The 60,564-nt window shown below is 46.4% G+C and overlaps 2 protein-coding genes and 1 long non-coding RNA gene across 3 annotated transcripts; 2 read left to right on the forward strand and 1 right to left on the reverse strand.

Moving 5' to 3' along the window:
* The first annotated feature begins 10,456 nt into the window (after positions 1-10,456).
* Positions 10,457-11,286, forward strand: LOC125540572. The gene is made up of 2 exons (XR_007297343.1): positions 10,457-10,889; positions 10,992-11,286. It is a non-coding gene; the product is annotated as an uncharacterized LOC125540572 (long non-coding RNA).
* A 20,731-nt stretch (positions 11,287-32,017) lies between these two features.
* On the forward strand, positions 32,018-32,687 carry LOC125534695. Its single transcript, XM_048697846.1, has one exon. It carries the CDS (start codon positions 32,064-32,066, stop codon positions 32,685-32,687), a length of 624 nt encoding a protein of 207 aa, XP_048553803.1. The 5' UTR covers positions 32,018-32,063.
* Positions 32,688-33,427: 740 nt separating this feature from the next.
* On the reverse strand, positions 33,428-37,666 carry LOC125540573 (DUF724 domain-containing protein 3-like). The gene is made up of 5 exons (XM_048704183.1): positions 37,058-37,666; positions 35,742-36,197; positions 34,756-35,292; positions 34,581-34,647; positions 33,428-34,467 (listed from the first exon to the last, which is right to left on the reverse strand). The coding sequence occupies exons 1-5, from the start codon at positions 37,619-37,621 to the stop codon at positions 33,824-33,826; spliced, it is 2,268 nt and encodes a 755-aa protein (XP_048560140.1). The 5' UTR covers positions 37,622-37,666; the 3' UTR covers positions 33,428-33,823.
* Positions 37,667-60,564: the final 22,898 nt, after the last annotated feature.

Consider the following 60,564-nt stretch of genomic DNA (forward strand, 5'->3'; position numbering starts at 1 on the left):
GAACTTGCGAGTTCCAGTGATAGACTCGTGGTGCCATCGTTTATGTATCGAACTTCTTTTGAAAAGTTCCGAAAAATACACATTGACCATTTTGTAAAAGTACGTTCAACATTTTCCTAATATACGATGAACTTTTTTGAGGAAATATCAATATATGCATTGAACAATTTTCGAATACGCTGTGAACATTTTGTAATATACGTTGAACAGTTTTCTAATACACGTTGTACATTTGTGTAATATACACTGAACAAATTTCTTTAATATATGCTGAATTTTTTTAATATGCAGTGAATTTTTTTGTAATACATAGAAAAAAATAAATGGAAAAACGAACCAAAACCCAAAAAGGAAAAAGGAACCAAATCAGAAAAGGACTGCGATATATACCAAACATTATATTTTTAAGCAATAGGCACGAACAATTCCTGGGATCACTAATCCCACCCCCTCCACCTCCGCACGAGCTGTCTTTCTCTCATCGTGCATTGTGTAGTTGCTTTGAGTATGCATGCATGTGAGACAAAAAGGCTGATGTCATCAAAGATTCTATTGAAATTCAAATTTTAAAATGTTTTGTAGCTTATACCGTTGCTCCGATTAAAAATTCGTTTCCACGTAAAAAATTCGTCGCGACGAGATCTTCGAAACTAGATCCCAAGTTGGTATGTTTCAACGACTTTTTTTTTCAGGTAAAAGTTACCACGTGCGTGCTACGCAAGTTACCATGTGAGTTGCCCATAAGTTATTATGTTATTTACACATAAGTTACCGGGCATCATTTTTTTTTCTAATCTTCTCTTGACATGCACATGGGTTCATGCATCAGAGGAAAAAAGTTCTAATGACCTTGTAAACAAAATTCCATTGAACTAAAAAATACAAAAAATCTATTGAACTCAAAAATTCAAAATATTTTGTAGCTCAAATCGTTGCTCGATTGAAAAATCGTCTTCACATAAAAAATCCGTCTCGACGAGATCTTCGAAACTAGATCCCATGTTGATATGTTCTATGATTTTTTTGTGTCAAAAAGTTATCATGTCTCGGCTATGTAAGTTATCACGTCTACCATTCGTAAGTTACCATGCCATTTACATAGAAGTTATCGGGGTTTGTTTTATCAAACAACTTTTATCTCCGGTTCAAAAGTTTGTGGTGTTTGTAGTGAATTATCATTTGTTATGTGTATATTACCATGTTGCATAAAAATTATCGGGGTATGTTTTTCAACAATTTTCATCCTCCTCGGTTAAAAATTTAACACAATGTTTGTATATGAGTTATCAGCTCTCACGTGCGTTTATTATCATGTTGTTTATACATGAGTTATTGGAAGGTATTTTGAACAACTTTTTCCCCGGTTAGAAAGTTACCACGCATGGATTGAGTAAGTTATCAGCTCTGTTGTATGTATATAATCATGATATTTACACACAAGTTATGAGGATATATTTTTCAACAAACTTTTATCCCGGGGCTAAAAGTTACCGTGGGATTTATAGTGAGTTGTCAACTTTGTTGTGTGTACAATACCATGTCATTTGCACGGAAAGTACCAGAGGTATATTTGCCTTAGCTATCAGGTATGCAATGCTTATATTACCATGATATTTACGCAAAAATTATTGAGGTTATGGTTTTCAAACAATATTTCCTCGGGGACCAAGTTATTGCGGTGTTTGTTCCTAAATTATCATGTCCGTGATGCGTTATCACCACATTATTTACACATAAGTTACTGGGGTACATTTTTAACAACGTTTTCCTTCGGGTCGAAGTTACCGCGGTATTTGTACCTAAGTTATTAGTATGCGGAAATTACCATGTTATTTACACATAAATTACCAAGGGATGTATGTTTTCAACAAATTCTTTTTCGTCGGTCAAAATTACCGTGGTATTTGTACATAGGTTATCAGCTCCGCTGTGCGTAAATTATCGTGCTATTTGCGCAGAAGTTATCGGGGGTATTTTTTCAATAATTATTTCCCTCGGTCAAAAGTTACCGTGTTGTTTGTATGAAAATTATCAGCGCCGTTCTGCGTAAATTATCATGCTTTTGGCACAGAAGTTATCGGGTCTAGTGTTCCTGTTAAAGTTGCAAGTTCGACTCACACCTCTAACTTTTTTGGTGAAGGGAAGGACCTCCATAGTTTTTAAGAAAGAAAAAAACTGAAAAAAAAGAACAACGGGAGCAGAACCATGTGACAAGATCTGCAAAAAATATGAAGTGTACCTGAACACCAAAGTACAAAAGTCGTTTAACATGTAATTAGACACTATCTGAGGCCTGCATACATGGTTACTAGATTGATTACTAGGAGCATTTCAGCCATCACGTCCTAGGTTAGAATCCCCTAGGCGTATTTGCATCTTTTTTCCCGAGATTAAAAAATGCAACTGCCAAAAATTCGCGCCTTCTTGTTTGGGACGTGCGGGCATAGCGGGAGAAGAAATCGGATCTGATTGCCCTACTGCCGGTTGGGACGTCCGGAGATCGCGGGAACGTGCGGGAATAGTAGGGAAAAAAAGCATTTACAAAGATATCCGGCGATCGTTCGATTCTGATCCGACGGCAGCTAAGTCGTTCGGATCTATCGCTATATCCAGAACGTTCGGAATTTACAAATTCCAATCAGAAAAACGAAAAACAGAAACAAAACCAGAAAAGAAAACAGGGGAAAACGAGAACGTGTAAGAAGAAAAAAAACCAACGGAAGAAATAACAGCGAGCGAAACAACCACGCGAAGCGGGAAATAGGAATTGCCATTTGGCGCATAGATCGCGGGATAGCGTCATTAGACGTACCATTATGGTTGATCTAAAAAACACGTATCATTATGGTTATTTTCCATCAGTTTAGGCAAGATTCTAGAACCTTCAAAAATCAGTTTTTCCCTTTTTTTTGTTTTTTCTGGGTTTTTCTTTCTTTTAACGTTTTCATTTTCTTTTTCTATTTACTTTTCTTTTTAATTTTCTATTTTCCTTTTATTTTCCTTTCTTTGTTGTCCTCTTATTCCATTATTTTTATTTTATCTCATTTGTGAAAATCTTTGAAAATCCTGAATAATTTTTATAATCATGAAAATTTACGAATTTGTGAACATTTTATGGAATCATGAACATTTATGGATCCTTCTGTGTGGATCTGTTTGGATCCGGTCTGCATTCGTCGTCTTTGTTTGGGTATTTACAGGTTTGATCCATCGGATCTAAGACTTCACGGGCGATGCTTGCTTCTCTGGTGTGTTGGTCCTACGAGGCCTTGGCATGACTTCCCAACTGTCTACTACAATAAAGTTTGCCTGGCTCCGGTGACAGATGGTCGATGACGGCGGCATGTCTTCGGCTTGCTCCGGTGTTTGAAATCATCGCTAAATGGTCCACACACACACACACACACACACACACACACACACACACACACACACACACATATATATATATATATATATATATATATATATATATATATATATATATATATATAAAGACGTATGCACAGAGAAACAGTCACTCGAGCATAAACAACAATGGAGCTCCCTATGCTCATTGTTCTAGTTCTCGGGCTTAACCGTACTGATCCGGCAGCGTAGCAACACCAGCACTAGACGTGCCCATTATATGTATCCCGCGGGTAAAAATCCCTTTTTTAGGGTTAATGCCGCCGCTTTATTTAGGTCTCCGCAAAGCTCGGAATGTCATCCGAAATTACACCCAAAATACAGTCAGGAGGAACCCCCATCCACACATTACATAAATTATCACCTACACCTACTCTAGCCAACTTATGCGCGGCGACATTCGCTGAACGACGAACCCATGACACCTTGGCACCTTGCTTCCCCTCCAACATCTGCTTAATTTCCTGAATCCAGGGACCCACCGCCGAGTAGTTTGTACCCTCTTGTTGGATCATCTGAACCACCTTCAAGCTATCCAACTCTAGATGTATATTCTGCATCCCCATATCGTCCGCTACCTGTAATGCTCTCCTGCATGCTAGAACTTCCGCAGCTTCGGGGTCCTCGATGTGTGGGAATACATGACACAGTGCAGCCAAAAAAGCTCCGTTGTGATCTCGCATCACTGCCCCCCTCCTGCCTTGTCTCCCACTCTTGAGGTTGCACCATCAGTGTTAATCTTGACCCACCCCACATCCGGTACAGACCAGCGCTGAATTATCCTCGAGCCTTGTGCCCTAACCGTTGGGGGGTGTGAGTTGGTCCACTCAAGCATGTGTGAGTACACTGATTCCATTACCGCATGTGGCGAGTCCAGCCTTTTCCCGTCCCTCGTCTCATTTCTTGCTAACCATAGGCCATAAGTAGCTTGGATCATCGCTTCTTTCTCTTCCTCGGACGCTCCAGAGAACCAGCCAAGTAGCCAATGCGCCAATGCACCCTGGGTATCTATCTGACACGGCGGGGCTGCCACCGCGATACCTTTTTCCGAGCGCAAAAACTGCCAGAACTGTGCTGAATGCTGACATGCCCAAAACCGATGGATCATGGTCTCTTCCCTTCCGCATGCAACACAAAAAACCCCCGGTTTGATCCGTCTCCGGTGAAGCCCCGATCCTACAGCTAGTCCATTTCTGATCATACGCCACATATGGATTTTTGCCTTCGGCGGAGCACTCGTACTCCACATCGCCATATACCCCTTGTGCAGTAATACCGAATTTGAAGACTCCTGCTGGCCTGTCCTCGCCTTCCTCTTCGACATCCAAAGATGATATGATGACTTCACATTAAAGGCGCCGTTCTTTGTAAAGTTCCAAGCCGGATAGTCTTCCGTTCCGGTCCTCCCACAGCTATTTGCATAATGTCATGAACATCTGATTCTGAAAACATGTCTTCAAGTTTATGTAAATCCCAAGCCGCCCCACTCTGATCCAGCAGATCGGCCACCTTCGTCACCCCATGTACGTAAACTTGACCCAGTGGTCTCAAGCAGCCTTCCCTTGGAATCCAATTGTCGTGGTGGATATTGATCCTTGAACCATCACCCACCCTCCACACGAGCCCCTCACGAAGGAGATCCCTCCCATACAAAATGCTTCTGAACGTGTACGACGGGTTAGACGGACAAGTAGCACTCAGGATCGTGTCATCTTTGAAGTATCTGGCTTTCAACACCCTAGCACACAGAGAGGAGGGATTAGTGAGGATCCTCCATGCTTGCTTGGCCAAAAGTGCTATGTTGAAGCCCTCTGGATTTCTAAAACCAAGGCCCCTTCCCTCTTGGCATTGCACATCTTTTCCCACGAGATCCAATGCACCTTTCTTTCACCATTCGTTGCCCCCCACCAGAATTTTAAAGAGATGGATGTCAGGTTTCGGTATATCTTCTTTGTGAGATGAAAGCAACTCATCGTAAAAGTTGGTGTTGATTGTAACCCCGATTTAACAAGAACTTCCCTTGCAGCCTTGGACAGACCCTATCCCTTCCACCCTGTCACCTTACCCTTAGCGCTTTCAGTGACATACGTAAAAGTACCTTCCTTAGATCGCCCAACCAGTGTTGGCAGACCAAGGTATCGCTCACTTAGCGCCTCACTTTCAATGCCAACCGCCTCCTTTAGCTCATTTTTGATCTCATCATTGCATCCCTTACCGAAGAAAATGGAGGACTTTTGCATATTCACACGCTGCCCCGAGGCCTCCTCATATGTCAACAAAATTTCCTTTAGCGCAGCCATGCTCTCCGCTGAACCTTCGAGAAAAACAATGCTGTCATCGGCAAACAACAAATGCGTGACGTGTGGGCCAGTGCCCCCAAACGAAACACCCTTAATCCTCTGTTCCTCCTGTGCTCTTTTCAACAAGGCCGAGAACCCCTCCACACAAAAAAGGAATAAATACGGTGAGAGCGGGTCGCCTTGTCTTAATCCACGCGAGGGTGTGAACCTCCTGGAGCAGCCCCCATTAAGCTTGACGGAGAATCGAGCTGATGCGACACATCTCATAATCATGCCAATCCACACTTGATCGAATCTAAACTGAGCCATCAGCCTTTCCAAAAAAATCCACTCCACCCTTCATCATATCCAGCTTCACCGCACATAAACATTTCCTCCTCTTTCTAGTCCGAATAGCATGAACACATTTATAAGCTACTAAAACATTGTCCGTAATGAGACGGCCCGGAACGAATGCACTCTGCTCTTCGGAGATGAGCACTGGTAGGATAACTTTCAATTTGTTCGCGAGTAAAAATCCTATTATGATAAGGTCACGGGACCAAAAAATTACCTATAAGTATGTGAAATGGAGAGTGTCAAATCCATCGAGTCTAGAGCAGGTACGGGTATGAAATCATATAACCCATACCTGCGTACGCACGCAAACATTTGGTTGAACTTGTTACAATGTTGAAATATTATTTTTATTTGAGAAAAGTATACTTTTCATCCCTCAATTCTTGATGAAGTCTACATTTAGTTCCTCAACTATGAAACCGGCTAGCTTGCACCCTCAACTCTTAAAACCGGACAACTTTGGTCCCCGACTCGACTAAAGCAGCATCTATACTGACTCAGCATGGTATTGGCCCGGGTCATGTCCACATGGCAATATTTCTATTTCTTTTCATCCATCTCCGGTGTAGACGTTTCATCAAACAGTTGATGTGCATCGCTGCACCATGCCACAACCGAGCGTGGTTGTTAGTCTACGAGCCAGCGCCGCCACCATTGGTGGCCCTGCTAACTACCAGCCACTGTCGGCTGCCTTGCTGGCCGCTAAACACGCCGTCCAAGCCGTCAAGTAACTCCGCGCTTCTGGCCGCGTACACAACGACCTGCTGGCCACCACGCCTGGACACCTTCATGCCTCCTCGTGCACGTCACCGGCCGGCCCTCGGCCGAGCCGCCTGCGCCTCCTTACCTTCTCCTTCACTCCTCTGCTCCTTCTGCACGAGCTCCACTCAAGTCACCCGACTGACCGTGCTGCGCAACCTGCTGTCACCCGCCACATCTTCTACCGACGCCTGCAGCCACCACCGGCTGTCATGGTCACCACCGCCGGCTCATCCCCAGCAAGCCCTGCGCTCCTCCTTGACCGTCCGTGGTGGCCACTCCTCCGGATGCCTGAAGAACACACGGCCACGACCTGCACCACTCCACGGCCGCAAGCATCCACCACGATTTCTACTCGTGCCTGAGTTTTACCATGAAGACGCGCATGGGAGTGATGCGGCGCTGCCGGTACGTGGGGTCCCCGCCACGCTGCTGGATCCAAGCGGTGGCCCGCGCGTGAAGGCCGGCGACGAGCCAGCGGGTACCATCACGGCCACGAGGTGCCCTAGTCCGGCCACGACGGCTACATGCTCCACCCCAGCGACGAGCAGGTCGAGCCACGGCGATCCCCTCTCCTGGTGCCGCACTCACATCGTGGAGACCACCACCAGCAGCAGCTTGCTCCTCGCTGTGCTCCCTGCCCGCAGACGCCGCGTAGAGAGAGGAATCGGGGGGTCAATTGGGGTTTCTTGCCACGTCAGCATAGACCAGTCAAAACCGGGATGAGTCAGCACCGAAACCAGTCAAAATCAAGAGGAAGGATGAAACATGTCCGGTTTTATATGAGTTAAAGGTGAAAATTGTCCGGTTTCATATTTAAGGGACAAAATCTGAACTTCACCGAAAGTTGAGAGACAAAAATTATATTTTTCTCTTTTTATTTTTATCATCCGCAGGGCACGGCCAGACGGATACTCGCAAAGAAAGAGGGCCAAACCATGGCAGCCGGACAACCGAAATTGTAGAAAAGGCAAGCATACCCTCACGACAAATGACCCCAAGCATTAAAACGCACATATCGACTCGATCAACTGGCTTAGCTCCGACTGCATACAACACCGATTGGATTCAGACGGGTCCCGCCCATATCATGCGCCAATCAGGAGGAAATGTACATAACAAACATCTGCTGACTCCTCAAGTCGACCGAGTACCATTCGGCGGTCCAGCCATTCGCCCGCTTTGCAAATCCAAACAAAACTAACCATGGATCACCCCCTTATTAGCACTCAGATTGTTGCACACCCCGCTGCTGAAACTACCGCGCTATCCGGTGAACCATCTCGAACATTCTACGTGATTCCTTCTCTCTCTCTCTCTCTATATATATATATATATATATGGTCGCGCTATTCGTCATCCTGAGTGAGGAATAGTTATTCTTCATCCCCTCTCTAATTTGACATCAATGCAACGTATTTTTACGTTTTGTAAATTTTGCCTTATTGCATACATAAAAAAACGTAACAAAATATGTACTTGCCGTAAAAAGTATTTTATGTTACATAAAAATACGAATGTAAGAACATAGTGTAACCTGTACATAAAATATGATTTTTCTGGTCTTATGACCTTTTTTTATACTAAATTTTACATATTTAATCAATATGCATGTAACTATTTATATTGTAAACGTAATTTATTTAGAAAACGATCGTAATATTACCTCGGGTGAAGAATAATTTATTCTGCACCCTGGGTGATGAATAGTAATGTAAATTCTTCACCCTCTCTATTTAGGAAGCGATATATATAGGGTCGCGCTATTCGTCCCCCTGGTTAAGGAATAGTTATTCTTCACCCTCTCTATTTTATCATTAATGCACCGTAATTTTACGTTCCCATAAGTTTTGTCTTATTTCCGACGTAAAAAGAGACCGTAAGAAAATATATAATCGCCGTAAAATATATTTTATGTTATGTAAAATTACAAACGTAAAAACATAGTCTAAAATACACATAAACTACAATTTTTTTTGTCTTATTACCTATATTTTTATTTTCTTATGTCAAATTACTATTCATCATCCAGGGTGCAGAATAAGTATTTCTTCACCCAGGTAATCTTACGATCATTTCATAATTAAATTATGTTTAGAATTCAAATAGTTACATTCCTATTGATTCACTATGTAAAATTTGACATAAGAAAATAAAAATATAGGTTATAAGACAAGAAAATTTGTAGTTTATGTGTATTTTAGACTATGTTTTTACGTTTGTAATTTTACATAACATAAAATATTTTTTTACGGCGATTATATATTTTTTTACGGTCTCTTTTATGTTGGAAATAAGACAAAACTTACGGAATGTAAAATTACGGTGCATTGATGGTAAAATAGAGGGAGGGTGAAGAATAACTATTTCTCAACCAGGATGACGAATAGCACGTGTGTCTCCTTTATTACGTGGGAAAAATTCAGCCGAAACGACCAAACTCATTGCTCCGATTTTCTAGGTGTTTTTATATGCATCGTTGGACCATCCTATCAATTTGAGTCCTTATCCGTGTTGTTATCTCTGCACCGTTAGATTGCATTTAGATCCGTGTTGTTATATGGATATTGAAATTAATGGGTATACTTATTTGGAAACAATGACAACGCTAATCATAAATGGGTATTATTAGCCCATGCCATGCATGGTAACATATTTCCGGCATGCAAAATAAATGACATACATTTCATCCTTCCTTGTATATAATTAGGAGAGAGGAAAACTTGAAAATAATGCCTCATGATTATATACTACTAAACAATGTAAATGTTCATATACTTATACATGGACATTTTATTTTCGTACATATATGATTTGAGGTATGTCCATATACTTGGATACCTACAATATTTTCATACGGTTTACATAGCCGGGTATATACAAGTACAGAAAACATTCGGGTGTACTACTAATCTATGTCAAACTATCAATTTCCGGTCTGTCGTACATTTCAAATTTTTAGCCGGGTATATACATAGATAGGTATATACATAATTTACTTTGGGTATACAGTTCGACTAGTTACCTACAACATCTTCGTACCATTTACATACGGGGTATATACATGTACAGAAACATTGTGACACCTATATATATATATATATATATATATATATATATATATATAGTGTTACTATTCATCATACAGGGTGCATAATAAGTTATTCTTCACCCGAGGTAATCTTACGATCATTTCATAATTAAATTATGTTTAGAATTCAAATAGTTACATTCCTATTGATTCACTACGTAAAATTTGACATAAGAAAATAAAAATATAGGTCATAAGACAAGAAAATTTATAGTTTGTGTGTATTTTAGACTATGTTTTTACATTTGTAATTTTACATAACATAAAATATTTTTTACGGCGATTATATATTTTCTTACGGTCTCTTTTTATGTCAGAAATAAGACAAAACTTACGGAATGTAAAATTACGGTGCATTGATGGTAAAATAGAGGGGGGGTGAAGAATAACTATTTCTCAACCAGGGTGACGAATAGCGCGTGTGTCTCCTTTATTACGTGGGAAAAATTCAGCCGAAACGACCAAACTCATTGCTCTGATTTTCTAGGTGTTTTTATATGCATCGTTGGACCATCCTATCAATTTGAGTCCTTATCCATCTATCCCGTCATCTCATTTGTGGCATGCGGCGGCAGCGGCGACGGCTGGCACGGCTGCGGCGACAGCGGCAACGGCTGGCATGACAGCGACTGCGGCGGACTACATCACCCTCCAAGAGAAGGAGCTCGCTCGGCAGCAGCCTCCATTGGCAGTTGTTCATCCTCTCATTGATTGGATCCAGTCTTCTGAGAATTAGTATTCAATCTGCTGTAGATCTTTTGAGAAACACAAAAGAGGATCCGATGTAATACAAAAGGAGCATGATCCATTTTATTCCAGAGGTACGTTCATGTGTTATCAGTTGGGGTCCAGCTTTCATTCTGACGACAACTTCTCCATCTCCCCAACAACAAACAGTATTTCTTGTGGATAAGTGGCGGAGGGCGGAGGGCGGAGGCCACGGTACACATGATGTTCTTGGTCACCGACCATCCTCTAGGTGTTGACCTGAAGTAATTGTTTTTTGTATCTATCCTACATGATTTTTGCAAGCGGTTTCCTTTTGCCATTTTTTGTGAGCTGTGGAAGTGATGAATGTTATATCTACCGAGCAGTAGCATCGATGGCCAAGGGTGCAGCGCAAAGATGACAGCGGCCGATGGCGGTCTGACCTCCTGTAATCAAGCACATGTCGTGACGCAAACTTGAACGTGTTCACATAGCCACCGCTGATGCATATACATGAATGCTTTATCATGTACTGTATGAATGGAACGACTATAGCAGGTTTCTTTGCACTTTTGCAAACAAGCCATTTTTGTTACCAGTGATCAAACATGTGCATACTTCTTCTTACGTGTATACATATACTCTTTTTTGGTGAATAAATTCTTATGCGAGCTTACCATACTAATTTTTTTTCTTAATAACACAGTATATACTCTTTGATAAAAAAAGTATATAATTGATAAATAATGTGGTATATACTCTCGGATACAAAAATAACATATATACTCAATCACAGTTTTGCAATATATACTCTCTTGTATAACGAAGACATATTTTTCCTCAGAGATGATGTAGTATATACTTTTTTTTTATACTCCCTCAGAAAAGATGTGTTGCATACTCTCCCATAAGATATTAAGTATATACTTCCTCACAAATGAAGCTGCACGCACTTACTCACAACATGTAGTATATACTTCCTAAAAAAAGATCAGGTATATGCACTTTCATAAAACAGAAGCATATACTTCTTAAAAAAATGTAGTATAAACTATCTTGTAGAAAAATAGAGTATATACTATCTCACGACAGAAGCATATACTCCCATATCTACAGAAATAAAAAAGTATAATACTCAATACAATAGGATCAGAGTAGTATAGACCCGTCAAACAACTAACAACCAGATTAGATAAATAGATTAGCATGCACCGTTCCTTCTTTTTAGGGAGTAGCTACGCATACAAACTAAATTTGTTAGTCTTTTTTACTAATTAGCACGTCCACATCTTTAAACCTTATCCATTGTGAGTGGGAGTACAAAAGAGGAATAGTTACCCTAGGTCGCGCTATTCGTCACCCTGGGTGAGGAATAGTTATTCTTCACCCCCCTCTATTTTACCATCAATGCACCGTAATTTTACGTTCCGTAAGTTTTGTCTTATTTCCGACGCAAAAAGAGACCGTAAGAAAATATATATTCGCCGTAAAAAATATTTTATGTTATGTAAAATTACAAACATAAAAACATAGTCTAAAATACACATAAACTGCAAATTTTCTTGTCTTATGACCTATATTTTTATTTTCTTATGTCAAATTTTACGTAGTGAATCAATAGAAATGTAACTATTTGAATTCCAAACGTAATTTAATTATGAAATGATTGTAAGATTAACTCGGGTGAAGAGTAACTTATTCTCCACCCTGGATGATGAATATCAACACTATATACCTTGGTCGAACGATCGAGCCATAGCCTTCCCTTGCGTCCAACCAGGCCATCGTTCTACCCACCAGTTTCACACTGTAAAACTACATCGGTATGAAAGTAATATTACGTTGGCGACTATTAGGCGCCGCGCGCCGGCCGAAATTTTGGCCGGTCGGCCCCCAGCCGTAGGATTAGCTACCCTCCAACCGTTAATTCCCGCATCATCTTTTCCGCTTCGCATCAGGCTCTGCGTTGACCGGCAACTCCCATCCATGGCGGACTTCGTGCTGGCCACTGCCGCCTGCCGGTGCTCGTCCTTAGCTGCCCATGTTTGCTGGCCAACGGTGCATCCACGCTCGTCGCCCCGGCTGCCCGTGCTCGCCGGCCATCCACTCCCGTCCTTCAACAGGTTGTCCTCGTCGCAAGCAGGCCTGCTGCGTCCGATGCAGTACAGAGACGTCGCCATCCCAACTCCCAAGCATCATGTGGTTGTTTGTAGCGTCGGCGACGTGGTCATGGCAACCTCGGCCGCCGGTTCCAGCATCCCGAGCTGCTCGTGATAGTAACTCCGATGCCATCTGATGCCGGTGTTGCTTCCAACAAAAATAGATGCTAGATGTACCAAATTACGTTGCTGGATGCAGCTCCGTCGCGCCGACGCTCAACTACCAGTTCCAGCAAATAAAAATGTCGCCCGTAGCAAATCTATGCACCGGTTGTAACATTTTTCCAACCTGGTTGCAGCTCTCTCGCACCGACGGTCGACTGGTTTCAGAAAAAGACATGCTGGATGTAGCAAAAAAATCGTTGACTCCAGAAAAAGAGATGCTGAATGTAGCAAAAAAATTCTTGGCTCCAGCAAAAATCGAAGCCAGTGAAAGCAAAATTGGTGTCGATTCCCAGCAAAACAAAAAGATAATGGTAAGAAAAAAAAGATTGTTGGTTCCAGCAAAAATCAAAGCGATTTTTTGTCGAAAGAGACCCTCTGCCCACTGGAATTGCTAAAAGAGACCCCCTGCGTACGAAATTGACAAAAGAGACCCCCTCACAAGTGGCGGCAGGCGACACGTGTCACCTGCCGCCACGCCATGAGGCGGCGGGCCCCGCCGCCACCGCAGGAGGCGGCCGCTCGGGGCACAACGGCTTCTGCACAGTGCAGCGTGCCGCGACGGAACGGGTCGCGCCAGGTGGGCCCGGCTGCCACCGGGTGAGGCGGCCGCCGCTGCCGCTGTCGCTTCCGGGCCGACACGGCCTGCTGCGCGCGGGCCTAGCAGGTGGGCCACGCCGCCACCAGCCGAGGCGGCATGTCTTGTGCTGTTGCACGCGCGACAGTGCGCAAACGGCGCTGATTCCGAGGCGCGACAGCGACACTGACGGCGGTGACTCCGACGCGTGCGAATATGGACGCTTTTGGTTCTTTCGCCCGGGAATCAGTCCTGGCTTTGCTTCTTTTGCCTCAGCGGATGCGATGGCATTGGGAATCCAATGCTGCGGGAAGCTGTTGTGCCAACACTACAGGGATCCTAAATTTCCCCGCTTAATTTTCTCGCCATCATTTATCGTCTGAGCTTATAAAAGGAGACACCGAGGCTCTCGTCCAGCCATCCTCGAAATCGACACTGCGCAAAGTGTGTAACACATTTTTTCAGTTGGTATGAGTTTGTCTTGCTCGGATCAAAGCATTAGGCCGAGGAAAATGAAGAATGCAAGTTTGCCTCTGGGGGTGGCAGTCCCGCGGTGTTGGTGTGGCGATCTTTGCAAGGTGAAGAAGGTTACGGATTTTTCAGATTGGTTGGGCATGAAGTTTTTCATGTGCGCCAATTATGAGGAAGATCCACCCATAGCTATTTCAGAGTACGACAAGCCTCCGGTATGCTTTAACCATCACAAATAGATATTGTTGGTATTTTGATAGATTCTTTAATAACATTCTGGTTTCTTGTTGTAGTCTCCTCCGCCTCTGTGCATATACTATCGTTGGATTGACACGGAGATGCCGGCTTGGGCAGTGACTGAGATTCGTGAAAGAAGTCGCTGTGCGTGGAATAGTTTCTATGCGGAAGAGCGACGCGAGAAGGCGGAAGCTGAGGAGAAAGCAGAGCAAGAGAGAGAGTTAAAAGAATACTATGCGGAGCAACACCGGTTTTTTCAGGATTTAGGAAAGAAAAACAGGGAAGAGGCTCGTCGCATGGAGGAGCAGGAACGACAACGAAAGGAGGCTCGTGAGGCGGAGAGGGAGAGAAAGAAAGAAAGGGCTCGTCAGGCCAAGGCAGCAGAAGAAGCTGGCGATGGAAAAGGAAAATATCCACGTTGGACTCAGTAGATTCCTGTGGTAGTATTTTAAATTTCGCAATCATTTATATCTTTATTTCTGCAGTTTAATGTAGCTTTATTTCAGTAGTTAAATGTAGCTTTATTTAAATTCTATGATGTATCTTATTTTCAGTTGTACCTTGTTGTGTTGTATCTTATTTTCAGTTGTACCTTGTCGTGATGGAAAAAATATAGTTTTAGAATAAAGTAGTGGCATTTTCTTCCCCCCACTAATTATCGAACATCGTGCAACAACTACAAAATGAAATTAAGATAGAACATAATGCCTTACAATAAGAGAGTACAAACTAATAATGCAAGTACATCTGAATTAAACGGTACAACTGGAATACAACTTAAAAACTACATGAAGGCATCATCGTTATCCTCCGTCGATGCAGAAATCTTGCCCTTCGAGGATGCAGAACTCTTACCGTTGGACGATGAAGAACTCTTGCCCTTCGAGGATGCAGTACTCTTGCCCTTGGACGATGCAGAACTCTTGCCCTTTGACGATGCAGAACCCGGAAGCGGCGGCATGAAGATATCATCTTCGTCCTCGCTCTCCTCAGTCCATAAAAATGGATGCTTTTCTGCAATCCTTCTAAAAGTTTCACTCTTCATCTTCACTACCTTCTTCCACCTTGCATTCAACCTAAGAAGTTCTTTGCGTACCTCCTCATAGGTCCTTTCAGGCCACCCAAACCTACGTAATTGGTGAGCCAACTCATTCATTATGGTGTCACTATCGGTGAGTTCGTCCCATGGAACTATCCTATTGTCCATCCTGAAATCGGTAGCTAGCCTCAGAAGAGTGCTGCTCATCCCAGGGTGAAAACTACGATCGAAAGAATAATGGGACATCTCGCCTATACTACACTCGAATGCTTATCCACCTTCGTCTGAAGGGGGTTTTATAGGTAGAGAGGAGAAAATGGCGGGAAAGAACGACTGCGGTATGGCGGGAAAGGGTTGGCGGGAACATATGGCAGGAAGGGGTTGGCAGGAAACGGGTGGCAGGAAGATATGGCGGAAAGGGGTTGGCGGGAAACGGGTAGCGGGAACATATGGAGGGAAAGCGTTGGCGGGAAAATATTGAGGGGAAAGCGTTGCCTGAAAATATATTTTTTCAATGTCTAAGATGGGCAATGGTTGCACAGTATTCATCAGCCAAAATTAAAAAAAAAATCAGTTCGGCCTAACATAAGCAAAAGAGTGGAGCGGAATAGTATGGCGGGAGATATAGGCGGGAAAAATTGTTCCTGACTGGTGCATTTTTATTTCAGCATACATAGATGTTTAAATCGAAAAGTCTGATACAGACATATGTAGATATAATGGGTCGCGCACGTGGATAGATGAATCACCCTACTTTACGACGACCACCTGGCCTTTCCTTACGACCGGAAGGCGACAAGCGATTAGGTGGCCGAGTTACACGAAGACCACGACCGTACTCCAATTCGGCTTCATGTGTCTGCAAGTCCTGCGTAGGTGGTGGAGTCGCGAATCCTTGTTGCGAACCTGAAGCATAATTATAGGCGTATGGTTGTGACTCCGCGGGAATAACAGATGGGCCAATAACGTCCCCTCCGAAGAACTCTGTAACTAATGAGGTAACCGTGTCGCCATGATCATGTGATGCTCCCCGGAGGCCTGTGTTGACGCATGATCATGTGATGCTCCCCAGAGGCCTGTGTTGACGCCACGTTGGGTGTTCTCATCGCCCCAATTAACATCAGGTATGTCCTGCACATAGAAACATTGTAAACAAACTGTTAGAGGATAATATATGATATCATTGTAAATGCATTGAAATGTAAACATGACTACCTGATCAGATCCCTCTCCTATACTGTCTGGCCATTGTACGTGGTGTTGGTTTAAATCTGGTACACGAGTCTCCTCGGGCATGGGGATCCCTCGCGTGGAGAGATACGGCTGAGATCCCTCACCTTGGGTGTATGCATCATATCCTGTGTACGCATATGGGTTAGGGGAAAGAAACTGCCCGGGCATCGAATCCAAGCCCGTGCCATGATCCTGAGATGTCTGCCCCTGACGAAGCTGCATCGAAGAAGAGCGATGCAGTGGCAGAGATGAGTCATGTCGTGGCAATGTCGTTCTAGTACTCGGACCCTCCCCGCACTGTCCATGGCTCGTACGCGCCTCGCTCGGTCTGGACGACGGCACCGCACTCGGTCTGGCTGACCTCGCTACCGGCATGTTGTATGCTCCAGTGACAACGTCGTCGCCTCTACCGCATCTGAACTTCTTTGCCACGTATTGTTGAAAACGTTTCTGGAATGTCTTGAGAGATGGGCCCTGGGCCGGCATGCTATCCGTAGCCATCTGCCCTACTTCGTTGCAATTTTGAAGCTGAACAATATTTGGATGTTATTTAGTTCAAATGATTATGAAATGATGGACCTAAAAAAGTTACAAGTGATTACCCATAACCTGCACACAAACATACAAATATAAATTACAAGGAAGACAGAAATACAAATGCAAATCAAAATTAACTTCAAAATTCAAAGAGATACGATTTACATTAATTATCTGAAGTTAACATCAGGAGTACAATAATACAAAGAGATTCAATTTAAATTTAATATAAGTACACATAACGAGTAGAAATATAAATAGACATGGCGAGTACATATATATCAACATCATGCGTTGTTGTTGGCTCGATACGGGCAGTCTCTACGTGAATGTTCAGGACACCTGCAAACGCGGCATCGCCTTGGTTCTCCCATCTGGCTATGGTCCATGTCATTGCGATGACGCCTAGACTGACGTCGTCCCTTTCCGGTTCTCATCAAGTCGGCGTTCGGAACCCATTTCGGCCCATCTGGCCAAAACATTTTGTAGTTCATATCAATGCCCCAAGCCCAGAACTCACCGTTCCAAGTGTTGTACAGATTGTACATGTTGAAGTACGGCGATATGTATGGCTCGACGCTAATTTTTTGATCAGCAGCCGCCCGGAGCACATGACTGCAAGGGTAGCCCTCAAGCTTGGGCCTGTTACAAGCGCACTCACAGGAGGTTGAGCCAAGGGTGACAGCTTGCTTTTTTGATCCTCTGTGGTGACCCTTAACGTACTTAGCTCGCACATTGACCTCCCACTTATTCCTAAGTGCGTCCACTTTCCTGCAGCCATGACTTTGGGACTTCTTTGCTTTCTCGTCCAGATGTCTTTGCATCTTCTCGGACCATGGCTTGTTCAATTCAACTTGTGCTTTGGCGACGGTGACCCTGTCTGCAAAGTATGACAGGGTCCGGTTCCAAGTTTCTTCAATTAGGGCTGTGATAGGCAGTGCTCGCACCCCTTTAAGAACACCATTGTACACCTCTGACATGTTGCTGGTCATTATTCCATACTGAGCCCCGGTGTCGTGAGCCTGCGCCCACTTGTCCAAATGAGGGCAATTCTCGCGGATCCACTGGCTCAAATTTATGGGCGTCCTACGACCCCTCCGGTCTTCTCTCTGCGGCAAGGCCGCACGGTCGATCTCACCATTGATACCTGCCCAGATCACATTCATTTTGGCTTCAGTTTTTTGCATGCACATCCTCTTGAATAACTTGAACCAATCCTTGTTTTTGAATTTGGAGTAAAAGTTTGCTGCCAAATGCCTCATGCACCACCTTCCCTCTAGATCGGGCCAGCCCCACTCTTCTTCCAACGCCTTAATTATTTCAAGAGCGCTTAATAATCCAGTGTTGCGATCAGAGATGATGCAAACACCTTTACGCTCTTTCACGACACCAATCTTCACGCAGCTCAGGAACCACAACCAGCTATCTTTGTTCTCGCTCTCGACCAATGCATATGCAATAGGAAGAAGCTGATTATTTGCATCCGCTGCAATCGCCACCAATAGTGTGCCCTTGTACTTTCCAGTGAGAAAGGTACCATCAACAGATAATACCGGGCGACAGTGCCTGAAGGCTTGTATAGTCTGGGCGAATGCCCAGAATAAGCGGTCTAGGATTAGCTCACCCGGGTTCATTGGGTTTGGACGTTCTCTCCGCCAAACTTGAGTATCCCTATTAGCACTTGCTATTTGATGAAGCATTCTAGGGGCATAAGAATATGCCTCCTCATAGGTACCATACAAGTTCTTGAATATATTTTCCTTTGCACGCCTAGCCTTGCTGTAGCTAACAGGGAATCCAATTAGATCCCCTGCATCTTTTTGCAGAGCCCTAACACTAATGTTGAGACTTCCCTGCACAATTGTTTCCATCGTCTGTGCCACATATTTTGTTGTCACATTGCAGTGATCTGAAAGAGTCCGAGTTTGCTCATAGGTATGCTCCACTATTTTTGTGATATGCCATGACTGACATACCCCAGGCTTCAGTCTAGCGAGAACTCTTCCGCAGCAACCTTTCGCGGTGTGGATGCATATGACCTTCAACTCTTTTTTATCAGACTGCTTCACTCTATGTTGACGGTGGATGCCGATTGCATAGCTACCCATTGCCTGGTAAGCAGACTTCTTGTCTGGGAAAACTTGCCCAACCTCCAGGCTCCCCGCTCCTAGGCCAGAAGCAGAGTGAAATTCGTTGGTGATGCTCATATCCTGCAAAAACCCAGGTTGCAGTGTCGCCGCGACCGCCCTATGAGGAGGAACACCTTCTTCTTCGCTTGACTCCGAAGACGCAGAAGAATGATAATCATCATCTAGCGCCTCCGGCAATCCCTCCACGTGTTCGCTCATGTCAACGGCCGCAGACCAATATCCTGTGTCATACACAGGCTGGCCGCCCGTCGGTTCCGATGGGTCGACGCTAGGGGCTGATGTGATGGCCAACTAGACCTCACCATCCCTGCTACTGCATCCGGCAACATCAGTGACTGAAATGAACTCCACATACACCATCGGCTGACCATACATTGAGTTATTGGGATTGCTTGCAAACCTCATGTACGACCCCCACGACCGATCACCTGTGACCGGCCGCAAACCCCAACGGGCAACTGTCCCATCATTTCCTCCGTCAACGACGAAGGCCTCCATTGTCATTTTCCCCCCTGCATCCCTGGGCCAAACACCGCTCGGATGCACCTTCTAACTGCCGCGTAACCCACGTTGACCATGTCTCTCACTACAACTGTAGTCGACTCGCACAAGGACACATCCACCCCCAATGGACGGTCGCGTAAGACGTTCCCATAGTACACTACTAAATTTTCCATTGTACCTAACCAACATACATGTTTACATTGCAAACAATTAGTAACAGAACATTTAGTAGTAGTACGATGGCAACATTTACATATCATACGACTAAAATAATAATCGTATTTTCGTTACAAATATTCGGTTTGTTTCTAAAATCATTTGCTTAGACTTTCCGGGGTTGTTTGGTTAACGGGTATTTAGAGATCTAATTTTTCTCAAACTCGTCTACTAGCGTCACAAACTAAAACTCTGTTTGCTTTTCTCTAACTACCCCTAAAATATCCTAAACTGGTTCTCGTAACATGCAAAAACCGAGTTTTCGAAAAAACAACTATTAGTAAAAGCTAATTTTCTTACAACAGGTTATGACAAAACCGTGGGTAATTACTCGCTATCCAAACAACCACTAAACATAATAGTACGATAATAAAATTTTAATATCATATGAGTAAAACATTTAATTTCTTCCGGCTTCATAATTTTTTTTCATATCATACGATAACAATCATTTATTTACAAATAATAATATTTGCAGGGGCATGCACATTATTCACAACAATACATCAATATAGAAAATATTAACAACATTACGGTGTCATTTTATACCTTAGCTCCAATATGGATGTGCTTGCGAATGCAATTAAGAGTCCAAATAGTTCGAATAAATATCCGTCACCAGTACTATATGAACAGAGTCAACCTATTATCATATGAACATCAATATTACACACGGATTTTTCTTTCTGCTATCAAAAGTATGAAAATAGCACTTGCATGTATGTGGTCATCACCTCAAAAGGGACAGCGAAGATGGAAACACAATTTCTTCAATCACGTCATCTCCTCCTTGTTTGCTACTAAGATGAATTATTTTACCTAATTACATACATCATCAAGTACATTAGCACATTATCGTAACATATAAAATTTAGATTATTACGACATAACAAAGTAGACCTACAGCCTCCTAACTATAGACTTATTAATAAACATACCACATGAAATAACATACCACATGCAATGAACAATTACAGTACAAGTGTTTCTTAATTACCGTATTAAGATTTCTTGCATGTCAATACTAATGGACGCACCTAACATTGATACAACATCTTCAACCTACACTTCTAAAAAATATATTATAAATGCTACATCTGTCGTCTGAAATTATTTCTAACCTCTAATCACTAACATTGCATAGCTAATGATGAGCTAAAAGACTAACTAATTACCACCTTGCATGCACAAAAAAATCAATTTATTGCAAAGCTCATACCTTGATCTTCAACTTCTACTTCAGTTCGCTAGGCAAATCGTACTCCTGAAGCTCTAAATGACTCCAAATGACTCCTCCAAGTGCTAAAATTATGCCTAAAACAACAGAGAATACACACTTAGGAACTAATCAAACAGAAAGAAAACATCATGCATGCGAACGAAACCAACAAAAATGGATAGATCTTACCATAATCTATCTTTTCTTCAACTTCATCATCTTCGAAATCCATTCTAAATCGGCCAAAATCACGAGTGAAAGTGGCTACCAAGTTTTTCTTTGTCTGTGTATTCTTCTACACTTAGGGGTTGTTTGGATAGCTAGATTATAAGGAACTGGTTTTCGTTAGATTCGATTTCTGGTATAACTACCAAAAACCTTGTTTGGATTATCTAATCAAACCTTGGATATATAAAACTGAGTTTTCCAAAAGCCCAAAAACCTGGTTTATAGAAAAACGACTAATCGACGTTTTTGTATAAACTGATTTTCTGTATAGCCATCGAAGGAGAGAAGTTAAACGCGTAGCGCCGCCAAATAATCTCCATGCATGTGCAAGAGATCCATGACCGCGCCATCAACGAGTTCGCCGTCGCTCCGGACCGGACGTTGACGTGCCGTTCTGGTGATCTCCCGGCCAGGAGGAGTAGTAGGCTAGTAGCCGACGCGCGGCAGAGGCGTCGTCCATTCTATTATCAATCCGTCAAGACTCGACAGGGGTGCGAGCATGGCAGTGGTGGCGGACTGGCGGCCAGGTGAAAGTGGTGGTGGTGGTGCAGCTTTACGGCAGAGTGTGCGCCGTAGTACGTACATCCTTCCTGGGCTGCTGGGTCTGCGGGCTCTACACGGAGGCCGTTGGCGACGAGATTCGCGCCACGGAGAACAGCGGACCATCACCAGCCCAACGCATTGGCGCGGGAGGCGCCGTGGGCACCTAGAAGACAGCCGAGGAGCTCATGGCCGCCGTGTCCCAACTGCTCCGGCGCTGCGTCGACTCACGGCGGGGTTCTGATGCACGTACACAAGGACGCTTGATCATAGGCCGGCTCCGAGACGAATAAGGTCCTAACACCATGGATCGATCCGAGCGACGTGAGAGTTGGACGCACTGGTGTGTGCCACTGAACTACAGAATTATGTTTTGCATATCGTTTCCCATCCAAACAAGGATTAGTATACACTCACCTTAACCGAAAAACTAATTAAAACTGGTTTTCCTAAAAATTCTCCCAAAACTGGTTTTCTAAAATCTCACCTCTAATAATTGGTATCCAAACAACCACTTAGAGAGAGCAGAGGCAGAGAAGGCAACCAGAGATATGCGAGAGAGGGAGTGTATGCGCACGGAGCTGCGGATGTACGTTTATAAAGAAGAGGACCATTGTATTGTCGGCAGAACGAGCCAGAACTCACCTACCGCGGCATCGGATTCCAGCATCGCGGTGTCTCATCACACACAGCAGCAACAACAACAACGCTCTCGAGTGCGGCAGGAAAACACGCGTTCAAATCAGCACGCTTGAGTGCTGTCGCTTCGGCTGGAGCAATAGACGAAAGGGAGAATCACACATCACTTTAATCAGTGTCGTCTACGTAGCAATCAGTACTACAAAGTTTAGGCGGGAATCTGATTCAGATCATCGAAACTTGTGGCAGAAAGCAAAACAAGGAACTGTGGAATCAGCGCCCGTGAAAAATCTGCGCCTTCAGCACCGGAATCAGCGCCCATGAAAATCCGCGCCGTTGGGAATCAGCGCTGTCCGAACAGGGACGCCGCCTGCTGCAGTGGCGGCCTGGCCCACACGCTGGGCCCGCGAGCAGCATGACCTGTCGGCCTGAGAGCGACAGCGGCGACAGAGGCCGCCTCACCTTGTGGCGGCCGGGCCCACAACTCCTGGCCCGTTTCGTCCCAACTGCTCCACTGTACGAAGGCCGTTGTGCCCCGCGCGGTCGCCTCCTGCGGTGGCGGCAGGGCCCGCCGCCTCCTGGCGTGGCGGCAGGTGCCACGTGTCGCCTGCCGCGCCTGCCACCACTAGTTAGGGGGTCCTTTTTGACATTTTTATCTGCAGATAGTCCTTTTTGGCAATAGCGTTCGGCAGGGGGTCCTTTTAGACAAAAAAAAATCCAAAGCCAATGGTAGCAAAAATTGGGGCTGGTTTCAGCAAAACCTAGATAGTAGTAGCAAAAACAAGTGCTAGTTCCAGCAAAAACAAATCCATGGTAGCAAAAAGCTGAGCTAGTTTCAGCAAAATCTGAAGGCGGTGGTAGCAAATATTGGGGCTGATTGCAGCGAAAAACAAACTGGTTCTAGCATCTTCAACCCCGTGGTTGTAGCACACCTCACGGTTGGTCCCAGCATCTGGCCGTCATCGAACGTAGCGCGCCGTGGCCGCGAGCTCCCCTCGATGTGCTTGATGGTGGACTGCCGCAGACCGAGCTCGCCCTCCTTGAAATCCATGGCGGACTGCCGCAGGAGAGGAGAGAGCGAGACAGAAAAGCTCGTTCTGTGGGGGATTAATGGCGGATTCCCTGCGGGGTAGAGGGACGAGGGGAAAAGGAAGCGACGATGCCTTTGAACGATGAGATAAGGTATGGGTGGACGAGATGCTTCTGTGCAATGCGACAAGGTATGGGTGCCTGGTCCCATCAGCTTTTGGCATCACCAGTGATACGAACTGGCGGAAGCTTGGGCCGGTCGTCCGTTTATAACCCAGTTCCCAGCCGTCGCCATTGAAGGATACGGAAACCCCTTCCTCTCCTCCGCTGTGAGGCTCTCCGCGATGGTAAGTCCTGCAGCTGCAACTCCGCCCCTATCCCCTTCGGTCTGACGGTGCTTGTTTTTGCAAAGCGTGCGAGCAGGGTAGGATCGGCGCTCGCGGCGGAGCTCGGGTGCAGGGCGTCGCAGGCGCCGATGGGCGCCTCGGCCGCGCCGTTCCGAATCGGTGCACTGCTCCGCTGCCTTGGGCGTCCACGTGGTCACATAGACCGTGACTCTCAGTGTCCGTCAAGTGCGTGCAGCCTGCACGCCAACCTCAGGGACACTGATGTGAAGGTCGCATATGGCTAGTGGCTATGCTAGTTTTGAATTGCAGTAACCTACTGTGATTGCCTCTGAAATCTGAAATTCTGAATTGTTTGTAACTTTTTGGCGTTGCTACAAGTTAGCTTCCTTTCATCATGCCAGCCTCAGGTAGATTCCTTTTGTTTGGTCGTGAGATGTTGATTCCTGTTTTTCTAACACCTTTAATTTTGATGTTAAAATTACAGAATTAGTGAGGTTTGTTTTCTTGTAGCCAGACAAGCGAGCTTAAAATTACACTGAGTAGTGTGGTGGTACAAAAAATTGTTTCTTTTCTTGTTGTCTATTCTTTACTTTAACTGATTTTTTCTTCTCCGTGTCAGCTGCCGCACATGCTACCATCTGAAGCTCTACAATTAGGAGTCTGCCTTTCAAAAAAAAAAAATAGGAGACTGTAAACATTTAGAGTTTTTGTCCCCCATGCTGAATCTTTATTGACTTCTTTATTGAACTTGTGTCTTCTTGTCATGGTTGGTTTCTGATTACTACTAGCTTGTTCTAATCTAGACTGTTGGCATGCACCCCCTTCATTACCGACTGAATTCCCAGCTACAAATTACTACCTTTATATCAAACTAGCCTACAAAAACGTCTTATATTTTGGTTCGAAGGTAATAGCTTTATAAGAATATTTCCTATGTTCTTTATAGAAAAGATGTTCTGTACAAATTTTATCACGGATGTAAACTATCAGGTTAAGCTTTTAAGCACATAATCTTAGAGGTTTATGTTTATTCTAGGAATAGGAAATCAGTATTATAAGGTTCGTTTTCTTGTACAATTTTCTCATTTTGACAATTTACATACTTATTTTACTTTTTCTACGTTTTGTTTACCGCTTCATTCAGTTTGAGAAAGTACGATGCTAATTTTACAGTGCAGAATGTTACTACACAAATCTATGATTGTTCTCATAGTGGTCTGGTAGTAATGGTTGTGCAAGGGCTATTAAGGCCTACTTAACAAATCACAGAATGGAGAAGAGGAAGCTCAGCTCCGCTCTTTTTCTATCGAGGAGCGAGGTTTTTTGTTTTGTTTTTTGAAGCCTGCATCTTTTATGGGTTTGTACTGATGGAAAGGCAAATTACAGGTTAATTAGAGAATGCTACTGTAATCACACATCTCACAGGTCATTTAGATTCTAGCTTAAGACTGCGACAACATTACATGAAAACACTTTATGCATTCACACATCTCTTGGCATCTCACCTTGATTTCTTTTCGAAATTTGCTCAGGAACTATTTTTTTGTTCATTGGATGTAGAACAAGCATTTGTTCAACAATTGTATGTTGTCTAACTTGTTATGCTCACTCATTGAATTTGTAGCATTTTAATCCAACTCAGAAGAGAGGGCATTAGCCAGTGCTAAAAATGCTAGTGTGATTTGGCCTAGCTTCTATCAACTTGAATGCCCAGGAAATGTCCTCACAAGCTTCTTCCTCTCTACAAACATCAATCCTGGAGGTGCTAGGGAAGAGCATGTGTACTACAGCCCACCAAAAGGATAAAGAATCCATTGCCAATGCTACTGCAAGAAGATTTAGCTAGAATAAGAAAAAAAAATCTTGTTATGGCTGCTGCTTAATTACCACTGAATTTATTCAATTGTTCATGTCATAATTGTTATGGCTCTGCTACATCAGCGGCACTGTATTCCCCGTTTTGAAATGATATTTGAATTTTCACATCTTTATTATATATGTCTTTGCGATTGTCTCTTGCCAATACATTTCTTGAATTAGCAATGTCTGTTATGGATGGATCTTTCAATACCATTCATGTTCAATTCAAAACTTTCAGTTGGCACAAAAAATGACTCATGTAGCATGCGTATTGATTTCAAGTCCCAACTCATTACTCCCCTCTCAAAATGATTCCGCCGTCAAAATAAAGGAAAGAGACTAGTTACCGAAAAAGGCTTTCACACCGCTTTATATATAAAGCAAACCACACATTACAACCGGCCATACAACAAGAAACGGAAAGTACATTGACAAGATACACAACTCCACAGAACAGCTAACGAGCTTCGAAGGACCAGTAGGACATCGGAGCCCATGACGGCCTCAGGTCATGACATCAACGACTGCGACAAGGGAGCTATTCTCCACCGGAGGAAAGCAACACTATGTCCCTCCCAAGGTCAAACTTGTTGTCCCGTCGCTGCCTCCGAAGAGGGCACCCCTGCCCTCTCGTCCTGGATCGAAGGACGCTGTCCCGCCGGCAGGCAGAGCAGTTCACCCCCAAGCACGCATGGACAGGCCAACCAGTTGCGGAGGATAGGACAAGAGCCGTGGCGACCTCACCCCTAAAGGAAACACATACATCGCCACGGTCTCCGGCCAAGACCCAAACACCCACCGCAGTTGCCGAGCATGGACACGACTGAAGACCAACAGACCACCACCGCACCGAGCCCTGACCACGAAGAGCTCCCAAGGTGTCGCCTTCAAGAAGAAAGCGACGCCGATGCGCCGCCGCCGCCCAATCCGGAGATTTTGGGCTTTCGCCTAGGACCAAGAGGTGAAGGGCCGGGTGTAGGTCTCGATGTTGCCCACAAGAAGGAGAACGGTGCCATGGGCGTCGCCAACATCGTGACCGTCCTCGGTAGTCAAGGGTTTTCCCCGGCCTAGAGCCCACACGCAACGCCCCACCGACCTGCAGAACGGGAGAACCAAAGGGCACCCAAATCCCGGCCAGTCGTGGAGAACAAAGCACCAGGAGGCCACCACCTATACATCGAAACCATACTCGATGCCGCCTCGCCGCCCGACTCAGCCAAGGATGGCACCCCGCAGCGCCAGTGCCACCCCCCATAGAAGAGGAGGAGAGGCCCTCTCTAGCAGTGGCCGCCGCCACCCACGACACCCACAGATCGGCTAGATCGGACACGCCCGACCTAGCCCACGCCACCACCAGATCGGCCTCGCAGCCGAGCCCCCGCCGCCACCACTGCAGGGCCGCGCCGCCGCCTCCCAGCACAGCAGCTACCAGATCCGCGCGTCCCCGCCACCGAAGAGCTCGCCGGACCCGCCCCCCGGCGAGCGGCTGACCCCCGCCACCGGGATCCCGACAGGGAAGGGAGGGGAGAAGCCCCGCCGCCGCCAACGCCGCACGGGCTTTGCCCGGCGGACGCCCTCAGGCAGCGGCGAGGAGGAGGAGGGGACGGGGGGAGGGGCCTCTCGCCAGCGGCGGAGATGGGGCTCCCTTGACGTGCGTGCGCGCGCGCGGGGGGGGGGGGGGGGGGGGGGGGGGGGGGTTCGGGGGGGGGGGGTGGGGGGGGGGGGGGGGGGGGGGGGGGGGGGGGGGGGGGGGGGGGGGGGGGGGGGGGGGGGGGGGGGGGGGGGGGGGGGGGGGGGGGGGGGGGGGGGGGGGTTCTCCCTTCTTCGAAAGAGACTAGTTCAATTGCTAAACTTCAAAATGGATCACATTGTCGAAGATTCCATTTAGATAATTTTGAACAAATCACATAGTAGCAGAGTACACATCCTCACCACGCCCTACATCTTGGTTACACAGTTGCTAATAAAAATTTCAGCAAACTAAAGAAAGATCAACAAACACAACACATGCATTGTCTGCCTCCAGAGAACACTCTTGTGTCCCGTTATTTGCATTTAGCAGTACCGACTAAACAAGGGCTGCTCATTGCTGTGATGAGACGGACGGTGAGGAGTTGCACGCTGGTCTGTGGCTTGGTCATGCCCAGAGCGCCATGGACACACCGTCGTGGTCACGCTCAAGAAGGAGAATAAACATGCAAAATTTTCCATCCCCACATATAGTATATATCAATATTGCATTTTTTTTCCTATCACATATAGTATGTGATAAGAAAAAAAATGCAATATTGCAGAATTCAGTAACAAATATGCGATGGTTTAACCATATATATACTACCAAACCTCCATGACAGACTGTATCAACACCTTAGCTTACATTGAAGCATAAGATTCCTGCTCCATATACAATGTATAACATAAATTTCAGAAACAGTAACTAGCCAAACTCTGACATTTAAGTTAGAGATGTACTTTATTAACTGCAAGGTTCCAAGTTACTTGTACTCATAATGTTTCATTGCTAGCTATCCAAGTTCAAGTCACATGAGTACTGGAGACATTTACTTCTAAATAAAAAAACATAGGACCAGTAAATACATACAAAATGTATAAAATTTCTCATGTCACCGATGCACTACAGATACAGGATACCATTCTTTCTACCAAGATTACAGCCATCTTCTGGCAATACTTTATCATAGATCGTGGAGCTCAACAATAGAGTCACAATTCAGAAACAATCAAACAAACTTAGTTTTACGCAAAGTATAATTTTCTCAACCAACTAAAAGGCATGCTCACAGAAGTTCACATACCACTTCTGACATAGAAAGCAAGGGGGGCAGACATGATTAATTCAGCCAACAGAATTAGCAGCGGTGCACATGCATAGAATTCTGGCAAGGAACAACACAACACAAATGGACATAGTGAGAAGCCTCTACAACAGCATCTGGACATCCTATGTTCCCATCTTTGTCTCTCGCCTGTGTGGGCCCAACCCTGTCTCCGATGCATGCATGGCTATGCATGCTTGGCTACAGCGGCAGCAGTAGCAGTTACTTAGCCAAGATGTGGAAATGACATGCAGCTGCATGTCGGCAAGAAAAGCAGTAGCGGCTGCATGCCTTGGTAGTTAAGGAAACTACTAGTAGTACTAATTTATTATAGTACTCCTTCCGTTTTTATTTAGTCTGCATATTAGGTTTGACTGAAGTCAAACTTTATAAAGTTTGACCAACTTTATAGAAAAAATTATAAGCATTTACCGTAACAAATCTATATGATGTGTTAGTACATTCAATAATGAATCTAATAGTATTGATTTATTATTGTATATATTAATATTTTTGTTTATAAACTTAGTCAAAGTTTACAAAGCTTGACTTTGATCAAAGCTAATATGCGGACTAAATAAAAACGAAGGGAGTAAATGCTGAGTAAGTCGTCAGTGGTGATGTAATCTAGGAGCTTGACGTAAGCTCATACGTATAGTTAGTCGGTTCAGCTACCTATAAAAGGAGCTGCACCCCGGTTGTAAAATTCATTCCACTCCGATTAATTCAAGTAGTATCTTTTCTCAAGTGTAGCTCCATCGGTGCATGCTTCACTAGTGTGTGTCTGCGTACTAGCCTAGAGTGCCTGAGCGTACCATCACTTTGCTCTTTCACCAGTCATCTATCAGTATACTCGAGTGCTAGCGAGTAGTTCTGGGCTAACAGCCTGCAGCCTTTTTGGTATTCTTGCAGGACATCTTCCGCTGCATCCTGCAGGGCATTTGAAATCATAAGTCAATTCAGAATGGAGTTTTATTGTGACCAAACATGTAAAAGAGGATTCAATACCTTCTGAATTTTCCTCCTCGACAAAGTAAATGCCCCTGCTACCCAAATTCAAAATCAATATGGACATTCAGAACCATGGTTGCTTGCTCAGATGAGGCGCTTCCACCGTGGCCTTCTTACATGGGCCAGGGTGCCTCTACGACGGGTTGCTAGATCCAGCTCGCTAGGACGATCTCTCCCGCCAGCCACCTCCATGGATACTCGTGCGGGCTGGGTTCGCCAATGGCGCTCGCTCATACCGGATCGCCCTGCCAAGTCGATGGTGTCATATATATATGACATTTAGCCACAGACGCACTCGAAGCAACAATACATTGTCTATTAAAAATCTGCATGTGCAGACGCAAAAGAAACGACATAATGCTTAACTACTTTGTAAGATTCATAAGATTAGATGGCGACAACAAAGTTCGGTTTGAAAATCATGAGCTTTACATTAACTTGGGCTCAGTTCAATGCATATCAATGACTATCCAATAAGGAATGAACAACAATACCTTGTGCTTAATATGGCACCGAGATCTGAGAGGAGACAGGGTGAGCTTGGACGGATTTGATGGCGGTGTGTGTGGCGCTGTTGTCTTGGCAATAATGTATCTGGTTCTGTTCATGACAATCCAGGCCAAATTTATCAAAATGCTACTGGTGCAGCACAATGGAGCACGTACACATGACATTGCCATTAGGGTTACTGAAGAAAACACGAACTGAACTCTAGCCCGATTGTAATGTATTCAGTGGTATTAATTCAGAATCTGACCTGAAGTTGAACTAGCTAATTATTAGTGAGCTCGAACTAGTTAATTAGTCCTATTGGCCACTGGCCGATTAAAGTTACTCTCCTTAGTGGACTGAATACTGGTGATTTAATTGAACTAGTCAATTAACCCTATCACTTGCAAAATTTAACCAGTCCCCGTCCTGGAACTAGTCAACATCAGAGATCCTAGTAATGCTGGAAGGAACCACCAATTAGTGGGAAGCATCCACCGATTAGAATAATACTACCTCCATCCCATAATATAAGAACGTTTTTTACACTACCACTAGTGTCAAAAATGTTCTTATATTATGGGACGGAGGGAGTAGAAGCAAGACGGGACATGGATGGTGCGGGTGTTGAAGCCGAGCTTGATGCCCACGCCGCTTGGAGTATGGCCGACGGCAGGATCGAACGAGCGGACCCTGCTGGTGGTTAGAGAACGTGCATCTTAATCCCGTCGGCCAGTATCCAACTCGAACGTCAGTCTCATCCCCGAACAAGATCCAACAGGATCCAACAACAGAGTCTGAGTCCCCTTGGGGAGGTTAGAGACTGAGTTTAATGCTTTAATCTCCCGCACCTGGATCCAATAGCAGAGATCCTGATGCCCGCACCTGGAATCATCAAACTCGACCGTCGCAGCCAACTACTGTACGTTCCAATCGGGGATGGTTATGGCTCCTCGCGCTTGAGATAAGTCAAGGCCGTAATATTACCTCGCAGGCACTATAAATTACGGCACAAACCTCAGGGTGTTTTTCTTTCAAAAAAAAACCTCAGGGTGCTGGTGCTGTGCGGGTTACTTGAGTGCTCGGGTGCGTGTGATTAGGCTGGGGTGAGGAATAAGTATTCCTCCCCCAGAGTGACGAATAGCGATATATATGAAGTACGGTCTCGTCCTCTACGTGATTAAATCTCGTTTGCTGCACGTCTGCACTTACGCACATGTCATGACATGGTCTCTAATCTCGATTTACTTACTCTAAATATAATATATTTTAGACATCTCAATACGAATTAAAAAAGGAATGCAACGAATGAATAATAAACACACTAAAATGCGTCTATATACATAATCAGAAAAAAACTTAGAACATCTTACATTTATGGAGCGAGAACTAATTATGTGTTATCTAAGAAAATATGTGGCTCATTTTTAAAATGAACCGGATATATTATTAAAATTCACAGGAAGCACAAAGTATCTCAAACATAAGTCTTTGCAGAGATTTCACTATGGACCACATACGGAGCAAAATGAATGAATCTACACTCTAAAATGCATCTATCTACATCCGTATGTGGTTTATAGCGGAATTTCTACAAAGACTTATATTTAGGAACGGAGGGAGTACGTTTTAAATCCTTCAAAAATTCCCACAGCTACATGCGGGCTTTTATCTATTTAGGCATATGTCTCTATATGTAATGATAGGCGGCGTGCAAATCATGTGCAATTTACTAGTATGTATTAGTACTAAAATTATATCGTCGTGTGTGCGTTGTCGTTTTGGCCGGTCTTATAGAAATGCATGCAACAAATTTGGCATATATGGAGTCTAATGGATCATGGCCTCACAATCATATCACCAGACCATTGGCCATCGGCTTCGCCTAAATATAAACATATGCAACGCTGGCATATATCTCGATCAACACCAGCATTCGTCGTCTGTCACAACTCACAAAGAGAAATCGACAAGATGGCCGCCAAGCGTGAGGCCAGCGTTGCCGGGCAGCTGCTCGTCGTCGCCCTCGTGGTGGTGGCGGCCCCATCATCCGTGCCGGTGGCCAGGGGGGAGGCGAAGGCCGCTTGCCTCAGCGAGTACTCCAAGCTCTGCGGCAAAGACGAGAAGAAGGACGCGGCGTGCGCCACCATGGTCGACAAGGCATGCGGCACCGAGGCCAACAGCGTGGCCTTCATCGAGCGCTTGTTTGCCGAGCTCGCCACCGTCGGCCAAAAGAAGCGTGAATCAAACACCCAGCCCACGTCTGGGGGGCAGGACGCCCTGAACGGATCCGTCGACAAGCATGGCGGCTGCCCCGGCAACAAGACGGTCTATGCATTCTCCTCCCATTGCGCCGTGGACTGCGACATGGCATGCAAGGATCCTGCTTGCTCCGACCGCTGCTACATCGACTGCCCCTATACGGCCGCAAGATTCGGCTATATCATGGCCACCCCGGCCAATAAGAAAGCCATAGGGGAAGACATGGATTGCTTCAAGCGTTGTGCAAAGGAAAAGGATGCCACGAATGACAAGTGCCTTGTTTCATGCAAGCTCATTTCTCCTGCCCTGGTTTCGGCCCCGCCCCATGGCGCCTGAAAATGCATTCATTTGTTCTACATTCATCTTCTCACATGTACTCATATCTGGACTCAAAGAAAAAAAACATGTATTCATATCTCTCTCCTTTTTTTCTCTGAACCTCAACTCGCTTGTTTGAATTGCACCGGCAGGAACATCTCCCTCGCATACTGAAATGAGAGGATCTATCTAACTTCGCATTACCGCACACATATTTTCTAGAAAACAGTATGATTGAGCTAGCTAGGAGCAACCATCATATATATAGGTGAACGCACGTCATAATCATATGGTACTGTCCTGCATTTTCCTCACCTATCACTAATTTTCCTTACAAGGAACAATGAGATGCCCTTGCTTGACAAACAGGGACTGACATTTCTTGGCTTGTTCCAATCACCTCCGGTTTGGTAGGCATATGGCAATGCAGAATACCAACAGGGACTGACATTTTTTTTTTTTGCGGTTCTGACAAATGTTTTATAACTAACAGATTCTAGGGAGACAATAGCAATGCAACACCAGTTCAATTTGAAGATATGGCATCCAAGCATTGTTTAAGCCCAAATGGAAATTCAGTGACAAATGGGGTTAATACCTGTATCCAGTTCTTCTTGGTCTAGCATTTTGACAGTGAGCTTTATTTCTCACATTGTATAACATAATTCAGTAGCATGCATCCTCCAAGGACAAGAGCAAGGCAATTACCGAATATATGACAACATCAGGCATGATTTGAAAGGAACTATTATCTTGCTGGCATTTATCACTTAGCTAAGAGCCCAAAAGTAACAGCATACCAGGGTAGCAACATACACTGCCCATCCACAAAAGACCCACCAGTGGTACGGCCAACTCCAGGATAGCCGCGCTATGAACTATCTACACGACATCGATCTAGCTGGGTGTTCCCCGCAACTCACCATTAGCAACTACCTATTCACATGTGTGCTGACATTCTCCAACCAAAGTCACCACGACGCGGCAATATGATCTCTCAACACACACAAAAGACTCACCAGTACCACGGCCAACTCCACAACACAAAATACTATCTACACCGCATCTAGAAGGGCGTTCTCCACCACTCACTATTGGTAACTACTAACCACTTATTCACAAGCGTAATGATGACGTGCTCCCACCCACCAAACTCACCGTGGCATTGCGATGGATAGATTGTTCGCTTCTGCCTTGAGCCTCGAGATCTCCATGGCATTGTTCATCCTCCGTGCGACGGTAGACCTTATCACATTGCGCACAAGATAGGCATGCAGTTCAAGGTGATGGACAGCCATAGCCAGGGCGCGAAGTTGCGTGCCCAGTTCTCGGTCGTCGGCTTCTTCGCGAGCAATCTCCTCCTCCAGCTTTTTCATGCGAATTAAAGCTTCCACGCGCGATCTCAGGTCCCCGACATCGAAACCACTTGCCTCGAGATAAGCCAGGCACTCCATCTTCCGCTCGAGGAGCTCATTGTCGTCCTGAACACCTAGCCTGTTTATGCTTTCTGCCAGATCAGCAAAAGAGATCATCAGACCTAGTGCCAGTCCTTCATGGAGCTCTGGAACGTGCTGCTGAAACTGATGGAGATTTGGCCGCTGTGGCGTTGTCCTGAATATCTCCAGTGCCTCAAGCTGTGCCCACAATGGGGAGGTCTTCACAATTGGAAGATGCTGGATTGCCGAGGATTCTGAAAGCTGGCCACTCGTGCGCATGATACTCTCATGCACAGCCACATATTCCGCAGACAAAGGACAGCAAGAATCATGTGTTGCATTACCTTGGTGTGATTGTGAACCTGTAAATGGAAGGTATCATGATACAAGTGTGCTAGTAACACAGCAAAAGTGTTACTGACTTTTCTGTAATCAGTACACGTAGATGACTGTACAATAGAACTCAAAAACTTACGGTCTTCAGAGACAGAGACAACATTGCTGCCTTCTTCAATGGCTTTAGCATCTATCCTTTCCATTGGCTGCATTTAGTATTTACAAATGTAAAGAAAGTAAGAGCAAATGATTTTTTTAATGATCTTACAACTAGTTTAAATAGCTAAGGGGATGCGATAAAAGCAACAACTCACAGTTTCAGGCTTCTCCCCTACAGGCACTGCTGTTTGTAAAGAAACACATCCCTCCATTTGTCTGAACGGTTCAGTCCCAGTTCCAGCAGTGGACTGCTTATCCGGATCGCTTAATACTCTTTTTGACCCTTCAATACCGGTAAAAAATGAGCTAATAAGCGACCGCGTTCCTAATGGCAGGCCCTGTGGAATAGGCCTTGATTGTCCAAACGCTCCAAACAACGAAGCCTGAATGTGAGAAGATGATTGTGCAAGATGACAACTTGTAGCAGGTGAAGATGAAGAACTCAGATGGCCAAATGATGACATTGGTGGCAGTGAAGGAGGTGACAACTCAGACCTTGGTGCCAATACTGCATTTCCTTGCTTACGAGTAATTTCAATGTTTTCTTTACCAACAGACAAAAGGGGAGAAATTTGTTCTGGTATCACATCCGCATTCTTCAACTTCTTTTTGTCCCGATGAGAACCAGGTTCGTCACTGATTTTATCCGAGTCATTATCCAAGGCAGCAGAAATTGGCCTTTTTGCAGATTCCTGAAATGGAAAGGGTATTCAAGACATGTTTTGAGGTAATGCTGAATAACATCATTTTGCATATTCTGAATTCATTTGCAGCAGCTTCTGGTATGAACAAACATGCAGATACATATGGCTATCATGACGGGATCATGTCTATCGGTTAACCGGGCCAAAGATCAAAGAACAAACAGATGGAAAGTGTCGTTAACCCTGATGCAAACAGTGCCCAATCAAGGTGAGACAAATGAGTAACATGGTGCAAACAGTATAGTGATAAGAGCAGGCAAAGCATGGTAATGTTGATAATTTTCATCAAAATCTGAAGTACTAAAACTACGAATGCTCCTTGATCAAATACACCTCAATACACTATGTAATACATGAAACGACCGCACTAAATGGCATTCTATGCTCCATCAAGGAAAAGAATGACAGAAGACAAAACACAGAAAATACAGATGTACCTTCTTCAAGCAGGGTACCCATTTTTCACCGTCCCAGTCACACAGTGGCCTGAGCTGCGTAATTTCAACCCTCAGCGCATCCATATCGATCTCATCAAGATCTGTCTTGTGACAGTCCAACATTACTACATACTTCTTGTCGATTCCAGTACCTAAGACCTTCAGAATAACACCAGGCCACCAGCTATCTTCATGAAGGACCTCAACATGAGAAGAAGGAGAAAATCTGTACTTTGAGTCAATACGGGTGATGGACCGTGCTGGCCGGATATACTGAGAATCCAGAATCTCGGTAGCTGATTTCCCGTCTTTCCCATTGTGCATGTACTTTACTAAGAAATTTGTAGCACCAATCACTTTAAGAACAGTAGCTGGATTCCAGGATTCGCCAAAGTTCGTTCCAGACTGACTCACTTCAACTTGGTCTCCCTCGCTGAAAGAAGGAGATGCATTGTCCTGGCCACAACAGGAGTAAGTAAACTGTTAGTACTTCTTTATCACTATCAGAAAAGAACAGTGCCTTTTTTAACAGATTTCCTAAATAAAATCAGCTCTTGGGCACGTATAATCCTTGCTTAAATTCAGTTAACATGGAAATTTAGCTATAATTCATCCAAGAAAGTTTAGATATTTATTACAAAAACGGAAATTCATGTTTTAAAGTTAATGAAGAAAATGCTACATGCAACAATCAATTTGTGCTACCCACAAAGGAGAAGAAAAACAATATATCTAATCTGGGGACGGTACACTCAAGAACCTACAAAATACTAAAGCAAAATTAATGAATTTAGCCATAAGCCGGTCTCTCGGCAATGTTCCTCCTCCTGGCCATTCCATCGAGCAGGCTGCGAGCGGATACATTTGAGATGGTTTTCAAGAAACATATGAGAGCAGTGTCCATTTCGGTATTTGTTATTGCTTGACCGACAAATGGCCGGTGGAACAAACTAGGTAGATAGCTGAGCCCAAATTATGAACACAATATTGGCATTAATCAATAACTCCAACAAGTACTTGAATTGAAATGATAAAACACCAGATGGATAAGTCCACACGACACCTCCTTGATGGCAGCTCAAGATTCGCCGCATTCGGCATTCCATCAAGCAGGCTGCGCACGGAGACGAGCTCAATGCGGAGGAGGTAGGTGCCCATTAGAGTAAGGCATTATGCCGAGCAGGTGGCGCGCAAGGCGGGGCGTAACAACGAAGTTGCAATGGGCCTTGGCGATTTCATCCATCCATAGTCCATAATTAAACAAATCATCTGGATGAAGGTTAATTAATAAGACGAAAAGGAGCCGACGAACTCACCGCCTTGGCAGCTGGGACCCAGCGGCCGGCGACGAACTCGCGGTGCGGCCGGAGGTCCGCCTCCTGGAACTCGATCGTCTCCCGCGACGTGGGGAACGCGACCTGGTACACCCGCCTCGGCCGGCGCCGCAGATCCCCTCCGGCCACCGCAGGCGCCGGGGCGACGGCGGAGACGACGCCGGCCCACCACCCCTCGCTGTGCAGCGCCTCCACCATGTCGTGCACCGCGAACCGCCTCGGCGCGGCGCGCGGGGGGCGCGGGCGCACGGAGGCGGCCGCCACTGCCTCCTGGAGGGGCTCGCCGTCGTCGCCCTCCAGCGTGGAGTAGACCACCGTGTAGCATTTGTTGCCGCCGCGGTCGGAGGAGGAGGAAGAGGAGGAGGGGAGGTGGGCCGCGACGGTGGCCTCGTAGAAGGAGCCGGCGAAGCCCGGGTCCTCGTTGCGCACCTCCACCTCCGCGCCCACCGGCAGCATGTCGTCGAGCTCCGACGAGGAGGAGGAGGAGGAGGAGGAGGAGGAGGAGGAGGGGGTCGGAGGGCGCCTCCTGAAACGGTGACGCCCCATGGCAGGTGATCGCCGGTCGCCGGGTGGTTCTTGGGGGAGGGAGGGAGAAGGTGGCGGAGGCGACGATGCCGATGTGGTGAGTGAGTTGGACTCCACTTCGCAGGCTAGTTTCCGCTTGTGACGCGTGGGCAGACGGTGCAGTGGCTCCTGGTCGGCGTGCTATGCTGACGTGGCGCATGATGTACAGGTGGGTCATGCTTTCTGGCAGCCCATGAAGCCCGACTTCTTCTAACTAGTAGGAAACATGTCCGTGCGTTGCTACGGAAAAAAAAAGTCACATGCCGCTACTCTCCTTGCACAATGCATATCATTTATCTTACATATATTTCATACAAGGAAAATCAACATTTGAAGAAAATGGTGTGAAAGATCGAACTTTTGGAATGAACGTGCAAGCCAATTGCATTTTGGGGCAACATTATTAAAATAGCCTTACAACTTAACATGTTATCATGAGAGAACAAAGTTGAAGAATGATTTTTTAATCAAGTAAAGAACGTGAGAACGGTGCTCAAAACTCAAATGTGAGATTATAGATACACAGAGATTTTCCATCACTTGCTTTAGTTTGGTAGCAAGCCTTATTCCAACTAAAGAATATATGTGCTAAGGGGATCAATGTACATGCTACACCAAATTTTCAGTTCATCAACTGATTGTACATTGCATATCAATTTAGGAAGAAATTATTTCATTAACGAAGGCCATGCCTATTCAAGCATCTACAGAATAAATTTATAAGTACTATATACGTATTAGTAATTCAGATTCCACATTTATTGCAAAATGAACCGCAAGAAAGGAGTAACCCAATAATAAACGTACAGATGATCTAAGAGGTGCTATGATTGCGGTATATGGCAAGTATATAACTTCACTGTGTATCATGAGATTAATCTTTGTAAGAAAATTAGCAGATGATTCACAAGTTATGTTCGCCTTTTTAACAAGTGCATAAATATAAGAAAAGGTCTACATAAAAGAAATGAAAGATGACATCAATGTATTTGAACAAAACATTAGATCAAAAAATGACATGCTATGTCTGCCTTCTCCGAATGTCTATATTCTAAAAACACAAGGGTTAATTGATTTGGAAAATAGATAATAGGGTGGGATACCTGAAATTTAAAAAACCTAACTGGTGATGAACTAAATGATTCACACAAAGAGCTTCAATTAGATGAAGTGGGTAACAATGTCAATTAATATAAATGGTAAACAACATTCTAGCAAAATAGTACAATACTTATAGAAACGGGTAACGAATTTGGAATTTATTATTTGCTTGAACGGAACGAATTTGGAATTTATTATTTGCTTGAATGGAAAAACCCCTCCGCGTTATCGGTGATGCCAATCCTGAGATAAGACGACAACTTGAAGGAAAGAGAAAAGCAATTTATTTGCAGCTCGTAGCTCAGAACACAAATTGCAGTTTCCAGCTTGACAGATAGTCATATATCAGTTTCCTTTATATGTGTGACCCTTCAGAATATTGCATTGCTCTCATTACATCAAATACTTAACCTGCAAACCAAAACATGTTACAATATCTATGAAGAGCTGCATCTACTTAATTTCAATGCCATATTAATTAGGAGGTAGTAGCATGCAACATTTACAAATAAAAGTTTTACAGTGCGATGAGAGCCTCTCCAAAATTCTGGAAAGCTCATTCTTATCATACCTGCGGCCACCTCCTCTTGGTTCTTCCCCTGAGACTCCATCTGACACGGCTACACGGCCACCCGGGCGGTCATCACAGTGAACGACGCAGACTCGAAGCCGCCTCTGCCGCCATACTGACATCACGGTACTTCTTGGATTCACTTGACACCTTCCTACTCCACGCTCAACTGAGCGAGACTCGGCCGACTAAAGTTGTTATCAGCAAACCTTTGTATCCTCTCCTTTGAACATGTTGCACATTCAATTTTGCAAAATTATATTTCCAAAACATATCCTGAATATTTGATGATCTTGTACTAACTATATAGTATGATAGAATTACAAAAAGAGAAGTATGACACTGACCTGCACATTCTTGGCTTGTTCACTCTGTTTGCTCTACATTTCAGATTGCGTTTACAGCTACATAGTATCACGTCAAATGTCTCATGAGTTCAGATCACAAAACTTCTCTAAAAACCATCACAAAACTCTCATGAACAATATGAGGTCATGCAGGATGCAACCAACCTTGGGTCATTGGGGAAATCGAGCAAGATGTGTTATCCGCGGCCATGTCCTTGGCCAGTCTCCTCTGTTGCTCCACTTTCGCCCAATCGCCCGATAACCACAACCACACCATCCCTCTTGAATTACAACTCTGATCCACCACCATCGGTCACTGAGTGTGACTCGGCAAGTGATGACGCGTGTCCAGCAGTTCCCTGCAGCCCGCCGACACAAAACCCGCCGCCACTGCCTCAATCTTCTAGCTGAATTCCCTGAATATATAGTCCAAAAAATTAGAATCTCCCACCATGGGGACAGGAGTCGGAGAAGAAATCAAGATCAGGGATACAGAAGAATTCAAATACTTAGGACTGATGGACGATGGCAATCCTGATCGGAGACTTGGGCTTAGCGGCTTGCCTGGAAATATGTATACAAGAGCACCAGACAATGAGCATTTTCCAATACAAAAATGACTAAACTTGATGGACATTGTCTTGAGATCCAGTTCAGTTATGGTTTCACTCTCACCTTCAAAGTCCACACGTAGCACCAAGCAAACCATGGCCATCAAATGCAGCACTGACATCACCTTGTACCATCCATGGACTATGGGTATTTCATGCAGTTTAGCTAAGCACTAACATGTAATTGTATAACAGAAAAGCTAGCGCATGTCACTTAACTTGGGCAAGCAACATACCTCATCCTCTTGCTTAGTCCAAACTAACTATACGCTGAGCCTCAACTCACACATGCACATTTTACAACATTCATGAAACGAAATAATAAACAGAATTGCCAACCAACAGAAAACCAAAACACTAACAGAAAATCAAATTCCAGAAATTACTCACCTTGTCACCAATCCTAGAAGAACTGGCAAGTAGTATTCTAGTGCCTACAGAGCAGCGAAAGAGACAATCCTGTTAGCGATACAACAGCTGTAGCGTTTCCTATGTAATCTCTATGTAATCATAGTGTTGACACACGAACACGTCACGTGTACCCTCGACGCCGGAGGTGATGCACCGCAGCTCACGTCGAAGGAGATCCGACCGACAGCGCGATACGCAAGACAGTCGGCGGACGCTTTTGCAGACCCGAAACCCCGCGCACCCGGGAGGGACCCCGTCAGGGATTGCGGCGGCTATAGGCTGCCCTAGGTCGATTCGCTCGCCCCTAGAGCCTCGGGATTCGAAGCTCTCAAACACGAAGAACAACGAAGAACGAGAGAGAAAAACGGTGGAGAGATAAAACGTAGATGAAACGTAGTATATTGATTTGTTCGATTGTGTGTTGTTCAATCGGCCGTCACCCCCAACATATATAAGAGGTGGCTGGATTCCCATACAAGCAAAGGATTCATCTAGGCTTTCCTTACAAGAAAATTACATCAATTCACGACCTAGAGTCCTAGTTCTGGTCCCACTTAGATTCAGCCCGAATCTGATCCAATCTTCTGTCTTGCTCCTTGCGCGGGCCGTGGAATCTGCATATGACTTCCGATGGAGACGGTTCAAATATCAATTTTGTATGCTTCGATGAGGCCAACAATCCGTATGTTGATCACTTTTCCAAATAAAGCCATCTTGAATACTCCACGGGGTCATCTTTAATTTCGAGTCGGACTCGGTCATATAGCTGACTGGACCGTCCGACTCTTGTAGCGTTTCTGCAGGTCGTATGCTACGTCGGATGATGATGACTCCAAAAGAAAAGTTGACTGTTTCGATGTTACGAATAAATCTCATGTTGAACACTTCTTCATCTGAGTCCATCTAGATAATCATTTGAGCCCATCTTCAGCTTTTGGTTGGATTGGCCTTGACAGTTTTCACCCCAGCAAGCTTTTTCCCGGCAAGCTTTTCAGCCCCGGCAAGGTCTTCGCCCGGCAAGCTTTCCCCCCCGGCAAGCTTTCCTCCCCGGCAAGGTCTTTGCCCGGCAAGCTTTTTGCCCGGCAATCTTTCCAAAACGGTTAAAACTGGCTGCATCTTGTGGGTTTTTTGTGTGGTAGTAAATGACCTCGGATGAAAATGCGCCCCAAAGCACTTTTACTTGTTTCGACGAGACGAACAACTTTCATGTTGAACGTTTTTCGATTTGAGGCCATCTTGAAGAGCCAATCATTCACGCATTGCATCAGACACCCATCAGACATGTGTCTGATGGGGCGCGTCATATTTTGTCTCTTGACAGGGCTGCACTCAGATAGCTCTAATTTTTGCATATGAACTCGGATTGAGATGATTTTTATATGAAAATCGATCGATTCGACGAGACGAAGACGATTCGTGTTGGATAGTTTTCCATCTGAGATTGTCTTGGAAGCATAATCGACCAAAAAGCACTCAGGACACCTAAACATGACAATCCAAGTGTAGTTTTGGTCTTTGATAAGATGCCGAATGATTATGGCCCAATCATCAAAGTTGTCCCCCTCGGCAATGTGAAGTTTCTCATGTATAATACCTTAGCACTTGAGGCCATCTCTATTGCATTTTGCATTGTGCCAAAATCAGGTGTCAACACATGCCCCCTGTTTTCTGGCAGAGCTTGCGTGCCAGAAAATACTTTGCCTAGTGTAATGTTGAAGCACGATGTTAACACTCCATCGGCTGTGTATTTTTCCCAGGGCGATAATTATGTATCGGCCATGTTTGTGCTAAGGGCGATAATCGTATATCGGCCATTGCCTACTTAGGCTTCTTGCCACACACTCGAGTGGTACTTCTTCAAATATTTGCCATTGAGAGCTCGAGGTAACAATGCCCCTTGTATGGATTCCACCAAATAAGAGTTTCCGGGAACTATTCTTGTAATTCTAAAAGGACCTTCCCAACTTGGAGACCACTTCCCGAATTTTCTGTCTCTTGAACCAATCGGGAGAATTACTTTCCAGACGAGATCGCCAACTTGAATATTTTTCAACTTAACCTTCTTATTGTAAGCCCTTGCTACCCTCAACTTGTCCCTCTCTATGGCCTTCAAAGCAGCCAAACGTTTATCAGCAACCTCATCAATATTGTCCATCATCAAGTTATAAAAGTCTACTGCCGATAAATCATTTTGTTTGGCTATTCTCAAAGCATTCAAATTCACTTCCACCGGTAAAACAGCCTCTTGACCGTATACTAGCTCATATGGAGTCACCTTCGTAGCACCATGTCTTGAGATCCTATGTGCCCACAAAGCTTCAGACAACAACTCATGCCATCTCCTTGGATTATCCTCAATCTTCTTCTTGATAAGCTTGATTAAAATTTTATTGCTAGACTCAGCTTGTCCATTGGCTTGGGCATAATATGGAGAGAAATTGAGCAATTTTATGTTATAAGATTCGGCAAATTCTCTAACTTGGTGTGACATGAAAGAGGAGCCTTGATCTGTAGTCAATGTTTGAGGAATGCCGAATCTATGAATAATGTGCTCGGTTATGAATTTAATCACCTCCGTATGTGTCATGTTCTTGAGAGGTACTGCTTCAGACCATTTAGTGAAATAATCGGTTGCCACCAATACGAACCGATGCCCCTTTGAGGAAGAAGGATGAATTTGTCCAATAAAGTCTAAACCCCATCCTCTGAAAGGCCACGGCTTGATAATGGGATGTAACATAGCAGCAGAAGCCAACTGAATATCACCAAATTTTTGACAAGCTTCATACCCTTTGTAATATCTGAAGCAATCATTAATCATAGTCGGCCAATAAAATCCAGCACGTCGTAGCAACCATTTCATCTTGGGAGCCGATTGATGAGTGCCACAAATACCTTCATGGACCTCCCCCATAGCAACTCTCGCTTGGTCCTCGTCCAAGCACTTTAGAAGAACATCATCAACCGCTCGGCAATAGAGATCATCATCTCTCATTGTATACTTGAAAGCCATCCACCGAACAGCCCTGTCCACCCTTCTACTAGGATCACACAAATAATCAACAATGGGTTTCCTCCAGTCTTGACTTTCTCCTGCATTGAATATTTCATTAGTGGCCGAAACGGTGGGCTCCGGTTCAGCCTCCCCTACGTCGGCAAGACTAGACATCGGCTTTTCAGAAATATGAAACACGCCATGATCAACATGGTAGCCGGATGCCTGTTGTGCCAACTCATCTGCTTTCCAATTGTCATGTCTAGATATATGAGCAATGCTAAAACAATCCAAAGTAGAAATTATATCTAGACATTTATTAAGATAAACATTAAGTGATTCATCCAAACACTGAAAGACTTTGGATATTTGCTGCACCACTAGTAACGAATCACCATAAGCCTCAATATGTGTAACACCTATAGCAAGCAACATCTCTAAACCGAATAATAATGCTTCATATTCGGCTTGATTATTTGTGCAAAGATATTCTAAGCGGCATGAGGCTTCAAAAATAGCACCATGAGGAGATATGTAAACAATACCAACACCTGGCCATTGCTACAAACTGAACCATTAAAATATAATCTCCACGGTACTAATGAGACAAGGTTTATATCAATGTCATACTTGTCATCAATCCGATGTTCAACAATAAATTTAGCAACGATATGGCCTTTCATGGATTTTAGAGATTCATAAGCCAAATCATATTCAATCAAAGCATAAGCCCACTTGCCAATTCTACCACTAAGAATTGGCCTATGCAACATGTATTTAATGACATCGGTTTGATAAGCTACTATACAAGCATTCGGCATTAAATAATGTCTCAATTTTGTGCAAGCATAATATAAGCATAGACATAGTTTCTCAATAAATGTATACCTTGTCTCGGCGTCTAACAAGCGTCTGCTCAAATATGTAATAGCATGCTCTTTTCCCTCGGTTTCTTGAGTCAAAACAGCACCAATAACTCCTTCTGCTGCAATGTAAAGCCTGAAGGGTTCCCTATGCTTGGGTGCTTTCATCACCGGAGGAGTGCACAAATAATTCTTCATCATATCAAATGCTTCTTGCTATTTTGCCCCCCAAGTGAAATCAGCATCATTCTTTAACCGAAGGATAGGAGTAAACGCATCAACCTTCCCTGACAAATTAGCTATGAACCTCCTCAAGTAATTGACCTTGCCAAGGAACTTTTGCATATCTCTCTTGCATCTTGGAGCTTCCACTTTCTGTATGGCCTCTATCTTTTTGGGATCAATCTCTATGCCATCTTCATGGATAATGAAACCCAAAAACTTACCAGCCGACACACCGAATGCACACTTCAAAGGATTCATCTTCAGTCCATACTTTTTCATTCTTTCAAAAGCTAAACGCAAATCGGCCAAGTGGGATTCAAAAACATCCGATTTGACAACAATATCATCAATATAAACTTCAAGTATGACACCGAGTAAATCATGAAAAATCAAATTCATAGCCCTTTGATATGTGGCGCCAGCATTTTTTAATCCGAATGTCATCACTGTCCATTCGAATAAACCAAGGAAACCAGGGCATCGGAAAGCTGTTTTGGACATGTCCTCTTCGGCCATAAAAATTTGATTATACCCGGCATTACCATCAAGAAAGCTAATAACTTTATGTCCAGAAGCATCATTAATAAGCATATCGGCTATTGGCATGGGATACTCATCTTTGGGTGTAGCCCTATTCAAATCTCTGAAGTCAATGCATACGCTCAACTTGCCGGATCCTTTCTTCTCCACTGGGACAATGTTAGAAATCCACTTGGCATACCTGCAAGGTCTAATAAAATTAGCTTTAAGCAAACAACCGATCTCTTCCTTGATCCGGTCATATGTTTTTGGATTAAACTTTCCGGCCAATTGTTTATATGGTCTAAAACCAGCCTTTATAGGTAACTGATGCTCCACTAGCTCTCGGCTTAAACCTGGCATCTCATGATATTCCCATGCAAAGCAACAAACATATTCTTTCAATAGCTCGATCAACTTAGCTTTATGATCGGCTCTTAAATTTGCATTTACAAATGTCGGCCTAGGAGTTGAACCATCTCCTATATCTATCTCTTCTAATGGATCGGCCGATGTAAAACCTTGTCCTAATTTATCCATACCATCTAACTCTTCTATGGACTCATACATATCGTTCTCATTGGACCGATATTCTACAAGTCGCTTTTGTAACCACTCTGAGTTAGGATCCATTTAAGCATATCATACCTTGGAGCCGATTGCATTCAGTCGGCTTTAAAGAGACGGGCACGAAACCATTCTTGGTTGCGCTGAGAAAATCAAACTCTGACAAGTCACGTCCCGTCAAGCAAGTAGCATTTGGGTGTTGCCAATCCACTGATGCCTCGGCCAAAGCAACACATGCCGAGTTATCCGCATGAATGACTTCCACTTCATCATCAACCCACTGGATCAAAAAATGGTGCATAGTGGACGGTACGCACTGGTTTGCATGAACCCAATCACGACCTAGTATGACATTGTAGTTACCTTGCACCTCAGCGATAAAGAATGCGGTAGCCAAAGTTTTACTTCCCACCGTGAGCTCCACATACATCACACCTTTGGCTTCAGTTTTCTCTTTGCCTTCAAATCCATTGAGCACCATGTTGGTCTTTATCAACTCTTCATCATGCAGCCCCAATTTTTTGAAGACCGAATATGGCATAAGATTCACGACAGCACCACCATCAACAAGCATCCAAGTGAGCGGTGATCCATTGATATGACCTCTGAGATACAACGGTTTCAGATGCGTTACTGGGTCTTTTGGCTTCTCGAATATTGCATTTTTAGGGCCAAAATCCAGCTGAGCCACCTCCCCTTCCTCATCTACAGCTCGAAACTCAGCAGGTAAGTAATACACCATATTGATATCCATACCTTCATGAACCGGCGTAGACTCATAGTCCAACATATCATCCTCTTCTTCAAGTGCATCCACCGATTCTGAAATTTGTCCAAGTGAAGGAGAAGTAAGAAGTGTCGCAGACGATGTAATAGCTGTCGCATCGTCCTCCTTTGGTGGCGCAGGTGCTGCTGTGATAGGTGTAGAAGCGACTGCATCTTGTATTTGTTTAGGCCTCCACACTTGTTTTGTAGGCACCATGGGCTGAGTATCATTGAACAACTTATCCCTTTGCTTCTCGGCTTCTTGTTTTGTCATCTCTTGACTCCTTAACCTCTGTAGTTTCCTCTTTTGTGTTTTTGTCAGCCCTGGAGGACACCACTTTGGCTGAGTGTATTTAGGATCTCTCATCTTTACTTGGCTGGTGTTTCCTTCAAGGTCATTAGCCGACTACTTTGGCGCGATAGCAAGTATCGGCTTAGTCGGATCGTTATGCATAATCGGCTGTTGTATGGCGAGTGTTTCGGAGCCCAAGATGAGTGAGTCGGTATCGGTTTTTTCCTTGCCTTTGCTTGACTCGACCATTGCAGCACTTGGCGATTTAACACGCCATTCTTGCTTGCCGACCCTTTTTTGATTATCTTGCACTGGCCGATTGACACCATTGTTCAAACGGCCTCATGTGGGATAAGAAAGTCTCTCACAAACGGGCCTCCTTGGTTCTGCCCAACCCAAATGAAAAGCATAAGGGGCCATTGGGGGCTGCCTCCATCCTCCATTGAAGTCCCCCACGTAGTATGGCACATAGGGGGGTGGCGGCATCCATGTTCCTGGCGCCCACGACCCATATGGCCTTGCATGATGCTGAAATTCTTCCCGAGGAGGTGACCTTGAGAGCTTCCTATTTGATGACCGGTTAGAGCTAGAACCGGCCGCATGATTGGCATACTTGGACAACAACATATCAAAAGTTGGCTTGATTTTCTTGCGCTGCACTTTTGCCTCATTCCTCTTCCACTTGCCAACTTCTGGACTCTTGGGTTTGACAAATTTAACTCGAGTATTTTCTTGCACTTGCGGTTGCCCTCCGAGTGTAGGATTCTTGATGGTGACTTTGATCACTTCCTTGCCATCGGGCTGCTTATCAAGCACAACATGTCTCCCCAAGACCTTGTTGTCCTCCTTGTCTTTCCTGGGCTCACCAATAATTACATTAGTTTTATTAGTAGATTCGGCTACCTCCGGCCGAAGGAGTAGCTTCTTCCCCTCCAAATCCATGGTATTCATTGGAAAAGGTTGTTTATCAACTTGCATCTCAGAAAAGTTCAATCGTCCGTCATTAATGGCCGATTGTATCTGTCGTCGAAAAACATTGCAATCATTAGTAGCATGAGAAAAAGAATTATCATACTTGCAATAAGCGCGCCGTTTCAGCTCTTCAAACGGCGGTAATGTATGAGATATTCTAATAATCTTAGCCTGCAGCAAAGCATCAAATATTTTATCACACTTAGCAATGTTAAAAGTAAACTTCATCTCTTCATCACGATTCTTATGAATCGGTTTCAGATCATTGCAAGTAAAGGGTTTGGCCTTAGATGGCCAAACAAATTCAGTATAAAAAACATCATCCTCATCGTCCGAGTGATCACTATCATATTCCACCATATTCATCTTTGGACGATCGGCTTTGTATCTATGCAATTCTTTGAGGTCTTTGCTTCGGCTTTCCTGAGCCAAAGCCCTTTGTAAGACTTGGTTGATATTTAAGAACTCATAGCCTTCTAGCTTTTCTCTAATGGGAGTTCTCAAACCACTCAGCACTAGGTCCGCCAAGTCCCTCTCAGTTATCACCAAACTAAAAGACCGGTTTTTTGTTTCTCTGAATCTCTTGACGTAATCGGAGACCGATTCATCATGCTTCTGTTTAATCGATGTTAGATGTGACAACTTGAGTTCATTGTCGCCGCTATAAAAGTGATCATGAAACTTCTGCTCTAGCTGCGACCAAACCCGAATGGAACCATGTGGTAAAGAAGAAAACCATGAAAATGCGGTACCAGTTAATGATAAAGGAAATAAACGCACTTTCAATTCATTCAATGAGCCCGCCTCACCTAATTGTGCTAAATATTGACTAACATGCTCCCATGTGGTTTTTGTGCCCTCTCCATTAAACTTAACAAAATCTGGAATTTTATATCCTGGAGGGCACTAGATGGCATCAAAGTACTCGGGGTACGGCTTTTGGTAAATCCGATTCCGAGGTAACTCAACTCAAAAATTCTCTCGAAGCATCTTAGCCATCTCTTCTCTAAGATTAGCTAGACCATCATCCATAGTGGACGATGAAGCTTGTGCCAGTGGCATAAGAGGAGTAGGGTTACTAGCTGCAGGTAGGAATTGTGGCATGTATGTCAACCCATAATTTGGTAGTGGTCGAGTGGTTGTAGCTGTAGGTAGGGTTTGGTTCGGCGTTGCCACCGAACCTGGCATGCTCATAATAGGGTTGATGGGTGAAGTCACAATCTGATTTGTTTGGGTAGGATAATAAGCCATCGGCACGGGAGGCGCCGATGCAATAGGTAAAGCCAGATTAGTGTTTTGCACACTAGCAGCTACACCATCATTACCACTAGACGATTGAGATGTATTCTTCTGAGCATTAGTATTTTCTATGAAAGTTTGGTAGACTAGATTGTTACCATCAGCAATACGACTTTCAATCTCAGCCAACTGCTCAGGAGAAAAGGCAGTACTTACAGAGGGTTTAACCTGCTCGGCTTGAAGAGGAGGGAACTTGATTTCTTCAATCGGAGTGATGTTGCCTTGGCGATCCTTCTTGAACTTTGCAAGGAACTTCTGCAAGTCCTTCTCCTCGCGTGCCTTCTTGTACTCCTCATAAACTTGGCGATGATCGGCCGATATCTCATCAAGACTGGGCTTAATGATGTTATCGACGTCTACCTCAGATGGCTTGGGAATATCAGACATGGTGGATGATGACGATTGATCTTCGGTCCCCAGCGGAGTCGCCAAAAAGTGTGTTGACACACGAACACGTCACGTGTACCCTCGACGCCGGGGGTGATGCACCGCAGCTCACGTCGAAGGAGACCCGACCGACAGCGCGATACGCAAGACAGTCGGCGGGCGCTTTTGCAGACCCGAAACCCCGCGCACCTGGGAGGGACCCCGTCAGGGATTGCGGCGGCTATGGGCTGCCCTAGGTCGATTCGCTCGCCCCTAGAGCCTCGGGATTTGCAACTCTCAAACACGAAGAACAGCGAAGAACGAGAGAGAAAAACGGGGGAGAGATAAAACGCAGATGAAAAAGTAGTATATTGATTTGTTCGATTGTGTGTTGTTCAATCGGCCGTCACCCCCAACATATATAAGAGGCGGCTGGACTTCCCGTACAAGCAAAGGATTCATCTAGGCTTTCCTTACAAGAAAATTATATCAATTCACGACCTAGAGTCCTAGTTCTGGTCCCACTTAGATTCAGCCCGAATCTGATCCAATCTTCTGTCTTGCTCCTTGCGCGGGCCGTGGAATCTGCATATGACTTCCGATGGAGACGGTTCAAGTATCAATTTTGTATGCTTCAATGAGGCCAACAATTCGTATGTTGATCACTTTTCCAAATAAGGCCATCTTGAATACTCCACGGGGTCATCTTTAATTTCGAGTCGGACTCGGTCATATAGCTGACTGGACCGTCCGACTCTTGTAGCGTCTCTGCAGATTGTCTTGTTGGATAGTTTTCATCTGAGATTGTCTTGAAAGCATAATTGACCAAAAAGCACTCAGGACACCTAAACATGACAATCCCAGTGTAGTTTTGGTCTTTGATAAGATGCCGAATGATTATGGCCCAATCATCAAAGTTGTCTCCTTCAGCAATGTGAAGTTTCTCATGTAAAATACCTTATCACTTGAGGCCATCTCTATTGCATTTTGCATTGTGCCAAAATCAGGTGTCAACACATAGCAGGCTGTAATTCTCTTTCCTCTTCCGATTCCTCTGTAACTCTTAGGTATCCTGGAGATCGTACGCAAACTCTTGTACGCCACAGCAGGGCCTCTGTCTCAGATAAATAAATGCCTTGCGGCTCTCATCAGGGAGTAGGAACGCTTCCATCTAATCTTACAAAACCGAGAGTCAGTTTATAGTACAGAGAATTCTAACACGCAAGAAAAGAGTGAGCAACAATGGACGAACCAATTGCCATCCAAACAGCCGCAATTCTCGCACAGGCGGACATGACAGAAAATCCTGTGTCCTAGCAAGAGCAAACGGATGCAATAGCTAGTGCAATACCCATTCCAATCGCCACGAATAACAACAGATGTAAGATCATCGGCGGTGACGAGTGCCGAGAAGCGGCTTCATCGACGGCGAGCCCCATGTAAGCCCGCTCCAATCAAACCCCAGTGCACCAAGGACACAGACGCCGCGAAACAAAAAAACAGGCTCTGCACACTCCATCTCCAAGGATGAATCCTCACCGCCGCTTGTCACGAGGCCTCACCTTCGGGTACGGGTAATCATCGTTGTCGTCCGGGACAGGGGAGTAGCGTGCGGCGCACCACGACGACCACCTCCCGCATCGGCTTCACATCGCCAAGGCTACGTCCGTGCCCGCGCACCGCCTTGGCGGCCCACAAAGGTCCCGTGGCCGCGCGTGGCGCTGTCCACACAGCACCGACCGTGGCCTACCTCCGGGTCGTGAGGCTCGGCAGCGATGACCCCCCGTCATGCTCGCCGCGCCTGCGCTTCCTGGACACCAGCGGCAGGGTCCTCCGTGGGGGTGAGATGCCACCGCCTCCAAAGGAGCCTGTGGATGGGTGGTCGGATCCGTCCATCGGGGGGTGGTCTGCCGGACAACCCGCGTTCTGAAGGCTGAGCCCCGGAAGGAACACATGACGTCGTCGACGACCCCTGTTGACTCCTTGAACACGGCGCTGCCGCCCATACAGACATGATTAGCTGCGATGGCACCGGTGACGAACTCTCCGGCAGCGGCGTATCCTTTCTTGGGGCGGGCCAACCTTGGTAGATTAGATAGGGGCAGAGGGCATTATCTGAGAAAGAAGGAGACGGCCTGCCTGGGGACAGGGATGCATACGTTATGAACGAGACGTGAGCGATTGGGGAGATGAGAGTCCATCGTGTCCTTGGTCCGAACCGTGTTACACAGATTACTTTTAAATTAAATCTCAGACGTCGATTTCAATAATTACATAAAATTAACGGATATAAAAAAATGGCTTATGAAGAACTATGAAAGCCCCCGTCCTTTAATATTAGGTAAAGATAAAGATCAATTACGCCTTGAATAATTCATCTACGAAATCTCAAATCCATACTATTATATGCAATGTAAATCAATCTCTAAGCGGACCTCGTCCGGCAGCCGGTTGTGCTCCTCAGAGTGTTTGTCCGGTCGCCAATGAGGTAGAGCAGGACATGGTACAAAAGCCAGCTGATGGGACTCAAGGCGCCACCGTCTCCCATGCCATACTCTTCCTCGTCGGAGGCCGAAACCCTCACGGTGCCGGTGGACGTCAGATCGATGATGGATCTGTCCTGGGACGAGCTGGCAACATCCAGCACGACGCGGTTGCGGTGCGAAGAATGTCACTCCACCTCGCCAACGTCCACCGCCGCGAGGGCTGCCGCCGCCTCCCGCTCTCGCTGCCTTGCACGGCGGGCACGCCGCACCGTGTTTTGCATCGGATGACGCCCATGTCGCGTCCTCGCCTTGGCGCGTCAATAGAGGGGTTGTGCGTCCGCCACCGCGTTCGTACATCAGACGGACCGCACCGCCTCCAATGAGTCCGAGCGTTGCCATCGGGCGGCCTCCTCTCGGGGGCAGCGGAGCGCAAGCCGGACGATCATCTCCTCCTCGGAGCCGCGTTGATGAGTTCGGGGTCGACTGATCTGGAGGTGTAGGGATTGGATCCACTGTCCGCCATGCCGAAGAAGGCCAGAGATCACTAGATGGGAGCTTGGGGATGAAGTGGAGTGGCCAGGGTTTGGTCCGGAGAGCAGATGCGGATGATTATATGTGGGTTTGGACCAGCGTGGGCCTGAACTGATGTGAAGGCGGCGCCGATCGCACCCGGGCCGTCCCACATCTATCCCATATTTTGGCTGGATACGGGGGTGCCGGTCAGCCCAGGTGCATGAGGCCGGTTTGAGGCGTCATTCTGGGTTGGTGTTTTTTGACTGTCACTGACCGGGCCGTCACCCAAACGTATGAGTGGGGTTTGGGACATCTGACTATAGATGCTTTTAAACCCCTCTGTCGCGCGCATGGGGAATCAACGGTATGAAACTGGACCGTACGTAGTAAAACCCTATCCGTACCCCCGAGAACCCCTAATCTATGAATTCCCCAACCTCATGTTCTAGTAGCCGATGGGAGCAGATGATTTGCTAGATTTTTTTCGTTTAACCACCTGATTTAACCTTTCTCTGTGCATGGAGATCTGGCCGCAAATAACCTGCCTGCCCGTGACAAAGCCGCACATGTACCCTCGGTATCCCTAACCCATGAATTCACCAACCGCTTGTTATTGCTAGAGCCTGAGCCATAAATTCTACTGGCCTAGCTGTCCATGCCCGTTAGAGCATCTCCAGCTGCGCCCCCAACAGGTCCCCCAGGCCATTTTTCAGCGTCAGCGCCGAAAAATCGGCCCAGTCGCGCACTCAGGAGCCCATTTTTCGCCGGTTAAGCCGAAACTGGCGCCGGTGGACCCATGCCGTACCAGGCGCGCTAGGGGGGGGGACGGGGGCGCCGGAGGAATCATTTTTGGCATGAAAGAATGGTGGGCCCGCCGAGTCAGCGACCCCCGTGTATCGTCGTCCTCATCATCTCGGTTTCCCGCTGGGAATCAATGCCAAGGCTGCCGCCGATTAGCCTTCCATTGATTCCTCACGGGCGGCGCAGTGCGGCGACGCGCCCTCTCCTGCCATGCGTACACACGTCTGCCTCCCCTCTCCCTCGCTAGTGGACGCACTCGCCCCACAACCCCTCTCTCTCGCCGCCGACGATCTCTCTTCCCCTCTAGCCACCACGCACAAGCCCCGCCGATGGGAGAGCGGTTCCCCGGCGATGGAGCGGCGGCCAACGGCTTCGACTGCCGCCACCTGTACGAGTGGGAAGCTAACCTCCTCCACGAGGCGAACTAACTGGCGCCGCCCGACATGCGCGTGCCGGGGCGGTGGAGGCTCAGCCCCGGGGGCGTCCCAGTCCCCCTGCAGCCCGACGTCGACCACTCCAGCTACTTCCACGCCGAGATTGATCAGGTTCGGGCCTCGCCGATGGAGGAGGAGCGGGACCTCCCAGAGTACGCCACCAACGACCACGCGCACTGGGTGGCGTACTTCCAACGCCGATAGGAGGCGCGGCTCGCCTCCACCAACAACGCTAATCGGAAAAAAGAAAGCATGCACACTAATTAACTTAAAATAGCTCAGTGAGGGATTTATCGTGTAGCTTAGTATCCCAAATAACGAGCACAAGTTGCTCTGCGAGTGTCATCTTTTGGCCCTTCGTGGCTTGCACCAACTTTACATTATCTTTGCTGCCTTTCACAAGAGAAAGAGAGAATATCAAGGTAAAGGAGGAGTAGGAGGAGTAGGGCGCGTGGAGATGGAGGAAGGACGTTTTTTTATTTGAGAAAGGAATTGGATAGGTGGTACATAGAAAACGAATTCTCTATAAACCAGGAACAGAGGCTAACAGAATAAAATCTCATTTGGATGCTCTAACTAATTTGCGTTTTTGGAATACTTGGTTTTCGGAAACCTCAAAATCTGCGTTTATAGAAAAACGACTATTAGTCGTTTTTGTAAAAGCTTGATTTGCATATACTCCATCGCAACTAATCGGCGTCCTCCAACCTGCCACGGCATGGCCGACGCCGCGTCACATCTCCGCTGCCTGATATGATACTCCTCGCGATTCGTCCTCCAGCCTCGGCTATGGCCATGAACGCATCGACGTGCCGCTGTCTGGTAGGGATGCTCCTCGAGTAGTCGTGCTCGTCCTCCGGCCACGACACGGCCGTCGCTGCGTTTGCGCCCAGGATTCCGCTGGCTCGCGGCCGGAGCTAGGATGATGTATCGACGCCATCGGTGATGTGCGTCACCTGTGGCATGTCACCGGCTGGTCAGTGTATATAGAGATCACATACGGGATGGCGGCCAGGAGCGCCCTGACGGCGACGGCACCCTCGGCGAGCTCCTGAAACCGCATGGTCAGCAAGGGCGTGCGCGAGCTCATGCTGGACAAGGACGACTGCACCCCCCTCGAGTCTCTCGACATGTATGGGGTACATGGCACGTAGAACACCGAGACCTGGAGTACTTCAGGCGAGTACCCAACGCCCGCGATGGTCGTATACGTACTTGACTAGTATGAGCAGAAGTGAAGCCCTCTGATCCAGCTTTCTTCCATTGTTGTGTTCTGCAGATCAAACCCTCTCAACTGGTTCACGATCCGTAAGTCTAGTATCGGGACGAGGCCCCCCGCGTCGCCCCCGCTCGGGCGACTCGGGCGGGATCTAAAACCCTAGCCGCCGGGGGTCCCCATCCGTCCTCTCCTCCCTCCGCCGCCGCCGAAGGACGCCGCCGGCTATAGCCCGGGGCTGATGGCGGTGGCGGGGGTCTTCCCTCTTGCCTGCGCCGTGCGGGCGGTGCGGAGCCCCGCGGCGTGGGTGGCACGGCCGATCTGGCCTGGCGGCGCGGCGGGCCTGCCGTCCGGCGGCGGCGATGGTGGGGTGCGGCAGCCGGCCCTGCCTCGGGCTGCGTGGCGGCGTTCGGCGGCGGCGGCCGGGTCTGCGGCGACACAACATGTGATCTTGGATCGGCGGTGGCGGCATGGAGGGCCTGGTGGTTGGGTCGGCACCATGCGGGTTGTGCCCTCCGAACAGATCTAATCTGGCTGGTGCGGCCTGCTCCATGTGCGGCGGCTCAGATCAGCGGCGACCCGTGCACACAGTACGTGATGAAGGTTCTTCGAGCGGATCTGGGTGAAAACCTTGTGCTCGGCTTGATGCCAAGACCGGCATTGGTGGCACCCTGTGGTGTCATTACCTTCTTGAAGGCATCGCCATGGAGAAGCTCTAGACCTCTATCCGCTACCTCCGGGGGAAACCCTAAATCAGTTGATCGGATGACGGTGGCGCGTTGGTGTCGTTTCCTCCTTGGGGGCGTCATTCTTGGAGGCGTACACGGGTTCGAGGGACCAGCGGGCGCCTTTTTGGTGGAGCGGTACTTCATCCTTCACATTGATGACGGCGGATCTCGGCGGCGTGGTGCAGTGGAGACTCGGCGCCCGATGCGCGGTGATGGACTCGCGCAGGTGGAGGTAGTTGTCTGGCATCAAGGTGGCGTCGATGGCGGCGTGGCCTGACAAGGTAGAAGCCTCAATATCTGCTCTGAAGACGGACCTGTGGAAGATGGCGGCGATGACACATGTGAGTGCGTTAGACCAGTTTATGCCCCAGACCCGGTACGTGGCTCGGCTGGGGCTTCTGGCTTTTAATGATAGGCTTAGGTGAGTAGACCGGGTATTGGCCCAGGTAGCACCCCTTCATCATATGGATAGGAGTAGTGGCATATGTTGCCAAGATGACGGATTCAGGCATTTTGTTCTAATATTTTGTAAGGTCCTCGTGAATAATCAATAAAGTGGCCGTATGCATCTTCCAGATGCAGAGGCCGGGGGTCATCCTCCTTTTCTAAAAAATAAGCAGAAGTGAAGCACGTACTGGCGGCTGCGCGTGGAGTCGTCCAAGGTCGGTCCAAGGGAAGGCGAGTAATGGCGTTGAGGGACTGAGGACCGAAATCAGAGGAGGAATGGATGTTGGAGCTTGCGTACCGTCTCCAATGGCCAAGTCGAGGAAGCAAGCGAGAAAGAGAAAGTCACGACAAGAGTATTTTATCGAGGGAAGGTCACGGGAGGAGTCAGGACTCAAGAGTAAGCCAAACATATTTTTTTCTATAAACTGGTTTTACATAAAATAATTTGTAAAACCGGTTTTGCTAAACATCAGCTAAAAACACGTTCTGTATAATCCCATGGCTAATCAGGACCACTTTTTCATCGCCGGCACTAAAAAAAGTCCCCACTCACGCCCTCAGGATCATTTTTTCGCCGGATTTGTCAAGTTTTAGCGCCACCAACCCCACCCCAAGCCCAGCCCCCTGGGGCGCATCTGGGGGCACCGGCGATTCGTTCTTGCATGAAAAGGCCCACATGCAATCTCTCCTTTCTCTTTTCGCCTGACACACACGAGCGCACTCTCTCTCTCTTCTCATATTTTTTATCACGCACCCGCGCCGCTCGCCCTCTGCTTTCCACCGGGGCCGCCCTACCTGCCTGCTCGCGCGCGCGCGTCCGAAGCCGCGGCAGCTCGTCGCTGATGCCGCGGGAGCTCGTCCGGACGGGAGACGGCGAGGCCAGGGAGCGGACGGGACGGCGTACGCATGGCCAGGGCGGAGGAGGAGCGCGTGTGGCCGTGCCGGGCGGAGTAGGAGCGCGCGGCGGCCGGGTGGAGTAGGAGCTGCTCGGCGGAGAGGCTGCCGCCTTCGAGGAAGGCCGGGAGCTGGGACTCGAGCTGCACGCCGGACTTGGAATAGAGCAGCTGGATCGCTACAGTGGGGCGCCAGCCGCCGCACCAGAGGTAGAGGCTCTCGGTGACGGAGATCCACGAGGGCGCGAACATGAGGAGCACGTCGGCGGAGGTGGCCGCGGACTTGGCGCGGTAGTAGTGCTCATAGTGGCTGAGGACACGGTCGACGAGGCGCCGGGGGTCAGCGTCGTCGCCGTGGCGCGAAGCGCGGCCAAGTCACGGGACTGCTCAAAGATCCACCACTCGAAGAACTTGGCGAAGGACTCGCCGCCGTCGGGGGCTGGGGCTAGGCTACCATCGGCCCACAAGATCACCCGCGCCATCGGCTGCATCAAGGTGGGGCTTGGGGTGGACACGGCTGGGAAAAATTTCGTCCCAGGGCAAAAATCTTCACCGGCAGCCCCCCAAGCGGCGAAAAATGCCCCCTGGAGGGCTCAACGGCTGGAGATGCTCTAAGATCAGGGGGATTGGAAGCCAAAGACAGCGTGCAAAATTCAGACCAAAAACGTGTTCTGCAAGGCTATGTGCCTCAGAGTTGGTCTCTCTTACTTCAAAGATAAAGGAGCAATGATAAATCTAGCCATCATAAGTTGCTGTTATTTCCTTGATGATGCTTGCATATGTGCCTCCATTATCTCTGTGTATCTCATTTAGAACAATTCCAACGTGCCGACTCATTTCGTCAATGCGTGTTCGCTTGGGTTGAAACGGACAGAAAAGTCAGCCCAACGCGCCGACCCAAATTACAGACGTGCATCTGCTTTTTTGTCCGCCTGCCGACCCATTCTGGCATAAATTTGGGCCACATCTGCGTAGGCATTGACACGAAACGGACGCGTGCGACGCCCGCCTACTCCTCCCCTTGGCCCGCTTGTCGGCAGCACAGCCACCCCCATTTCCCTCTCTTTCCCAAAAAACTCCCGCCCACTCCCGCTCGCCATGGACAACCAGCCGACCCTTGACGCCGCCGCCTGCCTTGCCTCCCTCGCCTACTCCGGCATCGCCCCCCTCGCCTCCGCCAAAGGAAAGCCCCGCGCCACCCGCAAGATGGTAGCGCCGCCCAAGCAGAAGCTGTTGACAGCAGGTGTTTTTCTCTGAAATTTGCAAGAAGCTCAAATATTAGAGGAGCACTCGCCCAAAAAATCAATATTCAAAATTTTGTGCAATGTTTGAGAAGTAATTTTTTTAGAGTTCCTTGTGAAGGAAATATGCCCTAGAGGCAATAATAAAGTTATTATTTATTTCCTTATTTCATGATAAATGTTTATTATTCATGCTAGAATTGTATTAACCGGAAACATAATACATGTGTGAATACATAGACAAACAGAGTGTCACTAGTATGCCTCTACTTGACTAGCTCGTTAATCAAAGATGGTTATGTTTCCTAACCATGGACAAAGAGTTGTTATTTGATTAACGAGATCACATCATTAGGTGAATGATCTGATTGACATGACTCATTCCATTAGCTTAGCACCCGATCGTTTAGTATGTTGCTATTGCTTTCTTCATGACTTATACATGTTCCTATGACTATGAGATTATGCAACTCCCGTTTGCCGGAGGAACACTTTGTGTTCTACCAAACGTCACAACGTAACTGGGTGATTATAAAGGTGCTCTACAGGTGTCTCCAAAGGTACATGTTGGGTTGGCGTATTTCGAGATTAGGATTTGTCACTCCGATTGTCGGAGAGGTATCTCTGGGCCCTCTCAGTAATACACATCACATAAGCCTTGCAAGCATTGTAACTAAGATATTAGTTGTGAGATGATGTATTACGGAACGAGTAAAGAGACTTGCCGGTAACGAGATTGAACTAGGTATTGGATACCGACGATCGAATCTCGGGCAAGTAACATACCGATGACAAAGGGAACAACGTATGTTGTTATGCGGTCTGACCGATAAAGATCTTCGTAGAATATGTAGGAGCCAATATGGGCATCCAGGTCCCGCTATTGGTTATTGACCGGAGACGTGTCTCGGTCATGTCTACATTGTTCTCGAACCCGTAGGGTCCGCACGCTTAAGGTTACGATGACAGTTATATTATGAGTTTATACATTTTGATGTACCGAAGGTTGTTCGGAGTCCCGGATGTGATCATGGACATGACGAGGAGTCTCGAAATGGTCGAGACGTAAAGATTGATATATTGGAAGCCTATGTTTGGATATCGGAAGTGTTCCGGGTGAAATCGGGATTTTACCGGAGTACCGGGAGGTTACCGGAACCCCCGGGAGCCATATGGGCCTTAATGGGCTTTAGTGGAAAGGAGAAAGGAGCAGCCCAAGGTGGCTGCGCACCTCCCCCCTCCCCTAGTCCTATTAGGACTAGGAGAAGGTGGCCGGCCCCCCTCTCCCTCTTTCTCCCTCGGGGAATCCTAGTCCAACTAGGATTGGGGGGGGGGGAGCCCTACTCCCGGAAGGAGTAGGACTCCTCCTGCGCCCTCCTCCTGGCCGGTGCCCCCCTCCCCCTTGGCTCCTTTATATACTGAGGCAGAGGCACCCCAGAAACACACAAGTTGATCCACGTGATATATTCCTTAGCCGTGTGCGGTGCCCCCAGCCACCATAGTCCTCGATAATACTGTAGCGGAGTTTAGGCGAAGCCCTGCTGCTGTAGTATATCAAGATCGTCACCACGCCGTCGTGCTGACGGAACTCTTCCCCGACACTTTGCTGGATCGGAGTCTGGGGATCGTCATCGAGCTGAACGTGTGCTCGAACTCGGAGGTGCCGTAGTTTCGGTGCTTCATCGGTTGGATCGTGAAGACGTACGACTACTTTCTCTACGTTGCGTCATCGCTTCCCCAGTCAGTCTGTGTGGGTACGTAGACAACACTCTCCCCTCTCGTTGCTATGCATCACATGATCTTGCGTGTGCGTAGGAAAATGTTGAAATTACTACGTTCCCCAACACCTTGGATGTTAATTTTCTCTGAAATTTTGCAAGAAGCTCAAACATTTGATCTAGTTTGTTGTGTCCAAATTTCAGAATTTTTGGATTTTGTTTTATCACATTTTTTCAAAGTTTTGCAAATTCGGGTGTACTACTCTCGAGAGTAGAGACACCTTTCCGTACTAGTTTCCTTTTTAGGGCATCTCCAACACCGACCCTAAAACCGCCCGCAAGCATCCAGACGCATCTGTCCGGACCCCGGAAGCCATCCAACACTGACCTTCATCCGTCCGCCGAGTAGTCCGAACCATGATTTCCCCGCAAATGGTAACCAAACTTTTTTTTGGGGGGGGGGGGGGGGGGGGGCTTTGCTAGAGTCCGGACACGAGACACGTCAGACTCTGATGCCCATGCCCCACCCAAGAGGAACACAGAG

This window comes from Triticum urartu, chromosome 2 (genome assembly GCF_003073215.2).
Source record: "Triticum urartu cultivar G1812 chromosome 2, Tu2.1, whole genome shotgun sequence".
In the NCBI taxonomy this organism is placed as follows: domain Eukaryota; kingdom Viridiplantae; phylum Streptophyta; class Magnoliopsida; order Poales; family Poaceae; genus Triticum; species Triticum urartu.

What these genes read in the sequence shown, in the direction of transcription:
- LOC125540573 (XM_048704183.1), bottom strand. Translation starts at nt 37,621, where the DNA reads ATGGGGCGTCACCGTTTCAGGAGGCGCCCTCCGACCCCCTCCTCCTCC. An exon ending in TAGGGGAGAAGCCTGAAACT is followed by an intron (nt 34,648 to 34,755) that starts GTGAGTTGTTGC and finishes TACTAAATGCAG; the next exon opens with CCAATGGAAAGGATAGATGC. An exon ending in TGTCTCTGTCTCTGAAGACC is followed by an intron (nt 34,468 to 34,580) that starts GTAAGTTTTTGA and finishes TTCCATTTACAG; the next exon opens with GTTCACAATCACACCAAGGT.
- LOC125534695 (XM_048697846.1), top strand. Translation starts at nt 32,064, where the DNA reads ATGGCCGCCAAGCGTGAGGCCAGCGTTGCCGGGCAGCTGCTCGTCGTC.